The sequence below is a fragment of the Xenopus tropicalis genome, chromosome 6, assembly GCF_000004195.4.
Source record: "Xenopus tropicalis strain Nigerian chromosome 6, UCB_Xtro_10.0, whole genome shotgun sequence".
Taxonomy (NCBI): domain Eukaryota; kingdom Metazoa; phylum Chordata; class Amphibia; order Anura; family Pipidae; genus Xenopus; species Xenopus tropicalis.
In genome coordinates this window covers 145,733,497-145,805,585 of record NC_030682.2, presented here as the reverse complement: position 1 = coordinate 145,805,585, position 72,089 = coordinate 145,733,497, and the positions used below count along the sequence as shown (strand labels likewise).

General features: G+C 42.6%; 1 protein-coding gene across 1 annotated transcript; it reads left to right on the top strand.

Moving 5' to 3' along the window:
* Positions 1-22,913: 22,913 nt before the first annotated feature.
* On the top strand, positions 22,914-66,330 carry fam135b (family with sequence similarity 135 member B). The gene is made up of 19 exons (XM_018095173.2): positions 22,914-23,005; positions 23,712-23,791; positions 24,153-24,292; positions 25,263-25,333; positions 30,002-30,175; positions 30,849-30,975; positions 31,647-31,800; positions 35,464-35,513; positions 38,402-38,557; positions 41,545-41,618; positions 42,007-42,161; positions 43,880-45,779; positions 49,700-49,860; positions 50,276-50,367; positions 51,115-51,212; positions 57,349-57,500; positions 59,501-59,611; positions 63,185-63,298; positions 65,518-66,330. Exons 1-19 carry the CDS (start codon positions 22,929-22,931, stop codon positions 65,721-65,723), a joined length of 4,092 nt encoding a protein of 1,363 aa, XP_017950662.2. The 5' UTR covers positions 22,914-22,928; the 3' UTR covers positions 65,724-66,330.
* Positions 66,331-72,089: the final 5,759 nt, after the last annotated feature.

Sequence of the window (72,089 nt, the reverse complement as noted above, 5' to 3'; positions counted from 1 at the left end):
ATTTGGTAGCCCCATGTTGACTTCTGGCCTACAGGAGGCTCTGTCTGTCTCTAAATATTGGATTAGACCAGGGATCCCCAAACTTTTTTACTTGTAAACTACACTGAGATGTAAAAAGTGTTGGGGAGCCCCACAATCATGAAAAAATGTTATTTGGGAATGCCAAATAAGGACTCCGATTGGCTATTTGGTAGCCCCATGTTGACTTCTGGCCTGCAGAAGGCTCCTGAAGGCTCTATTGATTACTAGACCTGGAGCAAGCTATGTTCTTGTTATTACATTGCCTCCTTTACATCAAATACTTGTTATTACAAGATCAAACCAGTCTACTAAAGAACCAGAGTGGACCCAGGACCTAATGGACCCCAAGCTAGGGTAATTCCCATCAGCCCTACCTTATTTCCATGCCTTCATTAATTATAATCTACAATTAATTGTTGTGGGGGGTGAACCCTGGATATCAGGTTCCCTGCTTTGCCCCAGGAGCCCCAGTCTATCTCTAAATCTTTAGATATCAGTGAGCCAGGGGTCTCAAAAGACCACATTACCAGGAAAACAGCTTACCAAGCAAGAGCTGATGTGCAGATAATGACACCAAAGATTTGTGCTCTTGACCCTGAAGTCAACCAAGGAAAACAAATGCTGCTGATCCAGCAAAGGAAAGATTCAGGTCACATACTAAGGTCTTTATAAGCCCGAGTTTTAAAGCTTCCCTAGGCCAGAATTATGTAATGCCCACAGTGATAAATAGAAATCCTTGGGATGGTTGAGGATGATGGGAGCTGTAGTTCTAAAATAACCCCTCTATAAAGCCCACAATGGGCATTACTGTTATTACAGTTCATTGTCTTCCAGGCCTAAAGACTTCATAAACACGTTATAAATAAGGGCATCATATTCCCATATTCTTTATAATGGGGTTTAATTTTAATTCTTCCTCCAACGCATTTCGCAACAGACTCCCGGAATAGTTTTCCATGTATTTTTTCTATTACAAACCAGACGGTGTAAATACAGAAGGAAACCTACATGAATTATTCAGCCCTACCCAGTTTAAATCAATAACCGGTTGGGTTTCAGTGCATTGATTATTTATTCTACTAAATATTGCTGAATTGTAGCTGCTCTGGATGGAACACGGTCATGGTGAGAAGTGGCAGGGACCAAGGTGGCACCTTGGCTCCTACCAACCTTGCCCTACTAACACCATCTTGTCCTACTACCGCCATGTTTGGCAACACCCACCTTGGGGGAGAATTTATTAACATTGGACAAACGTCATCGGTGATGTTGCCCATAGCAACCAATCAGCAATTAGAAAAAAAAAGAAATTATCTGGTATGGGCAACATCATTGGTGATATTTGTCTCCAATAATAAATGCCCCTTAGTGTAGGGACCCTAACAGGGCAGGCTTCCACTGGGGGAGGGGGCATAGTGAAATGGGGCAACTCCAGCTTGGTTGGGTATGTGAGATCCACAGAATATTTTCAGGGGGCGGGGCAAAGGCACCTGGTTTTCTAGACTAATTCTATACACAGGGGTTAAGGTAATGCCCAGTTCATAGGGAGCTAATTTATTGGCACAGCCCAGACAGTTGCATGGGCGTCCGCAGAAAATTTTCCAAGGGGGGGCAAGTAAGCTAGTATCATCCTGCAACAGACAAATATATATATATATATATATATATATATATATAAATATATATATTTTTTTTGCAGGATACTAGGGGAGGCTAAAGATGGCCCATACACTTACGCTGCTGGCGTAAAAAGTTAACCTCCCAACTACCTCTTGCCGTTCCCACTGACTCCCAGGGATACTGTACAAAAGTGCGGGGGGGCTTTTTTGTTTTTACCCTAAAATGTTTAGTATGTTAAAGTATTTATACGCGCATTTCTGTGAGGGGATCTGCAAACATTTGTGTTTGTGATCAGGGCTAGTTCGCATTCAAATTCACTTTTATTTTTAATGGTTTTTCAGTTATTTAGCTTTTTGTTCAGCAGCTCTCCATTTGGTATTTCAGCAGCTATCTGGTTGCTAGGGTCTTATTTACCCTAGCAACCAGGTAGTGGTTTAAACAAGAGATGGGAATATGAATAGTTAAGGGGCCTACTTGGAAAAATAAGTAATACAAAATTATTATAATAATAAAATTGTAGCCTCACAGAGCAATATTTTTGGCCCCCATTTGAAATCTGTATAGAGGCAGAACAGAGGCCTGTGTATAGTACCTGGGTATAGTACCTGTGTATAGTGCCTGTGTATAGTACCTGGGTATAGTACCTGGGTATAGTACCTGTGTATAGTGCCTGTGTATAGTACCTGGGTATAGTACCTGTTTATAGTGCCTGTGTATAGTACCTGGGTATAGTAACTGTGTATAGTGCCTGTGTATAGTACCTGGGTATAGTACCTGTTTATAGTGCCTGGGTATAGTACCTGGGTATAGTGCCTGGGTATAGTACCTGGGTATAGTACCTGGGTATAGTGCCTGTGTATAGTGCCTGCGTATAGTGCCTGTGTATAGTACCTGGGTATAGTGCCTGTGTATAGTACCTGTGTATAGTACCTGGGTATAGTACCTGGGTATAGTGCCTGTGTATAGTGCCTGCGTATAGTGCCTGGGTATAGTGCCTGGGTATAGTGCCTGGGTATAGTGCCTGGGTATAGTGCCTGTGTATAGTGCCTGCGTATAGTGCCTGGGTATAGTGCCTGGGTATAGTACCTGGGTATAGTGCCTGGGTATAGTGCCTGGGTATAGTACCTGGGTATAGTGCCTGGGTATAGTGCCTGGGTATAGTACCTGTGTATAGTGCCTGTGTATAGTGCCTGGGTATAGTACCTGTGTATAGTGCCTGTGTATAGTACCTGGGTATAGTGCCTGGGTATAGTACCTGCGTATAGTGCCTGCGTATAGTGCCTGCGTATAGTGCCTGCGTATAGTGCCTGGGTATAGTGCCTGGGTATAGTGCCTGGGTATAGTGCCTGAGTATAGTGCCTGCGTATAGTGCCTGCGTATAGTGCCTGCGTATAGTGCCTGCGTATAGTGCCTGGGTATAGTGCCTGCGTATAGTGCCTGCGTATAGTGCCTGGGTATAGTGCCTGCGTATAGTGCCTGCGTATAGTGCCTGCGTATAGTGCCTGCGTATAGTGCCTGCGTATAGTGCCTGGGTATAGTGCCTGGGTATAGTGCCTGTGTATAGTGCCTGGGTATAGTGCCTGGGTATAGTGCCTGGGTATAGTGCCTGGGTATAGTGCCTGGGTATAGTGCCTGGGTATAGTGCCTGGGTATAGTGCCTGGGTATAGTGCCTGGGTATAGTGCCTGTGTATAGTGCCTGGGTATAGTGCCTGGGTATAGTGCCTGGGTATAGTGCCTGGGTATAGTGCCTGTGTATAGTACCTGGGTATAGTGCCTGGGTATAGTGCCTGTGTATAGTGCCTGTGTATAGTGCCTGTGTATAGTGCCTGTGTATAGTACCTGTGTATAGTGCCTGTGGGATGAAATCTGCAGCAAAAGTTGAGAGTTGGTTCTCAGGTAAAGTTACAGCTGCAGATTCTTCTTTTCAGTCTTCATTTGTTTCCAGTTTGCAAAATCTCCCGATCCCTGTGTGCATCTGTGCTCTGATTGGTCAATTTTACTGTCTGTCAAGGAAGCTGTGCTCTGATTGGAGAATCCACAAGAAGAAAGATCCAATCGGAGCACAGCAAAAACGGGCTTGAGGAGACAGTGCAGAAAGTAAGGTTTTTTTTGCTACTTTTCCAGGGGGGGGCAAGTGCCCCCTCTTGCCCCCTTCTGTGGACGCCCATGGACAGTTGCCAACAGCTTATATAATTGTGTAACTGGGGAGGGGGCTGTAAAAGTAGAGAGAATAAATCATGAAAATACGTTGCAATGTACATAACAAGGTGATGTTATTTGGGAAAAGAAGGTTCATGGGGGCCTTGGTACTTTTCCCTCTGTGTAGATGCTCAAACACACATATAGGTAAGGTTGGATGCCGGGCCAACTGGGGCTACAGCCACAGGGGCCCAGAACCCCCCCAGGTGCCCTCACTGCGTTCCCTCACCCCCCCCCCCCGGGGGCACCGACCACCCACCCCCCCCTGCCCAACGTCCTCCCCTGAGTGTGTGTAAGTGAAACGCGTCAGGGGAGAGACACTGGGGAAGCGGCGAAAGGGATCGGGTCTGGGCCACCGGGGCCCACCAGGGCTGGGGCCCACTGTTCTTTTCAGCCCAGTCCTACCTTGCATCTAGGTATTGTTATGCAATACAGTGGCCACAACCAACCTTGAGTGGTCAAAATCCAGGGGCTGCTGGAACAGAAACAGCAAAACTCATGTGTTTGCGTGATTGGTTTAAAAGATGGACACAAAGTTTAGCCTTTAATTAGCTATATATATATATATTCAGGGTTTCACTTACGTGCGCTCGGGCTAGAGGGTCGGATGAGTGGTGGGGGGGGCCCTGCAGGGAGCTGTGTGAAGGCCTCGGTGGGGGCCATTGGGGGTGCAGGGGCCCTGAGGCAGAAGCCCCGGAGGGCCCCGCACCCCCCAGTCCGACCCTGTATATATGCACATATATAAAGCCTTTATTATAAATATAAATTATATATACAACTCACAGAGATCAGAATTAATCATTTTAATCTGCCTACACCTCAGCTGTACTCACAAATTACCCAGCATACACTTAGGGCACCCAATTCAGTATATCCAATCACACTTTGGGTGCCCAAATCAGTCATTTTTGGCTTTTTTTTACAGCCAGCTGCAGGTAGAACAATAAATGCCACAATTTGACTGGTTGCCATGGGTTACTCCCTATGGACAAATTTGCCCCATGTTGATAAATGACCCCCACATGTACAGTGTTTAGAAGTTTACACCCATACCAATTTTATGCTTGGCACATACCGTAATAGCCGAGATCTGAAAAATTACATTTTCCAAGAAAACAGCCTTTTTTCTTGTTGTTGTTATGGGTCATGATCATAAATGATCTTCATTTTGCACAAAAAGGCAATATATTAGTGAATAAGAGAAATGAAGCCATTTTCCCAGGAAACAAAGGAGAGGAATGGGTTTAGTCGCCGGCACAGGGTGATTAATGCCCACGAGCCAGAAAATGCAAATAACGTGAAATCTTCTGTTTGAACAGAAATTCCTCTCCGGCTCTCGCCTGATACAAAGCGCTGTTATCTCCATGTTCCGTCCGTAGCAGCCCTTCCTACAAAAGAACTTTCCAGAACAACAGTGTCAACAGTGAAGAATAAACAGAGATTGTTCAGAGCGGAGCTTGTTGTGTCCCTAATGTGATTTGTGTGCGCAAGCAGGGATGGCTTTTATTGTTTGCTATGGAGGAAAATGCATTTATTGAATTTTATTTCCCCTTTAAAGTGGCAGAATACCACTTTTTGGCACTAATGCAACGAATAGGAGCTGCTGAACATGATTTTTTAATAAAGGACCCCACGTTGGCCCTGGAGCATTAACCCATAGCAGTATCTATGCATCAGCAGTAGAATTTTCTGGTTTCAAAGCCAACATCTTATTGGTTGCTATGGGATACTGCCCCTGGGCAAACGTAGTGCCTTTTATTACATATGGGGGTATATTTTGGCTTACCAGCTCTTACGAGGTAGTTGGTCAGATGACCAGTAAGTACCTAAACCACCTGCATAATAGACTTTTGCTTGTCTGTAAGCCAACACATAAGGAAAAAGGATGGGGTTTTTTATACAGAGCTCATTATCCCTAGCAGTAAGGTAAAAGCAATATTTTTCATATGTAAAAAAGGCCTGTTTTTGTTCTGTGCTATAAAATATTTGCTGTAAGCCAACACATAAGGAAAAAGGATGGGGTCGTTTATACAGAGCGCATTTTCCCTAGCAGTAAGGTAAAAGCGATATTTTTCACATATAAAAAAGGCCTATTTTTGTTCTGTGCTATAAAATTTTTGCTGTGAGCCAACACAGAAGGAAAAAGGATGGGGTTGTTTATACAGAGCTCATTATCCCTAGCAGTAAGGTAAAAGCAATATTTTTTATATATAAAAAAGGCCTTTTTTGTTCTGTGCTATAAAATATTTGCTGTAAGCCAACATATCAGGAAAAAGGATGGGTTGTTTATACAGAGCTCATTATCCTTTGCAGTAAGGTAAAAGCAATATTTTTCATATATAAAAAGGCCTGTTTTTGTTCTGTGCTATAACATTTTTGCTGTAAGCCAACATATAAGGAAAAAGGATGGGGTTGTTTATACAGAGTGCATTATCCCTAGCAGTAAGGTAAAAGCAATATTTTTTATATATAAAAAAGGCCTTTTTTTGTTCTGTGCTATAAAATGTTTACTGTAAGCCAACATATAAGTAAAAAGGATGGGGTTGTTTATACAGAGCTCATTATCCTTTGCAGTAAGGTAAAAGCAATATTTTTCATATATAAAAAAGGCCTGTTTTTGTTCTGTGCTATAACATTTTTGCTGTAAGCCAACATATAAGGAAAAAGGATGGGGTTGTTTATACAGAGTGCATTATCCCTAGCAGTAAGATAAAAGCAATATTTTTCATATATTTGTTATATTGTATATATTGTTTTTGTTCTGTGCTATAACATTTTTGCCGGATTTTCCGGTGAAGCGAAACGGAACAGATTTGATCACCACTATATATAACCAGTGCTTTGTTTGAACTGTCCCTGGGGGAGCAGATGGGGGGTTTGCGCAGTTGGCACACACACAGAGCAGAAGGCAAAACATTCATTTTAACGGACGTCGCTGCGTTTGCCAGATGCATGGAATGTTCCGTCTTGTGTTGGAAACATGAATGAAGCACTTCCCTAGCCTGTATTATTGGGGTTCAGCTCTATACAGTAAATACGCCCAGGATTTGTATCTTAGGGGGCACATTTACTAAGCAATTTTGAAAAAAAGTCGATTTTTATTTTTATTTCTAGAGTGATTTACAAATGGGTTGTTGCCAGTACTTGATTTTTCTGATATTGTTTCTCAAAAAAATCTAATTCTTCTGAAATTTCCCCAATTTTTTTTTTCGAAAATAATTCATAATTCGTAATTGGTTAACGAGTTTAGTATAGTAGAGGGATAGAATAGTCAGTGACAGCCTGTCCTTGGCACATTTTCAAGGAGAAGTTAATCTCCTCATTGTTTTCTGTTTCACCCAGTTTCAAGGAGAAGTTAATCCCTCATTGTTTTCTGTTTCACCCAGTTTCAAGGAGAAGTTAATCCCTCATTGTTTTCTGTTTCACTCAGTTTCAAGGAGAAGTTAATCCCTCATTGTTTTCTGTTTCACTCAGTTTCAAGGAGAAGTTAATCCCTCATTGTTTTCTGTTTCACCCAGTTTCAAGGAGAAGTTAATCCCTCATTGTTTTCTATTTCACCCAGTTTCAAGGAGAAGTTAATCCCTCATTGTTTTCTGTTTCACCCAGTTTCAAGGAGAAGTTAATCCCTCATTGTTTTCTGTTTCACTCAGTTTCAAGGAGAAGTTAATCCCTCATTGTTTTCTGTTTCACCCAGTTTCAAGGAGAAGTTAATCCCTCATTGTTTTCTATTTCACCCAGTTTCAAGGAGAAGTTAATCCCTCATTGTTTTCTGTTTCACCCAGTTTCAAGGAGAAGTTAATCCCTCATTGTTTTCTGTTTCACCCAGTTTCAAGGAGAAGTTAATCCCTCATTGTTTTCTGTTTCACCCAGTTTCAAGGAGAAGTTAATCCCTCATTGTTTTCTGTTTCACCCAGTTTCAAGGAGAAGTTAATCCCTCATTGTTTTCTGTTTCACCCAGTTTCAAGGAGAAGTTAATCCCCTCATTGTTTTCTGTTTCACTCAGTTTCAAGGAGAAGTTAATCCCTCATTGTTTTCTGTTTCACCCAGTTTCAAGGAGAAGTTAATCCCTCATTGTTTTCTATTTCACCCAGTTTCAAGGAGAAGTTAATCCCTCATTGTTTTCTGTTTCACCCAGTTTCAAGGAGAAGTTAATCCCTCATTGTTTTCTGTTTCACTCAATTTCAAGGAGAGGTTAACCCCTCATTGTTTTCTGTTTCACTCAGTTTAAGGAGAAGTTAATCCCTCATTGTTTTCTGTTTCACTCAGTTTCAAGGAGAAGTTAATCCCTCATTGTTTTCTGTTTCACCCAGTTTCAAGGAGAAGTTAATCTCCTCATTGGTTTCTGTTTCACCCAGTTTCAAGGAGAAGTTAATCTACTCATTGTTTTCTGTTTCACCCAGTTTCAAGGAGAAATTAATCCCCTCATTGTTTTCTGTTTCACCCAGTTTCAAGGAGACGTTAATCCCCTCATTGTTTTCTGTTTCACCCAGTTTCAAGGAGAAGTTAATCTCCTCATTGGTTTCTGTTTCACCCAGTTTCAAGGAGAAGTTAATCCCCTCATTGTTTTCTGTTTCACCCAGTTTCAAGGAGAAGTTAATCTCCTCATTGGTTTCTGTTTCACCCAGTTTCAAGGAGAAGTTAATCCCTCATTATTTTCTGTTTCACTCAATTTCAAGGAGAGGCTAACCCCCTCATTGTTTTCTATTTCACCCAGTTTCAAGGAGACGTTAATCCCCTCATTGTTTTCCGTTTCACCCAGTTTCAAGGAGACGTTAATCCCCTCATTGTTTTCCGTTTCACCCAGTTTCAAGGAGAAGTTAATCCCCTCATTGTTTTCTGTTTCACTCAATTTCAAGGAGAAGTTAATCCCCTCATTGTTTTCTGTTTCACTCAATTTCAAGGAGAAGTTAATCCCCTCATTATTTTCTGTTTCACCCAGTTTCAAGGAGAAGTTAATCCCCTCATTGTTTTCTATTTCACCCAGTTTCAAGTGAAATTTAAACACATTATTTTCAAGAATGAGTGCCAATGCTCCTAAAATGGCTGCTGGAGCACTTCCTGTTTGGGAAAAATAAAGAGGATTCATGGAAACTCGAATGTAGATTTTTATATGAATGATTCGAGCACCATCGCAACATTTTATAAATACAACAATGATCGAGTTTAATTAAAATTTATACCATGTCGAGTTTAAATGACTTTCAAGGTCAGAAAAAAAAACGAATTTTAGTAAAATAGCCCCTTGGCCTTCGCCGATACTTCTGAAACCCCTCCCCCTTCCTAAGGAAACTATGTCTCACACAATGACGTCTTATTCTCTTTTGATAAACAATGGTGCGACTGCTTCTATTTTGTGTTTTTGTTGCACAGACTGATGCTCTATTATGTGTCACAAAATCAATGAGTGTCGACCTTGTTGAAATAAAAAATAGAATCCTTACTGGAATCACAATGATGTAGATGCGCCAAAGCCATAAGGAAGAACGTTTTGTTCCTATAGAAAAGATTCAGATGAGGTAATTCCTGAGCAGAGCTTTGTTTGTATTGTTTCACACACAGAATATTATGTGGAGTCGATGTAAGAAAGAACGATTGCAGTCCTTGGGTAACGACCTGTAGGAGGGGTTTGGTTAGAGGTCTCATGGTTTGGCCCATTGTTTGTGCCACGGGGGGGGGGTGGGGGGTTGCCCACGATTTCCACAACCAGTAATGGTAGAAACAGTTCCACAAAGCGAACTATTGTGGTTATAATTAGTATCACACCTGATAAAGGGCTGTTGTGGGACATCGCGATAAAACAATAGTCACCAGCGTCAAAAGAATAGCCTTGCGACAAAAGAATAGCCTCGCTATTGTTTTATTCACGAAACAGCAAAAATCTTTTGTCGCAAGGCTATTCTTTTGTCACCCGCAACTATTCTTTTGTCGCGAGGCTATTCTTTTGTTGCCCGCGGCTGTTCTTTTGTCGCAAGGCTATTCTTTTGTCACCCGCAACTATTCTTTTGTCGCAAGGCTATTCTTTTGTCACCCGCAACTATTCTTTTGTCGCAAGGCTATTCTTTTGTTGCCCGCGGCTGTTCTTTTGTCGCAAGGCTATTCTTTTGTCACCCGCAACTATTCTTTTGTCGCGAGGCTATTCTGTTGTTGCCCGCGGCTGTTCTTTTGTCGCAAGGCTATTCTTTTGTCACCCGCAACTATTCTTTTGTCGCGAGGCTATTCTGTTGTTGCCCGCGGCTGTTCTTTTGTCGCAAGGCTATTCTTTTGTCACCCGCAACTATTCTTTTGTCGCAAGGCTATTCTTTTGTCACCTGCAACTATTCTTTTGTCGCAAGGCTATTCTGTTGTTGCCCGCGGCTGTTCTTTTGTCGCAAGGCTATTCTTTTGTCACCCGCAATTATTCTTTTGTCGCGAGGCTATTCTGTTGTTGCCCGTGGCTGTTCTTTTGTCGCGAGGCTATTCTTTTGTTGCCCGTGGCTGTTCTTTTGTCGCAAGGCTATTCTTTTGTCACCCGCAACTATTCTTTTGTCGCGAGGCTATTCTGTTGTTGCCCGCGGCTGTTCTTTTGTTGCAAGGCTATTGTTTTGTCGCCCGCGGCTATTCTTTTTTGATGCGCGACTATTCTTTTGACGTGGGCGACAATTTTTGGACGTGCAGCAAATTTTTTTTTTGCCGCGAATCCATGCCTGGAAAAACATTTCGCTCATCCCTAGCATTTTGCCCAAAGAGGAATATCCTGTCTCTTTAAGCCCTAAAGCTCAGGATAAACGTATAAACCAGCACCTAAGTCTCCTCGCCAGTTGAGTTATCTTCAAATGTAATTACAACTGTAATCAGTATTTATTTAGCCGGTTCTGTTCTCTGGTTCAGAAGGCAGTTCCGTTAATCCCTTGGCTTCCGCTACATTGCTCTCAGAACCAGCAGTGCAGGGAATATAAACAGCCGGACAGAAACCGCCGGCAAGTTGCTCTGATAGATGGGGATAATATCCCAAATACACACGCGCTGTTATTGTTATTTCAAGTCTGGCGTGTACTGTACATTGATTTTCTGTTATAAAAGTCACGTGTCTCCAGAGGATGATGGTTCTGCTTTGTGACGCTCTTTTGCCTTCATTCATTCTGTGTTTAGTAATGTGACCAGAATCTCCCACCGGTGGGTTCTTATAGCTGAACTGTTGGCCAGAGTAAGGGGCATGCAAAGTGTATGGACCCAAATAGCTTTGATGAATGACATAAAAAAACACAATATTTCCTGTTCATTTTAACACAACCCAATTTGTGGCTCTAGCATATAACCTTCACCGTCTTTTCCTATTATGGCCCTGCAGCATTAAGAGAGATACCATAAAACTATGGCACATAGGGATTCCCCTGTACTAAGCACAATTCAGCAGGAACAGCCCCCTAAGTTTGCTCATAGCCTGTACAGAGAGATACCATACAACTATGGCACATAGGGATTCCCCTGTACTAAGCACAATTCAGCAGGAACAGCCCCCTAAGTTTGCTCATAGCCTGTACAGAGAGATACCATAAAACTATGGCACATAGGGATTCCCCTGTACTAAGCACAATTCAGCAGGAACAGCCCCCTAAGTTTGCTCATAGCCTGTACAGAGAGATACCATACAACTATGGCACATAGGGATTCCCCTGTACTAAGCACAATTCAGCAGGAACAGCCCCCTAAGTTTGCCCATAGCCTGTACAGAGAGATACCATAAAACTATGGCACATAGGGATTCCCCTGTACTAAGCACAATTTAGCAGGAACAGCCCCCTAAGTTTGCTCATAGCCTGTACAGAGAGATACCATAAAACTATGGCACATAGGGATTCCCCTGTACTAAGCACAATTCAGCAGGAACAGCCCCCTAAGTTTGCTCATAGCCTGTACAGAGAGATACCATAAAACTATGGCACATAGGGATTCCCCTGTACTAAGCACAATTCAGCAGGAACAGCCCCCTAAGTTTGCCCATAGCCTGTACAGAGAGATACCATAAGACTATGGCACATAGGGATTCCCCTGTACTAAGCACAATTCAGCAGGAACAGCCCCCTAAGTTTGCTCATAGCCTGTACAGAGAGATACCATAAAACTATGGCACATAGGGATTCCCCTGTACTAAGCACAATTCAGCAGGAACAGCCCCCTAAGTTTGCTCATAGCCTGTACAGAGAGATACCATAAAACTATGGCAGTATAGGGATTCCCCTGTATTACAGATAACTCAGGAAACAAATGTAAGCTTTAAGTTCCCCTTTACAGCTGAAAATAACAAATAATTCTATGCAGAACACATAGACAATAGACAGAGAATAGAGAAATCCCGCAGGCAGGGGAAGTGTATGGGATGATTAGCAGTATCAGTCAGAGTTATGAGAGATGATCAGCCTTGTTATAACATTGCCGTGACATTATGGGAATTACGAGGTGCCCAGACCCCTATTATATCCAGAGATTTACTGTCACCGCCTCGTGTCCCCGGCGTCCGCGCTCTTGTCTGAATTAGGCGCTTAACATGCACCACCCGAAATTTCATTTACCGCCCTAATTGCTTTTGTAATTGTTTTCCAAACGATCGGCGAGGTCTGACTCCAGCCTAGAATTCTCTCTGCAGTCATTTCATTTAGAGAGAACGCGGGGGGGTCATTGTCACGCTGCGCAGGTCCCCCAGCCGGACAAACAAGGGCAAGAGGGGGCGCTTAGAGCGTTCATTCCAGACTCCATTCTTCTTTATTCTATATTATATATTAACAATAAGTGAAAGTTTATTATTCAAATTGCATTACCCCCAGTAACTGCCAAGTGATTGGCTGCTGTCAGGCCGGACTGGCAATCTGTGGGCTTGGGCAAATGCCAGAGGGGCTGCCATAGACAGTCACTGTATACAGGTATGGGGCCTGTTATCCAATATGCTTGGGACCTGGGGTTATCCAGATAAGGGGTCTTTCCTTAATTTGGATCTACCGATTGGTTACTGCACTTGGGCATGTAGGGGACATTTCTATAGATTCGGGGTGGAAGTGCGAGAAAACTAAAGGGCCCAAAACTGTGGCGCTTAATGCTCATTCAAACAGCATTTCTATCTGGGTTTGGATTGCACCTTTGTGCTGGATAATAAGGTGCACAACACAAGAAACTTGTATAGAAGGTGGGGGGGGGGGGGGGGGGGGGGGGGGCGGCAAAGGGGCTCATCTACATCCCTTGTAAAAGTAGTCCAGAATGCAGGCAGCTCTGTATTCATCTGGGGAATCGGCGGCAATTCATCTAAGTGCTGGGCAGGGGTCAAAGTGCAAAATGCTTTTTTAGACACCCCACCCCCTGTCAGGGTGGGACTGGGGGGGTGCAGGGCCCACCAGGGTGCCCTTGCCTAAGCCGTGTCCCCTAAACCTCCCCCCCTGCGGGGGCCCCCACCCTACGTCCTCCCCTGAGCGCACATACTGTAAGTTTAACGCACCAGGGAAGGAACGGTCGGGCAGGGGGAGCGCCAGCAAGGGTTGGGTCTGGGCAGGGTTGGACTGGGGGGTGAAGGGCCCACCGGGGCTCACACCCCAGGGGCCCAGCAAGTGCCCCCCACTGGCCACGTCCCCACATCCCCTAATTCTCCCCCCCCCCCGCGTCCCCTAATTTTCCCCACCTGACTTTCTCCCCCGAGCGCGCGCAATTTAATGCATCGGGAGGAGCTGTCAGGCAGGGGGAGCGCCGGCAAGGGTTGGGTCTGGGCCGCCGGGACCCAGTAGAGCCGGGGCCCATTGGGATTTCTCCTGGTGTCCCAGCGGCCCAGTCCGACCCTGGGTCTGGGCCCCTGTCCACATACAGTTCCAGACGGCCAGACGAGGGGAGCACAGGCACGGGGGGGGGGGAGAGCGAAAAGAGTGGGCCAGTGGGGAGAAGCTGGGCCGGTGGGGGGGGGGTCGCACTAGGGCTGTTGCCCTCCAGGCTTTTCCCAGTGTCCCAGTCGGGTCGCTAATCGTACATTAGTCTCACAGATACCAGTTTCCCCGATAGTCTGCAAATAAATGGATCCATAGCAGCGCCGAGTACCGACACCCTGAGCAAAAACCGTTTCCATCTCCTTCAATGGCCAATAAATAAATGTTCCCATTGTGATTCGCAACAACGTTATCTCCAGTTCATAAAACATTGGGGGAAAATATAAAAAAAAAAAAAACTCTTGGTAGTTTCCGAGCAGTCGTGCTCATCAAAGCCTTCCCATTGGCCGGAGGGCGCCCTCTCGCCTTTTGTTGTTGGCGACATTGATGAAACATTGATGGGGGCTCCATTAAACAAGCCTCCCGCTGGGGAAATGTTGGCAACAAGGTGTCGAGCGAATGTAGAGCGGCTGCTGCAAGTCGGGAGCCTTCGTGCATTATTAACTAACTGTCAAGGTGAACTTGGTAGAACTGTAAGAATCCAGCCGAGTGTTCTACAAGGGGGGGGGGGGGGGCTGCTACAGAGAATAATAAAGGGGTCTCTCCTGTCTTAAAGGGGTTGTTCACCTTCAAGTTCACGTTAATATGTTATAGAATATCCTCTACTTGATAACTTTTCAATTGGTCTGCATTTTATATTTTTTATAATTTCTTCTTCTTTTTCTACCTCTTGCCAACTGTCAGATGGGGGGGGGGGGGGGGGGGTGCCTGAACTATTAGGAGGTAGGAACCTATTTGCCATTGGATGTGCATCAGGGGCAAAAATATATTTATTTCATAGCCTGGGTGTAATCTACTGCCCCATCAGTCCTGCCCCAACTCCCATATTATTATATCATCACAACTATCAGCTCCAGGGGCAAAGTCTGGAGTCTATAACCACTGTATACTAGTCTAGTGAGTCTATAACTACTGTATACTAGTCTAGTGAGTCTATAACTACTGTATACTAGTCTAGTGAGTCTATAACTACTGTATACTAGTCTAGTGAGTCTATAACTACTGTATACTAGTCTAGTGAGTCTATAACTACTGTATACTAGTCTAGTGAGTCTATAACTACTGTATACTAGTCTAGTGAGTCTATAACTACTGTATACTAGTCTAGTGAGTCTATAACTACTGTATAGTGAGTCTATAACTACTGTATACTAGTTTAGTGAGTCTATAACTACTGTATAGTGAGTCTATAACTACTGTATACTAGTTTAGTGAGTCTATAACTACTGTGTATTAGTCTAGTGAGTCTATAACTACTGTATACTAGTCTAGTGAGTCTATAACTACTGTATACTAGTCTAGTGAGTCTATAACTACTGTATAGTGAGTCTATAACTACTGTATACTAGTTTAGTGAGTCTATAACTACTGTATAGTGAGTCTATAACTACTGTATACTAGTTTAGTGAGTCTATAACTACTGTATACTAGTTTAGTGAGTCTATAACTACTGTAAACTAGTCTAGTGAATCTATAACTACTGTATACTAGTCTAGTGAGTCTATAACTACTGTATAGTGATTCTATAACTACTGTATACTAGTCTAGTGAGTCTATAACTACTGTATACTAGTCTAGTGAGTCTATAACTACTGTATAGTGATTCTATAACTACTGTATACTAGTCTAGTGAGTCTATAACTACTGTATACTAGTCTAGTGAGTCTATAACTACTGTATACTAGTCTAGTGAGTCTATAACTACTGTATACTAGTCTAGTGAGTCTATAACTACTGTATACTAGTCTAGTGAGTCTATAACTACTGTATATTAGTCTAGAGAGTCTATAACTACTGTATACTAGTCTAGTGAGTCTATAACTACTGTATACTAGTCTAGTGAGTCTATAACTACTGTATAGTGAGTCTATAACTACTGTATACTAGTCTAGTGAGTCTATAACTACTGTATACTAGTCTAGTGAGTCTATAACTACTGTATACTAGTCTAGTGAGTCTATAACTACTGTATATTAGTCTAGTGAGTCTATAACTACTGTATACTAGTCTAGTGAGTCTATAACTACTGTATAGTGAGTCTATAACTACTGTATACTAGTTTAGTGAGTCTATAACTACTGTAAACTAGTCTAGTGAATCTATAACTACTGTATACTAGTCTAGTGAGTCTATAACTACTGTATAGTGATTCTATAACTACTGTATACTAGTCTAGTGAGTCTATAACTACTGTATACTAGTCTAGTGAGTCTATAACTACTGTATACTAGTCTAGTGAGTCTATAACTACTGTATATTAGTCTAGTGAGTCTATAACTACTGTATACTAGTCTAGTGAGTCTATAACTACTGTATAGTGAGTCTATAACTACTGTATACTAGTTTAGTGAGTCTATAACTACTGTATAGTGAGTCTATAACTACTGTATACTAGTTTAGTGAATCTATAACTACTGTATACTAGTCTAGTGAGTCTATAACTACTGTATACTAGTTTAGTGAGTCTATAACTACTGTATACTAGTTTAGTGAGTCTATAACTACTGTAAACTAGTCTAGTGAATCTATAACTACTGTATACTAGTCTAGTGAGCCTATAACTACTGTATAGTGATTCTATAACTACTGTATACTAGTCTAGTGAGTCTATAACTACTGTATACTAGTCTAGTGAGTCTATAACTACTGTATAGTGAGTCTATAACTACTGTATACTAGTCTAGTGAGTCTATAACTACTGTATACTAGTCTAGTGAGTCTATAACTTCTGTATACTAGTCTAGTGAGTCTATAACTACTGTCTACTAGTCTAGTGAGTCTATAACTACTGTATAGTGAGTCTATAACTACTGTATACTAGTCTAGTGGGGTTGTTCACCTTTGAGTAACCTTTTAGTATAATGCAGAGAGTAATATTCTGAGACAATTTGCAATTGGTCTTCATTTTTTATCATTTGTGATTTTTTAGTTATTTTAGTTTTTGTTCCTCAGCTCTCCAGTTTGGAGATTCAGCAGCTGTTTGGTTGCTAGGATCCAAATTACTTTAGCAACCAGGGCTTGGTTTCAATGAAAGACTGATATATGAATAGGGGAGGGCCTGAATAAAGTACTAGTTTTTCTATAGAAGTTGCTAAAAATGTTATTACCGATGCAAGAAAAGTCACCAATGAGAATTGTACTGACCAAAAACGTCATTATAAATGCAAACGAATTGACCAATGAAAATGTTGATCAGTGTCAGGCCCCTTGCTGGTACCTTACATATAGAGATAATTATGTCATTTTCCCGTCATTATATGGCACAGGAATCAGACATGGGGATAAAGGGACAGACTTGTTCAGTGCTGGGAAACTGTGCTTATTGCTCCCAACTCCAATTGCAGGAACAGAGAACAGGGAGCCGGATTTACTCACATCAGCTGGGATTCTCATTGGGGGATTCTTTTGCATTTAAAGCAGTCGCTGGCTGTGGAGATTTGGGAAAAGGCTTTGGAAAAGTGCAATATTGCCCTCCCAGCATGCCTCACCCTTCATTATTCTGGGATTTTGCAGAATTACATCCCCTTTACATCCCCCTGCATTAACCCCTTGAGTATCATTATTCCCAATTGTTGTGTATGTTATAAGCCGAGTGACCCGGGGCCACATTGGGGAAACATTTCACGGCGCGCTGACACGGGCAACTAAAAGCAATGAGCTGTCACTGGTTCCCGATGGCTATGGAGAGGCAGAACGGTTCCGTAGGTGGTTGTGACTCACTCCTTGTTGTCAGGCAGAACATTGACTGTTTGTTCACTTGCTGCCTCCGATGCACAATTGCCAGCTCAACCCACAGGCTGCACTTTGTCTTTGTCTTAGGGCCGGTTAGCTCTGCTCTAACTACTACCCAAATGTTTTGGTTGGGTAGTCCCAATAGGGGTAACTGTCCTAAGACCCGCCGATAGGACCCCCGCAGAGCAGCAGCTGGCTGCTGCTCTGCGGAGGTCCTATGGGTGGGTCTTAGGACAGTTGCCCCTGTTTAGACTACCTGACTCTAAAAGACAAGTCCTACGGGTGGGTTTTAGGACAGTTGCCCCTATTTGCACTACCCGACTCAAAAAGACAGGTCCTACGGGTGGGTCTTAGGGCAGTTCCCCCTATTTGGACTACCCGACGCAAAAAGACAGGTCCAATGGGTGGGTCTTAGGACAGTTGCCCCTATTTGGACTACCCAACTCAAAAAAACAGGTCCTACGGGTGGGTTTTAGGACAGTTGCCCCTATTTGGACTACCCAACTCAAAAAGACAGGTCCTACGGGTGGGTCTTAGGACAGTTGGCCCTATTTGGACTACCCAACTCAAAAAGACAGGTCCTACGGGTGGGTCTTAGGACAGTTGCCCCTATTTGGACTACCCAACTCAAAAAAACAGGTCCTACGGGTGGGTCTTAGGACAGTTGCCCCTATTTGGAGTACCCGACTCAAAAAGACAGGTCCTACGGGTGGGTCTTAGGACAGTTGTCCCAATTTGGACTACCCGACTCAAAAAAACAGGTCCTAGGGGTGGGTCTTAGGACAGTTGCCCCTATTTGGACTACCCGACTCAAAAAGACAGGTCCTACAGGTGGGTCTTAGGACAGTTGGTCCTATTTGGACTACCCGACTCAAAAAGACAGGTCCTACGGGTGGGTCTTAGGACAGTTGGCCCTATTTGGACTACCCGACTCAAAAAGACAGGTCCTGCAGGTGGGTCTTAGGACAGTTGCCCCTGTTTGGACTACCCAACTCAAAAAGATAGTTCCTATGTGTGGGTCTTAGGACAATTGCCCCTATTTTGACTACCCAACTCAAAAAGACAGGTCCTGCAGGTGGGTCTTAGGACAGTTGCTCCTATTTGGACTACCCGACTCAAAAAGACAGGTCCCATGGGTGGGTCTTAGGACAGTTGACCCTACTTGGACTACCCAACTCAAAAAGACAGGTCCTATGGGTGGGTCTTAGGACAGTTGCCCCTATTTGGACTACCCGACTCAAAAAGACAGGTCCTGTGGGTGGGTCTTAGGACAGTTGCCCCTATTTGGTCTACCCGACTCAAAAAGACAGGTCCTACAGGTGGGTCTTAGGACAGTTGGTCCTATTTGGACTACCCGACTCAAAAAGACAGGTCCTACGGGTGGGTCTTAGGACAGTTGCCCCTATTTGGACTACCCGACTCAAAAAGACAGGTCCTGCAGGTGGGTCTTAGGACAGTTGCCCCTGTTTGGACTACCCAACTCAAAAAGATAGTTCCTATGTGTGGGTCTTAGGACAGTTGCCCCTATTTTGACTACCCAACTCAAAAAGACAGGTCCTACAGGTAGGTCTTAGGACAGTTGCTCCTATTTGGACTACCCAACTCAAAAAAACAGGTCCTACGGGTGGGTTTTAGGACAGTTGCCCCTGTTTGGACTACCAAACTCAAAAAGACAGGTCCTGTGGGTGGGTCTTAGGACAGTTGCTCCTATTTTGACTACCCAACTCAAAAAGACAGGTCCTACGGGTGGGTCTTAGGACAGTTGCTCCTATTTGGACTACCCAACTCAAAAAAACAGGTCCTACGGGTGGGTTTTAGGACAGTTGCCCCTGTTTGGACTACCCAACTCAAAAAGACAGGTCCTGTGGGTGGGTCTTAGGACAGTTGCTCCTATTTGGACTACCCAACTCAAAAAGACAGGTCCTGTGGGTGGGTCTTAGGACAGTTGCTCCTATTTGGACTACCCAACTCAAAAAGACAGGTCCTACGGGTGGGGTTTAGAACAGTTGCCCCTATTTGGACTACCCAAGTCACAAATACAAGCAGCTCAACTATTGAAGAGAGGAACATACAAGGTGCCCCCGCTGGGCGTGGCCCCCGCTGCGCTCCGCCCTCCAACGTGCCCGCCTAACCCCCCGCAGGGCCCCCCTCCCAACGTCCTCCCCTGAGTGCACATAAGTGAAACGCATCAGGGGAGGACACCGATGGCTGGAGGAGCGGCAACATGCATCGGGGCAGAGCCACCGGGGCCCACCGGGTTTTTTTCCCTGTGTCCCAGTGGCCCAATCCGACCCTGGGCTTATGGCTTTATTGAATCCCTAGATATGAGTGGCCCAGCCCCACCTTCCCTAAGTACCCAGCTGTCTCTTTTTATATCGTTTTGCCTCTGTTTCAAATGGATAACCTTTTTGCATCACCCGTACTGTCTCTTTATACCTTATTCACTCTCCATTTGCTGCCTGTGACTGACCTGTATTGTGTTTAAAGGAGAACTAAAGCTCAAAGGAAACCCATTAAGTTTCAACATGTCTAGTTTACTTGTTCCTTGTGGTGCTTGTAATTGAACTTTAATATCTCTACAATACCTGCAGTCTCTTGCATCTGCTTTTGTCAATGAAGACCTCTCGCTCTCTCTCTTTCTTGGTCACCATCTTAGCTCATTAACCCCTTGCTGCCAGCCTTTATCCTCTCTGTAATACCCACATTTACCCATCACATTACCCATCAAACCCAACTGTACCCCTAGTCTAAGAAGGCTTAGGGAGGCTTGGCCTAATATTATTGCTGGACATACTGCACCTTTAAGACAATTTTTCATCTTAAACCTTTTTTTTCTAGAAGTCAACTGCCCAAAAATAATGAAACTCGTCCAACGCAGTTAGGAGCCGCCCCAAATGAGACAATATTTTGCTTTCGAATAATAAATCTGATTGAAATGTGTAATCAGTTAATTCCTCCGGTTTGTACCAACGAATACGGGGAACACAAACATGGCTTGTTCTGGTTTCCAGAAGAACAATGGGAGATAGATTGTTCATTATGAATCTGACAAACATTTCAATGCAGAAGAACGTTCTATTGCAGCAGCAGCCTATTAACATCTGAATGGGGAGTGGAGGCGCGGAGTTATAAATAAAGTGAGGATATATTCCGGCTCCTTCCAAAAATACCCAGCGCTCCCTCTTCTCTCCAGTTTCAGACCTAGATTTGAATGCCGAAGGTGCTGGAAAAGCTGGAAATTCTTTGCTCTAGTTATTGCCTGGCCAAGGGCAATGATTGGCTTCAGAATTGTCACATCCAAGACAAGTTCAGCCTACTGTTCTCTTGTGTTTTTGCCCAGCTGGGCACAAGTTAATCTGGGTGAAGATTTATGATATCAGGACCACTCAACCCACGTTATATGAGGTCAGTCAGACCACAAGTGCACATAGTTGAGCAAACATACCATGGCCAAGGAGATTGTCTGATGGCCCCAAACCTGTGCTAGAACGGGTCAGCTGGGTTGCCAGGGATCAAACTCTGGACTTTACATGGAGCTCTATCTGCATTTATCTACTGAGCCACAAGGGGCTCTTTGAGCCATGTGGGGTCAGTTGCCCTGATGTGCTTCCAGCAACCGCTTCCCTCTTGTCTCCACCCATCTTGTTAATCACATGTGTTGCTGGTCTTATAATTAGCGGCCTTTATAAACCTGCTCCTGGCAAATCCCAATAGTTTTTGGCTGCTATTTGAAAGCTGGAAAGAGGCAGAAGAAGAAGGCAAATAATTCAAAAACTATAAAAGATAAACAATGAAGACCAGTTGAAGAGTTGCTTAGAATTGGCCATGCTATAACCTACTAAAGTTAATTTAATGGTAAACCATCCCTTTAATCAAGGTTGTACTTGGGGGGTGCACCCCCCAGTCCGACCCTGCATAAGCCCCAAACAGTATAGAGTACATTTATCAAAATGTGAGTTTAGCGCTTAATACATAAAGGGGCAGATTGATCAAAATGTGAGATTAGAGCTCACCACAGAAAAACTCACTCACTTTCTGTTCATTTCTGTGGGAATTTTAGGAAACGTATTTATCATTTAGTGAAAGTTAGAATTCACCCATTGATAAATACTCTTCAGAAATCCCATAGGAATGAATAGAACGTGGGTGAGTTTTTATGTATTAAGCTCTAAACTCACATTGTGATAAATTTGCCCCAAAAACTCACCCACGTTCTATGGGATTTTAACAAGCGTATTTATTAATGGATGAAAGTTAGAAATCACCGTTTAATAAATACGTTTCTAAAAATCCCATCGAACGTGGGTGAGTTTGTATGTATTAAGCTCTAAATTGATACATCTGCCCCCATGTGTGGGAGACGGCTACAGGATATAAATACTTATAACCCAAGGTTACATAAAACTTGCTGACAGTCAGCTAAAATCCCATTGACTTTCTTTAGTAAATAACCTTTCCTCGCCCTTACGCCTCGGCTGTGAGTCCCCCCTGTGCCCTTGGCGCAGCCATGCCCATGAATAAAAAATAAGGGTTTTATTATTTACAGTCATGGGGATGAGCGGCATTGATAGCTGCGATCAGCTCATACGCCGGCCGCCCGTCACGTTTAGTGTTTTCCTCAGACATAGATTTAAAGCAAATTTCCCGCATTTCACCATTGGCGAAAGAATCTCCCCAAACTGGAATATATATATCAGTAAATATTGCCCTTTTACATCCTTTCCCTTGAGCCGCCATTTAGTGATGGGCTGTGTGCTCCCTCAGAGATCAGCTGACAGGAAGTGATGCAGCTCTAACTGTAACAGGAAGTAGTGTGGGAGCAAAAGGCAGAACTCTGCCCATTCATTGGCTGATGGGGCCTAGCATGTATGTGTGCCTTGGCTTGTTTGTGTGCACTGTGACTCCTATGATCCCAGGGGGCGGCCCTTAGTACTTAAAATGGCAGTTTCCTATTTAGGATTACCCAATGGCACATACTGCTAAAAAGTATATTTATATGAAAATGGTTTATTTAGATGACGCAGGGTTTTACATATGAGCTGTTTATACAATATATTTGTATAGAGACCTACATTGTTTGGGGGAATAGTTTTCCTTTGATTGCTCTTCATCTTATGCTCACCTAAAGGTGGTTGCTATCAGGCTAATTCAATTGTTTAGCCCTAGGGCCAACAAGCCGTTGCGGCCCCCGATCCGACTGAAAATCAAACCTACCTGATTGAGATCTGCCCAATTTTAGGCTAGATCTCTGTAGGGGAGGCCCATCGGGGGAGCCCATACAGGGGCAGATAAGCTGCTAAAATCTGCCTGTGTAAGGCCACTGGCCAAGATCAACTGTGAGGATTTGATCAAATAATTACAATAATAAGTCAAATTGTGTTTTTTTTTTCTTCCTTAGGTGATGAGCTGAAAATACCATGTCTGAAGTACAGGGCACCATAGAGTTTTCAGTAGAGCTGCATAAGTTTCACAATGTGGACCTATTCCAGCGAGGGTAAGTGTGTGTGTATAAAGGGGATTAGGTACAACTCCATCAGTAATGCTAATTTAAAGTCACAGTTCACCTTTACAGTACCTGTACTTGATCCCAACTAAGATATAATTACCCCTTATTGGGGCAGAACAGCCCTATTGGGTTTATTTAATGGTTAAATGATTCCCTTTTCTCTGTAATAATAAAACAGTACCTGTACTTGATCCCAACTAAGATATAATTACCCCTTATTGGGGCAGAACAGCCCTATTGGGTTTATTTCATGGTTAAATGATTCCCTTTTCTCTGTAATAATAAAACAGTACCTGTACTTGATCCCAACTAAGATATAATTACCCCTTATTGGGGCAGAACAGCCCTATTGGGTTTATTTAATGGTTAAATGATTCCCTTTTCTCTGTAATAATAAAACTGTACCTGTACTTGATCCCAACTAAGATATAATTACCCCTTATTGGGGCAGAACAGCCCTATTGGGTTTATTTAATGGTTAAATGATTCCCTTTTCTCTGTAATAATAAAACAGTACCTGTACTTGATCCCAACTAAGATATAATTACCCCTTATTGGGGCAGAACAGCCCTATTGGGTTTATTTAATGGTTAAATGATTCCTTTTTCTCTGTAATAATAAAACTGTACCTGTACTTGGGGTGCTGGCATAATTGTCTGATCCTTTTGTATTTGGTCTTCTTTTATCCCCTTAGATATTACCATGTAAGAGCATCTTTGAAGACATCGGCACGGACACCACACAGGCTGGTAGCCACACTTGTAGGGCAAACAGGTGCCAAAGCAACTGGATTTATATTTTCTTTATATATATATATATGGCTGATATTAATGACTGGGCAGGTAGGAGGGTGTATTTATAGGAAGATATAATAATGTACTGAGCTGCACTGACTTCCCAAACCAGATCCTTTATGCTCTATTGCAATCACACGAGTAAATTCCAGTAGTAACAACCTGCGGGGGGTACAATGGGGCATTTGGTTTCCTGAAATGTGCCGGCGTTTCAGCCGAAACGTTAATGCTCATTCCATCTATATTGGTATAGAGGCCATAGGGCCTTACATCCCATTCACACTATAGGGAATGGCACTTAAATAGGACAAGGGTAAGTAATACTTTCTTTTCATTTACAGATGATCCCGGGCCCTACCCGCCCTGTGTGTACGACAATGTTGTGTTCAGCCGCGTCTTTCAGATCCTGTACAGAAACGAAGACATTGAGATTAATGACGTGATGGCATTTAAAGTGCACTTGCTGCTCGACGGAGAGAGGGTTGGTACCCTGAGCCATTCCTACCGTCCCAAATCCCAGTCCTTATATACAGTATATGCTCCAAATACAAGATTCTAAAATATGTCCAACAACTCACCACAGGGGAAGGGAGGCACCACCCTGAGCCTTCAGCTAGGATGTTAAAAAGTAACTTTATTGGAGTGCCGCCCAACGCATTTCGCAGACACTTAATCAAAGGCAAAGATGTAACGGCAATCCCATAGTCTTTAAAGAAGGTCCCACCAATCAAAGCATACAAGAACGTTGTTCCACCAATTGTAAAAAAGCATAAAAAACATAGAAAACTTTACCCACCCAATCCACCATATTGGTGCTCTATATTCTCTATGGATTGGGTGTGCTTGTTTTTATGTTTTATAAAGTTTTATACGTTTTGAATGGGTTTCAATTATGAGAGTACTAATATGGTGCCTTCGTATACATTTCAAATTGAAGCCTTTTTTATGATTGGTGGGACAATTTACTTGTATGCTTTTGATTTACTTGGGTGACAATGGTTAAGTGTCTGTGAGCGCAAAACGCGTAAGGTAGTACTCCAATAAAGTTACTTTTTAACAAGAATTCTGCCTGAAGGTTTGCTCAGTGAGTGCCTGCTCTTCAGAAAATGTTGATCATTTATTTGTATCATGGAGAGTCTAATTGTAGTTTTATAACCGGTGGGGTAATATTGGGTGTATATTTTTATACATATAGCGGGGATCAAAGGTCTGATGTTTTTAGAGACACAACTGTCGCCTTTACAACTGCAATACTGATCATCCTTAAGGGGCCGGGGATGGCTATTCAGCCAATAAGAGGTGCATATATGGGAACAATGACTGAAGATTGAGTCCTATAGGAGTCCTGCCTTGTTCCTAGACTTAAATGAGTCCGATTAGGGCTGCTCTCCTCCCCACCACCCTCACCAATCTAAAACGACCCCATAAGACCTGTGTTTATTTGATTTCAGGTAGAAGATGCCCTTAGTGAAGTAGACTTCCAGCTGAAGTTAGATCTCCACTTCACGGACAGTGAACAACAGTAAGTTGTGGCTACCTCTGTTCCTTTCAAGGCAACGTTGTCTCAACATCCAGAACTGGGCATGAAAGCCCCAATCACAAAATGGAAAACAACACTTGCTTGCCCCCCCCCCCCCCCGTGCCCCTCGTTATGAGCAGGGTCCCTCATCTCAAAGGAACAAGGCCAGAATACTCTTTGATGGTTAATGGCACATTGCCCTCATCCTAGTTTCTCAGCCATCTCTACTTTTATCCCCGGGGGTAGATAAGAACAAGGAAGTGGCTTCTTTAAGTTGATGAAAAATCCTATATCTTATGGGTAAGGACTATAAGTTTAATAGTCTGGGGAAAGTATTCTGCCAATGTACTGTATCACAATGGACACAAGGTGACTAGCCCAGCATGGTCCTGCCTGATGTGACTAGTTTAGGAGTTGACTATATCCTTGCTTGGCAACCTGGACAATCACTTGGCTACAGTTCTTGAACAATCAGAATACCCAAGGCTATTGTGATACTAATATCTACAGTTAGTACTAGTGTTTGTATATATAGTTTATGTATGTGAGTGTATAGATTGGTAAGTATAGGTTGTGGGTGCTGGGTTTACTTGGAAGGGTTGAACTTGATGGACTCTGGTCTTTTTTCAACCCTATGTAACTATGTAACATAAGTGCCAGAGTTGGAATTCCTAAATAACCAGCCCTTCAAGAAATGCCATTTGCCATGTCTCAATGCCTCAATTAACACTTGTCCTTCCAGGCAAAATGGGCACTAAATCTGGCCATACACTGTAAGATTCACTTGTATTTGGGCTAAGTTGATTGTTTGGCCCTAGTAGTCCAACAATGGGACTATGAGCTGTCGGAACAAGGACCCCATCAATGAGCAGATGTGGTCCTCAATTAAATCTGCCCTATCATCATCTGGACGATTTTTGGCCAGTTGCCTGCTGGGTAAGCCTGTCAGAGGGCCTCATACACTTGCAGATAAGCTGTTGAATTGGTCTGAAGGACCTAAATCTGCCCATGTATGGCCACCTTAACATTACTTTCTGTGCCCAACCTTAAAGATGGGCAAATTGTACATCTCTACACTATTGATCTTCCCACCCCAGTCTAAGGAAAAGGGTAAGCAAAAGGGAGCCAAGGTGGGGTCAAGCTTTGTGTTGCCTTGGGCAGCAGAAAGGTCCAAGACTTGTGGTCAAGGCAGGGAAGGAGCACAAGTATAATCTTTCTTCTAGAAATCCCATCAGTATTAATGGTGGATGTGTATCCAGAGTCTGCCCAAGGTGGGTTATAGGACCTAAGCAGGGGTATCAGTGAGATTTAGCCAAGGATGTACAGTAAATACATATTAACGGGATGGTTCACCTTAATTTTTCAATATTTGTGGGTTTTTAGCAGCTATATGGTTTCTAGGGACCACATTACCCTAGCAACTAATCAGTGGTTCAATAACAAACTGGAATATGAAAAGGAGAGGGTCTGAATAGAAAGATAAGCTATAAAAAAGTAACAATAACAATGAAATTGTAGCCTAAAAGAGGCTGCCGGGGTCAGTGACCCCTTTTTGAAAGCTGGAAAGGGAAGGGAAAGCAAATAAATAAAAAATGAAGACCAATTGAAAAGTTGCTAAGAAATGGCCATTCTACAACATACTAAATGTTTCAGAACAGTGTTATTTATTGGTAGGAGAGCGCCCCCAGGTGGGCCGGAACAGGGGGGGATTACATTACATTTTCCTGCTGTGGGACTGGGCAATGGCTCTGTCTCTACCATGTTCTTTCCCTGTCAGTCTATTGCCCCAAGGTGGAATTAAAGTGACGGATTCAATAATCTGATGATAAGTAGCGACCCCCCCCGGCGCCAGAGACTCCGCTCATTGTGTGGTTTAAAGTCGCGGCCGAGATACCGGTGAGATATCCGAGTCAGTTCATGGAATTAGGTTTGGGGACAATGGGATAAAGAGACAGAGATCGTTCTTTTGATAAAGGATTAGTGACTGTTCTGTTAGAGAGAGGCCGGCGAGATCCCACGCTGACAGCACTAATTCCTCCGGATGAGCGGCCGATGTGACTGCGATGAAACAGAATGTCTCCTGATGGGAGAGCGACTATTCACTGACTGTCAGGGTCTCGGCAGCCTGTCAGTCTCTTCTCTGCCCCATAACAAAGCAGCTTTGTGCTGTCAGCGAACTGTAACTCAGTGTGTTATCCCACCCTACTACTCCCACCATTACTAGCATCTACCAACCCCACTGCTACTATAGGCACCATCTCTCCCTACTATACCTGCTATCCCACAGCCTCAGTCCCTTCCCAGAGGCTATTATCCCACTGCTACTATAGGCACCATCTCTCCCTACTATACCTGCTATCCCACAGCCCCAGTCCCTTCCCAGAGGCTATTATCCCACTGCTACTATAGGCACCATCTCTCCCTACTATACCTGCTATGCCACAGCCCCAGTCCCTTCCCAGAGGCTATTATCCCCCCCACTGCTACTATAGGCACCATCTCTCCCTACTATACCTGCTATCCCACAGCCCCAGTCCCTTCCCAGAGCCTATTATCCCCCCACTGCTACTATAGGCACCATCTCTCCCTACTATACCTGCTATCCCACAGCCCCAGTCCCTTCCCAGAGGCTATTATCCCACTGCTACTATAGGCACCATCTCTCCCTACTATACCTGCTATCCCACAGCCCCAGTCCCTTCCCAGAGGCTATTATCCCACTGCTACTATAGGCACCATCTCTCCCTACTATACCTGCTATGCCACAGCCCCAGTCCCTTCCCAGAGGCTATTATCCCACTGCTACTATAGGCACCATCTCTCCCTACTATACCTGCTATCCCACAGCCCCAGTCCCTTCCCAGAGCCTATTATCCCCCCACTGCTACTATAGGCACCATCTCTCCCTACTATACCTGCTATCCCACAGCCCCGGTCCCTTCCCAGAGGCTATTATCCCCCCACTGCTACTATAGGCACCATCTCTCCCTACTATACCTGCTATCCCACAGCCCCAGTCCCTTCCCATTGGCTATTATACCCCCACTGCTACTATAGGCACCATCTCTCCCTACTATACCTGCTATCCCACAGCCCCAGTCCCTTCCCAGAGTCTATTATCCCCCCACTGCTACTATAGGCACCATCTCTCCCTACTATACCTGCTATCCCACAGCCCCAGTCCCTTCCCAGAGGCTATTATCCCCCCACTGCTACTATAGGCACCATCTCTCCCTACTATACCTGCTATCCCACAGCCCCAGTCCCTTCCCAGAGGCTATTATCCCCCCACTGCTACTATAGGCACCATCTCTCCCTACTATACCTGCTATCCCACAGCCCCAGTCCCTTCCCAGAGGCTATTATCCCCCCACTGCTACTATAGGCACCATCTCTCCCTACTATACCTGCTATCCCACAGCCCCAGTCCCTTCCCATTGGCTATTATCCCCCCACTGCTACTATAGGCACCATCTCTCCCTACTATACCTGCTATCCCACAGCCCCAGTCCCTTCCCAGAGGCTATTATCCCACTGCTACTATAGGCACCATCTCTCCCTACTATACCTGCTATGCCACAGCCCCAGTCCCTTCCCAGAGGCTATTATCCCCCCACTGCTACTATAGGCACCATCTCTCCCTACTATACCTGCTATCCCACAGCCCCAGTCCCTTCCCAGAGGCTATTATCCCCCACTGCTACTATAGGCACCATCTCTCCCTACTATACCTGCCTATCCCACAGCCCCAGTCCCTTCCCAGAGGCTATTATCCCCCCACTGCTACTATAGGCACCATCTCTCCCTACTATACCTGCTATCCCACAGCCCCAGTCCCTTCCCAGAGGCTATTATCCCCCCACTGCTACTATAGGCACCATCTCTCCCTACTATACCTGCTATCCCACAGCCCCAGTCCCTTCCCATTGGCTATTATCCCCCCACTGCTACTATAGGCACCATCTCTCCCTACTATACCTGCTATCCCACAGCCCCAGTCCCTTCCCAGAGGCTATTATCCCCCCACTGCTACTATAGGCACCATCTCTCCCTACTATACCTGCTATCCCACAGCCCCAGTCCCTTCCCAGAGGCTATTATCCCCCCACTGCTACTATAGGCACCATCTCTCCCTACTATACCTGCTATCCCACAGCCCCAGTCCCTTCCCAGAGGCTATTATCCCACTGCTACTATAGGCACCATCTCTCCCTACTATACCTGCTATCCCACAGCCCCAGTCCCTTCCCAGAGGCTATTATCCCCCCACTGCTACTATAGGCACCATCTCTCCCTACTATACCTGCTATCCCACAGCCCCAGTCCCTTCCCAGAGGCTATTATCCCCCCACTGCTACTATAGGCACCATCTCTCCCTACTATACCTACTATCCCACAGCCCCAGTCCCTTCCCAGAGGCTATTATCCCCCCACTGCTACTATAGGCACCATCTCTCCCTACTATACCTGCTATCCCACAGCCCCAGTCCCTTCCCAGAGGCTATTATCCCCCCACTGCTACTATAGGCACCATCTCTCCCTACTATACCTGCTATCCCACAGCCCCAGTCCCTTCCCAGAGGCTATTATCCATATAATACAATTGTATTTGTACCTATGATGTTGATGTTATTACAAAGCCAATAGTTACACATGTAACATCTCTCCCAGGCTGAGAGACATCCCGGCGGTGGCGCTGATCAGCAGTCGGACGCTGGGGCTGCATTTCCACCCCACGAGCGGGTTGCACCACCATGTTCCCGTCATGTTCGATTATTTCCACTTGTCGGTGATTTCTGTAACAGTTCACGGCTCACTGGTAGCCCTGCATCAGCCGCTCCTCAGGTAAACCAGCAACATATCTGCTATTTGTGCTCCCAGAATGCTCTCAAAATGAAGAAATTCTGTTAAAAACAAACAAAAAAAAACATTGTTGCTTTTAAATATGGTCTGGGGTTTGGGATTATACCATATTTGTCACGCCAAGAATTCCATTTTATCTTAAACGGGTAGTTTACCTTTAAATTAAAGTTTATTATGATGTAGACATTAATATTCTGAGACAATTTGCAATTGGTCTCCATGTTTATGTTTTTTCCGCTATTTAGCTTTTTGTTTAGCAGCTTTCCAGTTTTTTGTCAGCTATTTGGTTGCTAGGGTCCTATTTACCCTAGCAACCAAGCAGTGGTTTGAAGGAGAGAGAGGTATATGAGTAGGAGAGGGGCTGAATACAAACATAAGGAATAAAAAGCAACAATAACAAAAAACTGGAGCCTCACAGAGCAATAGGTTTTGGCTGCCGGGGTCAGTGACCCCCATTTGAAAGCTGAAAAGAGACAGAAAAGGAAGGGAAATAATTAGAAAAGTGATATAAAAGTGATAGATTTTGGTACATATATACATAAATAAAGTTTTCATGGGCAATTGCGGAGCTCCCAACCAATCAGAACTAAGGGCCCCGCCCCAAGTGCACCCCATAAAACAAACAACTAAACTTCTGCCCAACTTCCTACCGTAGCTTTGCCCGCCCGGTGAAAGGATCGTGGTTGGGGAAAAGCGGTCTGGAACCGGTCACAGACAATTCTAACGTTTCCATGGAGGACTTGGTGTTCGGGGCTGCGTACTGCAAGCCGCCATCTTCAGAGGTAGGTTTGGCCTCTGGCGCTTAGAGATTGGCCCCCCTGTTACAGTATGGCGGCCTGAGAAGAGATTGGGCTGCATTTTAAAGGGGAACTCCACCCAAACACAACGCAACTTTGCAATATACATCAATTATAAAATATGCAGCCTTTCCATGATGTTTAATGTAATAATCTGGTTTGTAACAGTTCCCTAAGCCTCGCCCCCTGTTCCCTAAGCCCCACCCCCTGTTCCCCTGCTGATCTGGCTGACTACTTTGTGACCCAAATAAAATGTAACAGTAGTCGCCTCCCCTCAGCCTTCAGCCTGCCTCCTCCCAATCCCACAATCCCCTGCTGCACACGTGATGCCAATAAGTGAAGGAACATCCCAGTGCAATGCATTGTGGGTTATGTAGTTCCTGCAGGCTGTCTGTAAGCTGTGGGGAAGTTGTTACAATGTGTAACATCAGTGTTTTAGTCCCTCCTCCCCTGCCAGGATTACAAATGATGCAGAAAGAGTAGAACTGTTTTGCAGCTGGATTTCAGCATATAAACATGGGATTTATTCCTACTGTTTGAGGGAACAGATTACAGTTAATAGGGATATTAGGGGTTTCTGTGCTGTGGGGGGCTCTTTAACAAATGTTGGTTTAGAAGCCGGAGTTCCCCTAATAAGAATTGCTTTTGTTTCCCAGGGAAGCTGTTACGCCCTATCAGAAGACTGCATACAACATGCCTATAAATGGCACAAAGACCTCTGCCAGCTGCTGCTGACGGCCTACAATGCCCTGGGCTCCTATTATGCCAACATCTTAAAAGAAATTCCAGACTTGCCCCACACAGAGACAGGTGTGTATATGCCACGTATTCCCTACCTCTCACATCCCATGATGCAGGGCAATGGCACGTGGCCTGATTCGGGGCACTTTGATCCCCAAGCTCCTTCGGTGGAGGGCAAAACAGCCAGAATAGCTCCCTATTAGTGATGGGCAAAAAGTTTTGCCAGGCATGGATTCGTGGCAAATTTCCGTGTTTTGCCATTGGCGGATTGTTTCGCAAAACGTACGAAAAATTACGCTGCAGAAAAATTCACGGAGCGTCCAAAGATTGTCGCGGGCAACAAAAAAATTGCCGCGGGCGACAAAAGAATAGCCGCGGGCGACAAAAAAATTGTTGCGGGCGACAAAAAAATTGTTGCGGGCGACAAAAAAATAGACGCGGGCGACAAAAGAATAGCCTTGCGACAAAAAAATAGCGGGCGACAATTTTTTTTGATGTGTGACATTTACGCCGTTTTGGGAATTTTTCGCTGTTTTGTGAATCTTCTGAAAGATTCACAAATTTTTCGGCGAAACGAAACGGGACAGATTGGCTTATCACTACTCCCTATTGATTTTAACAGCAGTCACTTGGGCTCACCAGTGCCCCCCGCTGGCCAGATTGTGCAAACTGTAAGCGTTTAGGGCAGGGAACCTATGGCTCGGGAGCCAGATGTGGCTCTTTTGATGGCTGCATCTGGCTCGCTGTAAAGTCTTTAAAAAAATAACAGGGGGCGTGGCCTGCACTCGGCGGATAGAAGACATGTTCTAATCCTTGGAACACGTCTATCCGCCGAACAAAGGCCACTAGCGAATCTGTTCCATTTCGCCGAAAAATTCGCAAATCTTTCAAAAGATCCGCGAAACGGCGAAAAATTCGCGAAACAGTGAAAATGTCATGCGGCAAAAAAATTGACGCCCGCGGCTATTCTTTTGTTGCGCGCGGCTATTCTTTTGTTGCGCGCCCATTTTTTTGTCACCCGCGGCTATTTCCACGGCAAATTTTTTTATCCGTTTCGCGAAACGTGGAAATTCACCGCGAATCCATGCCTGGCGAAACATTTCGCCCATCACTACAGGCCACGCCCTGCTCTGCATCGCATCCGGCATCCTTGGCACCCCCCCTACCTTGCCCCACAGCATCCACGGCCAAACATATTGTATGGCTCTCACGGAATTACATTTTAAAATATGTGGTGTTTATGGCTCTCTCAGCCAAAAAGGTTCCTGACCCCTGGTTTAGGGGAAAATATGCGCGAACAACCATTTGGGAAAAAAAATATGTGCTGCACGAATGTTATAAATGACCCTCAGAGTCTGTAGACTTGTGATGTGCGGGCCGGCCTGATATCCGGTTGTTTGACCCAATCTCAGCCCATCATCATCATCATCATCATCATTTATATAGCGCCAGCAAATTACGCAGCGCTTCAAAATATATTTAAACAAACAGGGAAATTAAAGTTTCAACGTTTAACCGAAGAGGACGCAACTCAAGGCCTTCCCAAGCTGGAGAACCAACTCCCCCCCCTCCCCATGGATTGAGGAATTAAGGTCAAGCTTCCCTTGCGAGCTGATGGTATAGGGGAAGAACTAGGCCATACGTTTCATCTCTCATCTTTTATTAATGCTCAGTGGTGTCATGGCTCCGGCCACTCCCAGGCCGTGTTATTGAGCCGCGGCCACAGACATGTCCCACGTAAGCCAACATGGAGGCAGCGGCGGCAGCACAGAGACCCATTACACGGTCTGTTTCATGCAGTAACACAAGCCCAGCCTCACTACTATAGTATGGGATCCCTTATCCGGAAACACTAAGATATAATTACCCCTTATTGGGGGCAGAACAGCCCTATTGGGTTTATTTAATGGTTAAATGATTCCCTTTTCTCTGTAATAATAAAACAGTACCTGTACTTGATCCCAACTAAGATATAATTACCCCTTATTGGGGCAGAACAGCCCTATTGGGTTTATTTCATGGTTAAATGATTCCCTTTTCTCTGTAATAATAAAACAGTACCTGTACTTAATCCCAACTAAGATATAATTACCCCTTATTGGGGCAGAACAGCCCTATTGGGTTTATTTCATGGTTAAATGATTCCCTTTTCTCTGTAATAATAAAACAGTACCTGTACTTAATCCCAACTAAGATATAATTACCCCTTATTGGGGCAGAACAGCCCTATTGGGTTTATTTAATGGTTAAATGATCCCCTTTTCTCTGTAATAATAAAACAGTACCTGTACTTGATCCCAACTAAGATATAATTACCCCTTATTGGGGCAGAACAGCCCTATTGGGTTTATTTAATGGTTAAATGATCCCCTTTTCTCTGTAATAATAAAACAGTACCTGTACTTGATCCCAACTAAGATATAATTACCCCTTATTGGGGGCAGAACAGCCCTATTGGGTTTATTTCATGGTTAAATGATTCCCTTTTCTCTGTAATAATAAAACAGTACCTGTACCTGATCCCAACTAAGATATAATTACCCCTTATTGGGGGCAGAACAGTCCTATTGGGTTTATTTAATGGTTAAATGATTCCCTTTTCTCTGTAATAATAAAACTGTACCTGTACTTGATCCCAACTAAGATATAATTACCCCTTATTGGGGCAGAACAGCCCTATTGGGTTTATTTAATGGTTAAATGATTCCCTTTTCTCTGTAATAATAAAACAGTACCTGTACTTGATCCCAACTAAGATATAATTACCCCTTATTGGGGCAGAACAGCCCTATTGGGTTTATTTCATGGTTAAATGATTCCCTTTTCTCTGTAATAATAAAACAGTACCTGTACTTGATCCCAACTAAGATATAATTACCCCTTATTGGGGGCAGAACAGCCCTATTGGGTTTATTTCATGGTTAAATGATTCCCTTTTCTCTGTAATAATAAAACAGTACCTGTACTTGATCCCAACTAAGATATAATTACCCCTTATTGGGGCAGAACAGCCCTATTGGGTTTATTTAATGGTTAAATGATTCCCTTTTCTCTGTAATAATAAAACTGTACCTGTACTTGATCCCAACTAAGATATAATTACCCCTTATTGGGGCAGAACAGCCCTATTGGGTTTATTTAATGGTTAAATGATTCCCTTTTCTCTGTAATAATAAAACATATCTGTACTTGATCCCAACTAAGATATAATTACCCCTTATTGGGGGCAGAACAGCCCTATTGGGTTTATTTAATGGTTAAATGATTCCCTTTTCTCTGTAATAATAAAACAGTACTTGTACTTGATCCCAACTAAGATATAATTACCCCTTATTGGGGCAGAACAGCCCTATTGGGTTTATTTAATGGTTAAATGATTCCCTTTTCTCTGTAATAATAAAACAGTACCTGTACCTGATCCCAACTAAGATATAATTACCCCTTATTGGGGGCAGAACAGCCCTATTGGGTTTATTTAATGGTTAAATGATTCCCTTTTCTCTGTAATAATAAAACATATCTGTACTTGATCCCAACTAAGATATAATTACCCCTTATTGGGGGCAGAACAGCCCTATTGGGTTTATTTAATGGTTAAATGATTCCCTTTTCTCTGTAATAATAAAACAGTACCTGTACTTGATCCCAACTAAGATATAATTACCCCTTATTGGGGCAGAACAGCCCTATTGGGTTTATTTAATGGTTAAATGATTCCCTTTTTGTTTCCAGAGGAGTTGTCAACGGAAAGGACATTGTGTCAGCTCTGCAACCAACTGCAGGTAATGGCGCTACTTTTTTTCTTTATAATGGGGCAAATATGGATTCTTAATAGTGATGAGCGAATTCTTTCGTATGACGTGGATTCACACAGAGTCGGACTGGGTTGGCGCTGGTGGGCCCCCCGGCCCAGACCCAATCCCTGGAGCTCCCCAAGCTGCTGCTCTTCCTCCCCCGGCGCATCCAAAAGTAACTATTTTGTATGTGCGTTAGGGGGGGGCAGTGGGGGGGGCCCTTTGGGGGGTGTGAGTGCCCTTGGGGTGGGGTGACTGCACCCCCCCCAGTCCAACCTTGGATTTGCAGCTAAATTCCAAATTTTGCCACCTGTGAATTTTTTTTCGCAAAACGGAGGCAAAAATTTGCAGTGAGAAAAAATTCACCAAGACAAAAATGTTGCAGAGACAAAAGCGAAAAAAACACCCATTGATTTTTATGCATTCGAGTAAGAAAAAAGTTTAAAAAATATATCGCCTGTCAAAAAAAGTTGCCTTTTGTGAATTTTTCATCACTTTCCCAAATTTTTTGGGCAAAGCCAAATGGGACAGATTGAAATTTTTCGCCAGACATCGATTTGCTGCAAAATTCAGCATTTTTGCAATTGGCAAATTTTTTTCGTGAAACTGCCGCCAATATTCACAGCCAAAAAAAAGTTGCAGTTGAATCAAAAAGTGTGAAATAAATCGCCGTTGTATCAGAAAAGTTGCAGTCGCGTCAAAAAAAGTTGTGCATGTAAAAAAAAAAAAAAAGTTGCACACACATTTTTTACCGTTTTGCAAATTTTTCAGCAGTTTTGCAAATTTTTCAGCGAAGCGAAATGGGACAGATTCCCTCGTGACTAATTGTGAAAGTAGTAGAGACATTGCCCGGTGGATCCCACTTGTTATTATGTACGGGGGAAGGAATAGATGCCCAGGGCCGTACAGAATGCCAACATCGCTGGTTTATTAGCCACACAGGGGGATGGGCAGGTGTTACAGAGCTAGGGGCTTCTAGCAGCACCATAGTCCCGCCCTCTGATGTCACTTGCCCATCCCCCAAATGCAACTTACCTGCCCCTGACATCAGCCCCCCTGCCCCCCTGGCCCGGACTTGGAAGAATAAAAAGTCGGCAACCCTAGGGCCAGAACAGCTTAATTGCAACCTACATCAATAATAAGGACAGCAGTGGTAAAAATTAAATTCAAAAAGTCATTTATTTGGACAGGAAAAGGCCTTACGCGTTTCAAGCCCTCTTTCATTACCGTATGGGCACAAAATGCGTTAGGCCTTATTCTGTCCAACTAAATGACTTTTTGAATTTAATTTTACCACTACTGTCCTTATTATTGATGGCCTTTGCAATTAAGCTGTCCAGTTTCCAATTATGGGTAACCCCTAGACTTGGGGTGCTTCCAGTCGGGGGCGCTGGAGTTTATAAATAAATACTCAGGGATGAGCGCCATACTCAGCAATCCTCCATTAGATTTCTGTCCGAGGAGCCCTCATATCACCCGTGTAAACACGCCTTCCATTTTAATTATGTTCTAATGAACAAGCTGTAATTAGACTTACACAGTGAAGACAAATTTAATCGCCACCTTTAATTAAAGAATGGGTAAATATGGTCTTGTCATCACAGATTCTTAGTATCAGCTGCTGAGGTCTCATAGAAACCACTGATAATACAGCTCCATCTAGTGTATGGTAAGGATTTTGCAGGAATATTTAGTACAGATAATAAATCATGGAGTATAATGTACCCCCTACTGTAAATGATAAGGATATTAGCAGTCACTGAGGGGTTCTGTGCCCCCCATATAAAGGCACAAGGCTGCAGGCTGAGTTATACAGGGAACTCTGAGTATCACTCATGTATTATAAGGGATAATGTACCCCCTACTGTAAATGATAAGGATATTAGCAGTCACTGAGGGGTTCTGTGCCCATATAAAGGCACAAGGCTGCAGGCTGAGTTATACAGGGAACTCTGAGTATCACTCATGTATTATAAGGGATAATGTACCCCCTACTGTAAATGATAAGGATATTAGCAGTCACTGAGGGGTTCTGTGCCCATATAAAGGCACAAGGCTGCAGGCTGAGTTATACAGGGAACTCTGAGTATCACTCGTGTATTATAAGGGATAATGTACCCCCTACTTTAAATGATAAGGATATTAGCAGTCACTGAGGGGTTCTGTGCCCCCCTATATAAAGGCACAAGGCTGCAGGCTGAGTTATACAGGGAACTCTGAGTATCACTCATGTATTATAAGGGATAATGTACCCCCTACTGTAAATGATAAGGATATTAGCAGTCACTGAGGGGTTCTGTGCCCATATAAAGGCACAAGGCTGCAGGCTGAGTTATACAGGGAACTCTGAGTATCACTCATGTATTATAAGGGATAATGTACCCCCTACTGTAAATGATAAGGATATTAGCAGTCACTGAGGGGTTCTGTGCCCATATAAAGGCACAGGGCTGCAGGCTGAGTTATACAGGGAACTCTGAGTATCACTCATGTATTATAAGGGATAATGTACCCCCTACTGTAAATGATAAGGATATTAGCAGTCACTGAGGGGTTCTGTGCCCCCCATATAAAGGCACAAGGCTGCAGGCTGAGTTATACAGGGAACTCTGAGTATCACTCATGTATTATAAGGGATAATGTACCCCCTACTGTAAATGATAAGGATATTAGCAGTCACTGAGTGGTTCTGTGCCCCCCATATAAAGACACAAGGCTGCAGGCTGAGTTATACAGGGAACTCTGAGTATCACTCATGTATTATAAGGGATACTGTACCCCCTACTGTAAATGATAAGGATATTAGAAGGAAATTAGAAGATAGACATCCCCTTACAGGCCAAGGCTGAGGGTTAATGGTATATTTTATGTTTCAGCTGCTGAGTGGCCCTGAGGAGATAACAGAACAGATAAGTAAGGACTTGGCGTGGCTCCGCTCTCAGCTGCTCCTAACATGGAGCCACTTCCTGGAAACGGTCACCCTCCAACCTGATGTCACTTCCTACCTCATGCAGGAACACCACACTCTGAGGGTAAGGCTGACTCCATCTTGTTCACTGTCAGGCGAGGGTGCCCTGGGGCCCATGGGAGACCTTCCTGTCCTCTTCTCTTAATTCCACCCTTTCTGTCATAAACAGGCAGAGCTACTCACTAACCCCAAGTGGTTCTAAACAGGAGGAAATGCCAGATTTGTAATTATGGCGCCCGGATGCCCCGCCCCCCTCACTGAGGATTGCTCACATGAGCATCAGTTTATTTGACATGTGGAGCAATGGGGACAGGGTGCGCTGAAACTACAGGCCAACTCCCATAGAAGTCATTTTACTTTAATTCTAATTTTTAAAAATGATGCCTTTTTCTCTGTAATAATAAAACAGTACCTGTACTTGATCCCAACTAAGATATAATTACCCCTTATTGGGGCAGAACAGCCCTATTGGGTTTATTTCATGGTTAAATGATTCCCTTTTCTCTGTAATAATAAAACATACCTGTACTTGATCCCAACTAAGATATAATTACCCCTTATTGGGGGCAGAACAGCCCTATTGGGTTTATTTAATGGTTAAATGATTCCCTTTTCTCTGTAATAATAAAACAGTACCTGTACTTGATCCCAACTAAGATATAATTACCCCTTATTGGGGCAGAACAGCCCTATTGGGTTTATTTAATGGTTAAATGATTCCCTTTTCTCTGTAATAATAAAACAGTACCTGTACTTGATCCCAACTAAGATATAATTACCCCTTATTGGGGCAGAACAGCCCTATTGGGTTTATTTAATGGTTAAATGATTCCCTTTTCTCTGTAATAATAAAACAGTACCTGTACTTGATCCCAACTAAGATATAATTACCCCTTATTGGGGCAGAACAGCCCTATTGGGTTTATTTAATGGTTAAATGATTCCCTTTTCTCTGTAATAATAAAACAGTACCTGTACTTGATCCCAACTAAGATATAATTACCCCTTATTGGGGCAGAAAAGCCCTTTTGGGTTTATTTCATGGTTAAATGATTCCCTTTTCTCTGTAATAATAAAACAGTACCTGTACTTGATCCCAACTAAGATATAATTACCCCTTATTGGGGCAGAACAGCCCTATTGGGTTTATTTCATGGTTAAATGATTCCCTTTTCTCTGTAATAATAAAACAGTACCTGTACTTGATCCCAACTAAGATATAATTACCCCTTATTGGAGGGAAAACAAGGCACCAAGGGTTTATGCTTCAGACACAATTTGGTGGATTTATATCTGGTTTTCAGAATATTAAAAATCAGCTTGCAAAGTGTATTGTAAATGACTGTTCCGACCTGTAGTTTCCATAGACATTTTTACATCGCCATCTGCTGGTGAAATTTTATGCTGCAGAAAAATTATTTTTCTTTTTTTCCCATCTTTTTCTTTCCATCACTATCATGATTTATATAGCATCAGGAGCAGAGAATACAAATATATCAAAGGACTCTGCCCAAGAGCTGACAATCTAACAATGGGGATCTAAACACTCAGCCACATATTACCTATTTTTTGTTATACTACAAATTACAGCATACTTTATATATACTATAATTAAGATTGTGCTGGGAGCTACAGCAGGGATGTATTCTTAAAGTAATATTGCTCTGCACTTGGTGGTACATTCCATGAACAGTATCTGATCCGACCAACTTCACGAAGAGCAAAATGAAATTTTGTTTTTTCTAAATACTTTGTAGATTTTTTTTTTGTTCGGGGAGCTATGTACTGGGTATTGTAGTTTAGACTGATATAGACCAGTACATGAGTTGTGTAATACATGGCTGGTTTTATTGGGCTTGGCCTAAATGTCTTCATTTTCCAATTCTGATTATAGGAAGGCAGAGCCGTCTTTACATTTTAAGGGGCCTAAAGCAAAATAGACTGTGGGTCTCTGTTATATAAATAATTTTGAACTCACATAAGGTTTATCTGCTGTCATTGAACTACAACATGCCTGACGGTCTTGCCCTACTGTCCCAATCATGGCCTACTGTCTCCATTTTGCCCTACTGTCTCCATTTTGCCCTACTGTCTCCATCTTGCCCTACTTCTCCATCCTGTCCTACTGTCTCCATCTTGCCATACTGTCTCCATCTTGCCCTACTGTCTCCATCTTGCCCTACTGTCTCCATCTTGTCCTACTGTCTCCATCTTGTCCTACTGTCACACTTTTTCCTTACTGTCTCCATCTTGCCCTACTGTCTCCATCTTGCCCTACTGTCCCAATCATGGCCTACTGTCTCCATTTTGCCCTACTATCTCCATCTTGTCCTACTGTCTCCATCTTGCCCTACTGTCTCCATCTTGCCCTACTGTCTCCATCTTGTCCTACTGTCTCCATCTTGCCCTACTGTCACTATCTTGCCCTACTGTCACTATCTTGTCCTACTGTCTCCATCTTGCCCTACTGTCACTATCTTGCCCTACTGTCACTATCTTGTCCTACTGTCTCCATCTTGTCCTACTGTCTCCATCTTGCCCTACTGTCTCCATCTTGCCCTACTGTCTCCATCTTGTCCTACTGTCTCCATCTTGCCCTACTGTCACTATCTTGCCCTACTGTCACTATCTTGTCCTACTGTCTCCATCTTGCCCTACTGTCACTATCTTGCCCTACTGTCACTATCTTGTCCTACTGTCACTATCTTGTCCTACTGTCATGCCTAGACATAGCGATAAGTGAAATTTTTCGCCAAGCATGGATTTGTAGGATCAAATTTCTTTGTGAAACAGGCGCCAAAAATTACAGAGGAAAAATTTGGGGTGCAAATTTTGACAATCCTGTCTCTATCTTGGCCCTCCTCTAGCCTCTCTACATATGTACTACTCTACATATGTACTGACACCCCATTTGAACCCCCCCCATGACAGTTCTGAAGAGGATGATGTCAGTGGGTAGGAGATGGCCCCGCTAATGCCTAACATGTGACTGCTTTTGAGGAGGTTTTAATGAACTAACCGTCCTACTTTGCTGTTACTTTTATTGCCCAGGTGAGAAGGTTCTCGGAAGCCTTTTTCTGCACGGAACATGAGAAACCTGCCGTTCTGACATTCCAGGAAAACCTGTGAGTTTGTTTCTGTGCATCACAATGACAATAACACATCATTTTGTTGCAGTGAATGATCTGCCCCGCCAGGCTTGTATAAGGCCCTTGTACCCCAGCCCTGTTGGCAACCCAACGGCTGTTGGAAGCCCCCCTGAATTCATCTTTCAAGGTCAGACTGTATCATTTGCAACCCAAGCAGGTACCTCTGTTATAGCTTGTGTTGACCTAGGGCAGGGGGGGCAGTTACAAGGACCCAATGACCCCCATGATCTTGAAGGATTGCAGGCCACTCTCAGGGTGGGGGGGTTTGCTCCCCCTATATTAACCACTGACTTTATGCCTTACTTATTATTATTATTATTATTATATGCTATTAAATGCAGCTTATACTTTGCCATTACTGTAGGATTCAAAGCCACAGCAACCTCTCGACAGAAATCCGGAATTCGGAATACTTGGCCGCCATGCCCCCCCTTCCCATGGAGTGTTTGGACATAGACGGAGACTGGACCTCTCTTCCTATCATCTTTGAAGATCGATATGTTGAATGTCCAAAAAAAGGTACGATTCGATACCAGTTTTTTTATGTTAATGAAAATAAACACTCAAAAGTGCAAATTATCAATATCTACAGCAGTGATCCCCAACCAGTGGCTCAGGGGCAACATGTTGCCCCCCAACCCCTTGGATGTTACTCCCAGTGGCCTCAAAGTAGGTGCTTATTTTTGAATTTCTGGTTTGGAGTCTGGTTTTGGTTGCATAAAACCCAGTATAATGCCAAACAGAGCCTTCTATAGGCTGCCAGTCCACATAGGGGCTATTAAGTAGCCAATTATAGCTCTTATTGCCCCACCCAGAACCTTTTTCATGCTTGTGTTGCTCCCCAACACTTTTTCCATTTAAATGTTGCTCACGGGTATAAAAGGTTGGGGACCCCTGATCTACTTGTTAGATTATTAGTTCAATGTAAGATCGTGGTCATTAAGATTACAAGATGGCTGCCATATGTGGTGTTTAATAGTTTAAAATGTTGTCAGGGCCATTATGGAAAGATGTCTCGGTGTCCCCTCTAGATGTGGAGTACACAGGGCAATAATAATTACGCACTCAACCTACATTGACCTAAGACGAAGGATATTAAATTTACTACTCAGGAAGGTGGTGTTGCTGAGGCTCATGTAAAGCTGGATATACAATTTTATGATTGATGAGGAAGCCAAATGAGCAGATATTTGCCCAGTAGGTGGGCCTATAGGGCTGATCTGATCATCTGGCCCCTGGGGTGGCTTCATCCACAGAGCTGTAGCGTCCTTGTCTGACTAGATTTTCCAGCCAGAACTTTCTAAGCCCTGACCAGATATTCATCACACAGGTTTTGTCCGCCAACTAGCTTTTAACTCATTCATGAGAGGTTTTTAGACTTTGGGCTAAATCAGGGACACTGGTTACACTTGCAAACAGGTTTCCTATGCACAAAGGTGAATTGATTGAAGCTTCTGCTCCATCTGTGTGGGCACAAAATGGCTAAATCCAATATAAAAGTATATCAGCAATCTACAGTTGGGACTGAGGCTGCTGGAGAAGCTAACCCTATTGGATATACGTCCTTCACACCCAAAGTCATTACTCAGTGCCAACCCAAGTAGATCATGCAAAGGTTATTGTATATATCTAATTACAGGGCCTGTATATCATGGGTTAGCAATAAAATTGGACTAAAATCCAATATAAAAGTATATCAACAATCTACAGTTGGGACTGAGGCTGCTGGAGAAGCTAACCCTATAGGATATATGTCCTTCACACCCAAAGTCATTACTCAGTGCCAACCCAAGTAGATCATGCAAAAGTTATTGTATATATCTAATTACAGGGCCTGTATATCATGGGTTAGCATTACAATTGGACTAAATTGGACTCCATTTTGAAGGCCACTGTCTGTACATGACAACTAGACAAGTGAAAGTTTGCTTGTAAGTAGTGGAATGTGGGTTTGTGTCTCTTAGTTGCACATCATTCCATAGGACATGGTGCAGCTATGGACTCAACCTTCTGTCCCTTGTACCAGGTACCTTAAAAATGATGCAAACGTAATTGACTGCTAAATTCATGGTGCTCTAAGGGAGCTTCCACTTGGTATTTTCTGTGTTTACAGAGGGAAATGTTTATTGGCTGTGGCAACATGCCACCAAGCTTGGGGACAGTGAGGATTGAGAGCCTTTCAGCTTTTGCTAGAACTTGCTGCTTTCTACACTGAATAAATCCACTTTGTATTTCAGATTACATTATGGATAATGCGCTTTTGGAGCCAACAAATGAAAATGTATGTGAATCGAATAAGGAATTCCCACCAGAAAACACTCACATTAACTCAAAACCGCATTTCATTCAGTCAACAACCGTTCATGATAACGCATCGTTCGAAAAGCTGGGCGTCTGCACCGAAGCTCAAGAAGATTGTTATACTGAAAGCCCTGAACAATGCTTTGATTATAATCAGGAAGCTGCAAGTGTTGAATCGGAATCTCTAGCAGATTTGAATCAATTATATATTCCGCCCTCAGAAATATCTGACTGTGGAGCAGAATTATCTCTGTCAACTGCAAATGAAGACTGTGATCAAGCTACTAGGTGCCACCAGGAACCTAAAAAAACTCCAGGTGTGACTTATATTGAAGTAAAACCCCAAAGCCAAGATAAATACAAAGGAGAACCAGTGTTAATTGTCAATTCCCAGTATGGAAACACCACGTCCTTGGCCAACGATGAAGCTACTCAATCTGAAGGGCATCCAATGACACAAGAACATACTAATGACACAAGAACATACGAACATATCGCTCTGCATGAAGTCAGGAGCACCAAAAATGAACTCATTTCAATTTCAAAAAGTCAGAAATCCCGTCAGTGCAGTCATACATTATTAAAAAGCAGCAGTACCGAATTGATTAGGAACTCTACAGAAGATACGTTAATGGTGAAATCTTGCCCGACAGATAGATATGGAAAGACGTCATTATTCTCATCAGGGGGTATCAAGAGGTCTTCTTCTGTGATATCAGACTCGGGGATAGAGAGTGAGCCCAGCTCCGTTGCTTGGTGTGATCTCCATAACAGGACGATGGATTTGACCAGCGATAAAGATCTTTTGCTGCAACTATCAAAACAGAACTGGGAAGGAGAACGCACGGAAAGTAACACAAGTTTGCCAAGTGGGATTCAGGCCTCGCTAGCTTCCATAAATTCTTTGCCGTTTGAGGAGGAGGACAGGGAAATGGAGCTTTCGAAGTTGACTAAATCAGTTTCGGCCCCGCAGATCAGTAGTCCAGAGGAAACCCTCAATGACTTAATTCTCAATAACAAAGTGGTGGGTGAAATAATCCACAGCTTGACGCAATGCTCAAGCGACGACAAGGAAGAGGAAAGGCAAACAGCGATGAACTACTACAACAACATCACAAACGGCATCATCAGTGAGTTGGTGAATGAGACCTGCAACCAGTTGGTGCAACCTGGAACCAAATCTCATGAGTCTTCTTTGGCAAATGCTTTAATCCAAGGTTTGATTCCAGATTCAGAGGCGGGAGTGATCGATGCTTATATTGTTCCTAAAGCAGATGATTTCCCTTCGGTTCATCCAAAAGCAATTATGTGTGATTTAAGCTCTCCACATGACCAATACCTTATGGCAAAGGCAACTTCGTATTCTGTTTCCCCACTGGTAGATGCTAACTCCATTACCCATACTAGTTTTTCTGTTATAGCTCCAGCCAATGAGATATTCCAGGACTGTCCAGTTTTACATCAGACAGAGCTCGTTGAAGACTCTGTTGAGTCTACCGATCAGTCGATAGATAATTATTACCATGAACTGTACAGCATAGAGCAAGAAGTAACGAACACTAGAACTGATTGTGCTTCTGAACTTGAGGAGTCCAATGCGAGTATGTCTACTGTCCGAGTGCTAGAAAGAAGGAATGGGGTTGAACTGGTCAATTTGTCTGTGTCCTGTACTGCTACGTGTTTACCATTTTCTTCAATGCAAAAGGACACTCCAGCAATTCCAGGGTTCTCAACAAAACAAGCGTTGTTTCCAATAACAAGACAACCATTGGGTTCCTTTGAGGTGGTTTCCAGCAACTCTAACACCGACGAAGACAGCAATGAAAGAATGCTAAGGTGAGATACACTATTATTATCAATAAACACTACACAAAGTGTACGAGTATGGTTGCAAGCTTTCAGGCCTACAACCCAGTATAGCTCTAAAATAAACTAGCGTCCATCCCTTGAATCCATTATCCGGAAACCCATTATCCAGAAAGTTCCAAATTACGGAAAGGCCATCTCTCATAGACCATTATAAGCAAATAAAAATGATATACTCTTTCTCTGTAATAATAAAACAGTACCTGTACTTGATCCCAACTAAGATATAATTACCCCTTATTGGGGGCAGAACAGCCCTATTGGGTTTATTTAATGGTTAAATGATTCCCTTTTCTCTGTAATAATAAAACAGTACCTGTACTTGATCCCAACTAAGATATAATTACCCCTTATTGGGGCAGAACAGCCCTATTGGGTTTATTTAATGGTTAAATGATTCCCTTTTCTCTGTAATAATAAAACAGTACCTGTACTTGATCCCAACTAAGATATAATTACCCCTTATTGGGGCAGAACAGCCCTATTGGGTTTATTTAATGGTTAAATGATTCCCTTTTCTCTGTAATAATAAAACAGTACCTGTACTTGATCCCAACTAAGATATAATTACCCCTTATTGGGGGCAGAACAGCCCTATTGGGTTTATTTCATGGTTAAATGATTCCCTTTTCTCTGTAATAATAAAACAGTACCTGTACTTGATCCCAACTAAGATATAATTACCCCTTATTGGAAGCAAAACAATCCTATTGGGTTTATTTTTTATTATTATTATTATTATTAAGGTGGCTATACATGGGCAGATTTTAGCTGCTGATTTGGTTCCTTCAGTCCAAGTTGGCAACTTATCTGACCGTGTATGGGGCGCTCTGATGGGCCTACTCGACTGATATCTGCCTGAAAATTGTGCAGTTGGACAGATATTTCATCAAGTCCATGACCGCATAGGCTCATTGAGGCAGTCTTTGCTCCAATAGCCTGTATCACAGTCATTGTGATCCAATTGTGTGGCCAATGTTCAATATCAAGTCCTATCCTGGGAATATTGGAGAAAGTTCCACTCGTTTGGTGACCTTGCCAAATGAGCAGATGTTTCAATGTATGTCCAGCTTAACTCTCCTTGGGTGGACCCGCCTTGCTCACCAAAGGCATTTGGAAGGTGAGGACCAGATCTATAGATAAGCTAGTAGGACATCATTTATGGCATTGTAGGAAAGGTTGCCATTAATAGGCTGTTTGATGTCCGGAATGGACTACAGACCAGTACAGAAGTTGGCATCTCAGTGATTCCTTCCCAATAGAGAGTGCAATGTGCCTCAGAGAGTGTCTCATCTGACTGCAGACAAAAGGGCCCAACCTTAAAAAGAACTTTGTATTTCTTACGTAACTGTCAGTACAGCTTCTTTATGAACCTCTGTTCTTCTTTCTTCTTCTTGTTATACATTCAATCACACCAGGCAGTTGTTTAAGTCGGTCTCCTAGGGGATTAGTACCATTTAATCCGAGTAAAAGTATTTCTAGAGGATTGTAACCCCGAAGCCTTATTTAGTACATCAATATCAAAGTGGATAAACCTTCTATTTCCTTGAGATTATCTTTTTCATCTCGTAAGCATTTCCAAACTACAAGCGTTTATACAACATAATTCCTCCTCTCTCCGAGGCAATCAGACTCATTAAGTCGGCATAGACCTCGCCTAATTATTTCAGTGCTTGAACTCCATCTGTTTTAGGAATCGCATTCCCAAAAAAACACAAATGTGCCCTCAGCGAATTCAGAATCTCGCAACGCAGCGGATTTGCTGAATTGAGACGGCGCTTTCATGTCACTTATTAACCTGAAGGAAAGAAGCTACAGTAAATGGTTTTACTAAAAACGATTAAATGTGGCACGGTGGAGTCTCATTGCGGTGTTGGCTGCTAATTCATTAACTTTAGGGTTGTTAGTGTATGAAAATGTGGGCCCGATAGTCTACTGCATCAAAAATTGGGACTTGCTGTTACTTGAAAGTTGGACTTGGACATTCACTTAAGGTCCCCATACACGGGCCGATTCTAGCTGCCGATATCAGCTCCTTAAGGTCCCCATACACGGGCCGATTCTAGCTGCCGATATCAGCTCCTTAAGGTCCCCATACACGGGCCGATTCTAGCTGCCGATATGGGTCCCTTAAACCGATTCGGCAGCTAATCGGCCTGTGTATGGGCACTACCGACGAGCCTGCCTGACCAATATCTGGCCTGAAATCGGCTAGATCTCGATCGGGCAGGTTAAAAAATCTACTCGGATCAGGGACCGCATTGGCTCATTGATGCGGTCCCCGAACCAACTTTGCCTATACCCATCATTATAATTCGATCGTTTGGCTCCAGGGCCCAATGATCAAATTAGCCTGGATTCTCCCGAAATCGCCCACCCGTAGGTGATCGGAAGGTGTATGGCCACCTTTAGACTTCCTTAAGCGATGGAGAACTTTACTGGTGCAACTGGTACCCAAGCAAACGTAGGCACAAGAGCTTTCTGTATGAAATTTAGAGCACACACTTGTGTAAGTACTCACCAGTATGGGTGGAAATTAGCACCAGTTGTTCATGACCCAAATTATGACACATCGTTTCAGAGTGGGGATTTCTGGCCAAAGCTGGAACCAGGTGAAGGCAGAAGTGCATTACTAGGACCCAACGGGGGTACTAGAAATGTACACCTTCTGGCTACCCCTAGTGCATTTTTTTAGTAAATGAAGTTGCCTCTCTACCTGCCAATATGATGACGATGGATAAGATGCATTGGTCACCATCGACCATCACTTCCATCAAGCATCACAAACCATTCCCCCTTCCCAGACATCCCTGCATGGTCCCCCACTCCTTATCAACCAATCCACCCCTTCTTGTCACTTGACTGTGGTGGTGGGTGATCATGGGCAAGGTGGCCTGCCTTGGATACCACTTGAGCTGGGCCCAACACTGCTTCTGGCTTACCAATGTACATTTTATCATTATTGTTAGCTTACAATTCACTTACAATGGACACAACCTGCTAGGTGTACCCTGGAATTACTGCCAGGAGGCTTTGCTCTATTGAGCAAGACACTAGGAACATATATAAGTAATGTTGTTAGTGATGAGCGAATCTGTCCCATTTCACTTTGCCAAATAAGGAAATATCAGGCTTTAGTAAACCAAGTAAAATGGTGGTTAGGTGGTCATGTGATGGATCCAACATAAAAGCTATTATTCAACCTTGGTTTAAAGAATACGTAAAGCTTTTTTTTTTTCTGTCACAGCCTCCAGAATTACCTACCTTTGTCCCAGCATTCTCTCTGACCTGGTTCCTCAGTAGAAGATCGTTTTTCTTTGCTTCCTTGTGCAGAGTGAAGCCCCGCCCCCACTTCCTGTTCAGTTCTCTCTTCAATTCGACTAATCTAGTCGACCTAGAGAGCTTTCTGGGCATGCCTGGAGGCAGCAGGAGCCAGTCTGTGCATTAGCAGGGTTTTTTTTTTATGAGAGACCTGAACAGGAAGTGGGGGCGGGGCTTCACTCTGCACAAGGAAGCAAAGAAAATCAATCAACTTCTAACTGAGGAACCAGGTCAGAGAGAATGCTGGGACAAAGGTAGGTAATTCTGGAGGCTGTTTAGAGTAATTTTACTGATAGAAAAAAAAAGGTTTACTTATTCTTCAAAGTGAAATGAAAGATTCAGATAATTGTCGCCCCTGGTCCAGCTTTTAATGGGGTGAACCAGTGTGCCATTTGTAAAACTTATTACACATGGACAAGATCTACACGTAGGGGTGGAGGAGGGGAACATACAGATTTCAACCCCCTCAGTGGTTCTTCAATTAACCAATTATGTTAACTACCATGTAATCGTCGTTCTATTAATTAATACCAAGCGTTGTTAGCGCTGCTAATGAGCCTATTTTCTAGCTTCCATCAGGCTAAACACAAATTCAGGAAAGAGTTGAAGTTTGAAGGTTTCATCTACAGTGACCAGCCTGTACTTGCTTCTGATGTGCCTTATTTCCCTGCCGAGGAGGAACAGACAGAAGATGGAATCCATTTGGTTGTCTGTGTGCATGGACTAGATGGTAATTATAGAAATAAGCCATTGATTTCTCTTTAAGATTCTTTTTAAGAGTGTGCAGTTATACGTGCGAGTGTCCTGACTCTTACCTGACTCTCAATGACCACTTGGAGGTGGGAAGAGGATAATAGGTATAGTGGGGCGAGATGGTCGTAGTAGGCCAAGATAGACAAAGTAGACCAAGATGGTGACACAAAGTGCAATGTTAGAAGAGAATAGGGAGGAGAACGCTCCAGAACTGACCATGCTGGAAGGGCATGTAGATGTACCAATGGTATGCTGGGAAAAAAAATTGTTACGGTATGAACACTCTGTAGATTGAGCTGATTTGATAGGGGGAATACATTAACACATATATAAGAAGCAACATATTGGGGTGTGTTTTACCAATATGTTTTGTTAAATTCCTTGTCTTCCAGGTAACAGTGCAGATCTGCGACTAGTAAAGACTTTCTTGGAATTGGGATTGCCCGGAGCAAATCTTGACTTCCTCATGTCTGAAAAAAATCAGGTAGCGAATGTGAAGAACAAACCGTGGGTAGATGATTAGTAGCAGATGGGCAAATGTATACCACAGACACTTCTAGACTACTAGAGATGGAGTAAGCTTGCATTACTTAATACAAGTGCAGCAACAAGAGTGCGCCACGTTTAATAGAACTCAATAGATTACTATATAGTCTTACATTGACCCACATGGTCCTATGGTGAACATTGTCCTGATGGACTTGAACCATATCCCCAGCCAGGGAACTGCTGTAGATTATACTTTCTTCAGTTCTAGGTCATCTACAGCTGGACAATCACTAGCCATCCTTGATGCCTTTGCAGTTTCCTGAGACCATTTCTAAATATCTGATTGTTTGACTCATTGTTCTTGTCTTTCTAAAGGCAGCACTTAGTCTGAAGTCCTAACCAGTAGAACATCAACTCAGAGTTTCCTCTTGACATTTATCTAGTACAGTATAAATAAATCTAAAGCAACTGGACTTGTTAAGTAATCATTGCAGCTTCTTCAGTTCAACTGACTGGTAGAGTTACAAAGTGCCATTGTGATTGGATTAGTGGAAGAGGTCATATGCCGAGGGCTTCCCATACCAGTCAGTTGAACTGAAGAAGCTGCTCGGATGAGTAGTGAAACGTCTTCAATGATTGCAGTTGCTTTAGATTTATTTATACTAGATATACCATGACCTGGATGAAGGAAAATCTTCACAGTCATCCTCTTGACATTCTTCCCTTCTCTTTTTTTTTTTAGACGGACACATTTGCTGATTTTGATGCGATGACCGACAGACTGATCGATGAAATAGTCCAGCACATCCAGTTATATAACCTGTCAATATCAAGAATAAGGTAGGCCGGCTCTACATCTGGTAGAACTATTTTATGTAGTGACTTTTTAAAATTAAAATAAGCGGTGGTCCACCCTGCAACCACAGGGTCTGCTTTCTTTATAGTTTTAGAAACTGTAGTAGCCAGCCGCCCCCTTCCCACTCATGGGCCCCACTCTCCTAGTCTCCTAACTAACTAAGTAACTAACAGTGTGGAGTCCTTTAGTCCAGTCCCAAAACACACAGTCTCTATAAATCTTTGAGTGTTCCTTTAGTAAAATGTCACTTTAAATATAAATACTCACTCCCAAAGCTCTTCAGGCGAGTCCAGCACCTACAGACGTGCAGTGCGACTACTGGGGATCCCCCTGCAGGTGGTTGTTCCTCCAGTCAGGACTCCTCTGGGTCTCTCTCTCTCCAGGAACAAAATCTGCCTTCCCTGTACCAACTTTCTGATAGGCCCACTGACAGCTTCCTGAACACTGGAACCTTCTCTCTCCTCCCCCTAGCTTCCTCTGCCAGGCTCTCCAGCTTCCTTTTCCTTTCAGTGGCTCCCAGGCTGCTTTGCAACTTCCTGCAGCTCTGAGATAGCAGCTCAGACATGCCTGCTCCCCTACAGGGGACAGCTGCGGGACTACTGTTGCCATCTGTTTGGTTTTGACCCAGACAGTCTGCTTTTCGGTAGGGCTGTCCGGGTCAAAACTACCTGCCTATTTGGACAACTGGACAGGATTTTCGAAGACTGACGCAGCAAAACATTTTTCAAAACGGTGAAAAATTCAATAACCAATTTTTTTTACGTGCAACATTTTTTATGTGCAACTTTTTATCTTTCTCGAATTGCATTAAAGTCAAGGGGCGTTGACGTTTTATTATTTGTTTAGCTATAAAAGTAGAACAGGAAGGGTAGTTACTGTGTAAAGGTAGTTCTGATGGGCTAAGGCTGCCCCAATGAAAATGTCAGTATTATATTGTATCTATATATTGTGACAAAAAGGCTTGTCTCAGTGAGACTTGTCTGTTGGATGGCAGGTATATAGCACCCAGGCTGAGGTACTGGCTCCTTTAAATCTCCAGGGCAGGAGAGGCTAGTGCCCTGCAGTATGGTTAGAGAATGCTGGAGCCAATTAGGGAATGCTGGAGCCAATTAGGCAACAGCTGAAGCATTTAAGGTGAGCCTGGGTGTGCAGCAAGGGTCAGTTTGCTGAGAGACTTGGAGGTTGAGCCTGGTCTAATTGAAGGTCACTCTCAGAGCAGGGCACAGTGCAGGGGCGCTGCCTGTGTTGGGAACCCCTAGAGGAGCTGGGGGTGCCACCTGCCACTGTGAGGGAGCAGTGGGAGTCGCGACCAGTTTCTGAGAGGGGCAGGCTGGACTGACGACAAAGTCCCCTGATTCTGGGACTCCAGAAAAGGACTGCCGGGCATTGGCAGTGAGGATTTGGGTATCCCGTGTGTTGAAACGACAGTCTGGTGAGACTTATGTTTTCTTGAACTGTTTACTTGCAAAATACCAAGTTGTGATATGTACTGCTTTACTGTGGAAAATAAAGCACAGGCAGGAGCCTGATCATTTTGGTTGCAAACCAGAGTTGTCTGTCTCATCTGTGAAGCCCAGATTTCCATCCGCTACCGGCTGCTACCAGCTAAATCCCCACAATTGGTGCTCGGATGCGGGCAGACAGATCCTTAAAGAGACATACACATTTGTACTAAAGCGGCAAGATGTGCCATAGAGGGGCAGAACTGCACCATGATGACTGGTGGTCGCAGTTTCTAGCAGACTGGATGAGAGTCTGTGAGCCCAGAGGGAAAGAGGCAACAAGTGTTGCATTGCAAGGAGCAGGAAAAGCTCCCTGTGTGTTTTCTAACCAAGAGACTGAGTTTTGTGTTCTACAGCGAGACTTGTTCCAGGATTCCTTAAAGGGACAGCGGCGTGTGGACTTGCAACAGATGGCAAAGGAAGTGAGGAAGACTTCGCGAGTGGTAAAGGAGACCGCTTCATCTGGATGCAAGCTTGGAAAAGGCCAAGGAGATGGGGCCCCAAGGTTGGAGCCTGTGCAGTTGGCACAAGTGCAGCATGCCAAGGAGAGAGGCTATGCTGGATTCTGGTCTGGAAAGGTTTGCCAGAGTTCATCCCCAGCAGTTCCAGAAAGTATACCCTACAGGAATGGTAAGACTGTTCTTAAAGGGGTGGTGGAAAGGGAACGGTATGCTGGTGGGGTTAAGGACTGGGACTGTGTGCTTAAAGGCAAGGTCCTGGGAGCTGATGTAAAGGAGGAAAGCAAAGAGTTAAGTGCCTGGACAGAGAGCACTGTGTCTCTTAAAGGGAAGGTTGAAAAATCAATTGAAGTAAAAGTGGATGGGATCAAACTATGGGTCACACTGGATGCTAAGTTACCCATGTCTAAGGTTTTGCATGAAACCCTGATGTTTGTTTTATCCCCGCAAGATATCCCAGAGATACAAGAGCTGCCTAATAAACCAACTGTCTGTGTGACTTTTGAAACAACAAGAGGGACAGTTGGCCACTCACTTGTGGTTGTTGATGACCTTGATGTGGAAATTATTCTGGGAACAGACTTTCCCCTATTCTGGGAGTTATGGGGGAATGACAAATCTTTGGTTGAGGGGCAAACAAACCAGTTGGCTAATGTTTGTTCTATGCAAAATGTTAACTGTAATTCTGCTGAGAAATGTCCAGATGTGAGTAATGAGAGTGTGACTGTGGGATGTGAGGTAACACCCATGGTACAAAGTTTAGGGGTGACCCCTTGTGTAAAGGTTTCCCTAGAGAGTGTGAATGAGGAAATTCACAGTGGGAAACACTTGAATGCAGAGAAGGCGTATCTGCAAGAAGATTTCTCAAGTAAGAAATGTACCAATGTTGTGCCTGAGGTAAAGGGAGTAGGGGTGCCCCCCAATGTATATGTGTCCCTAGCAGGTGTGACTGATGCAGTGAGTGTAAACTGCTCTGAGTCTGATAAAACAGAACAGAATGTTACCTGTGTGACTGGTAATGACTGTGCCGCTATGTTGCAAAAAGATGTTGCAACTGATGCAAATGAGAGTCTGCATGTAGAACTGCTGAGCAGAGTGTGCTCAAGTTCTTCAGTGAACGAAGGGTTAAAGCCATGTGTTGAGAGTAACTCTTTGTTGCCCGGCTGCAGCTCATCTCCTGAAGGTCTTAAAGGGGATGAGTGTACTAATGAGCAATCTCTGTCAACTGCTATAGCAAGATTGATTGAGCTAATTGAAAGGGAAAGGTGTACCCACTGTTATGTTACGGCTAACTGTCCGCTATATGCGGCAATGCAAAGGTCACTAGAAGCCTATAAGGAGTGCTGGGGAGGTACGGCACTTGGAAGTGAGTTCAGTGAGAAGTCAGGTGAACTTCCTGCACTTATTAAAGGTCAAGCTGTGTGTGTGAACAGAGCTGATGGAGATATTAAAGTGAAAAATGGTAACATGGCAGTGAATGGTGGTAAGTCAGACGGTGTGTCTGAGGAAGTAAATGAGGAAAAGGTAAAACTACCTCCTAATTCTGTGTGTGAGGATGTGTCGGCCACAGAACTGGTCTCTGGTGAGCTGAATTGTGTGAGAGTGGAAACACAATGTGCTGGAGAGAAAAATGTCATGACGGAAAAGTGTGCTTTGCTACCTGAAGGGTTAATTCAAAGTGAGGATGTTTCCCTGTTGGGTGGTTGTGAGTCCACCTGGGAGTGCCTTAAAGGTGAGGTGAAAGACAAGCCCTGCACCATGTATGAATTGTCTGAGAGTGTGTGCAAAGTGGAACCAGTAAATTGCACCTATTGCTATGCCTCAGGTCATACTGTGGACTCTTGTCCTTTTGAGCGGTCTGCCACTGTAGCTGCCCAGCTGGTGGATACAATGGAACGGTACTTTAAAACTAAAGAGTCATTGTGTGCGCAAGATGATGCAGGTGGAGGTTCCCAATCCATTGATAGCAAACTCTTAGAGGTACCTGAGGAGACAGGTGAAGGGGTTGAGCTGACTGAGTGTCAGGTTTTGAGTGAAAATGGAACGGAGGGTTCTGAGGTAATTGGCAGCCACATTGCCAATGAGAGTAAGTCAGATGGAATGACTGTGGAGGAAAGTGGAGTTACTTTGAAGCTTCCTCCTAATCAGCGCTGTGAGGTTCTGGGCCCCCAAATTCTGTTTGCAGTGAGAACCTTGTGATGAATCAAATGACTGAGGAATGTCTTAAAGGCAAAGTAGTGAGGTCTTTGCCAAATTCTGTGGAAGGAGATGTTCAGACCGACAATGTGAGTTTGGCAGAGAGTGTTGATAGAAATGATGCCAAATGTGTGCTAGATGTGAACACTGAGTGTGTACCAGGCTGTGTGTCACAAGACAGTGTGCGAGAAGTGACAAATGCTACCAGATGGCAGGGTGCATCTGGTGAGCAAAAGCTTAAAGGCAAAGACAAATGTTTGCTAGAAAACCCAGTGTTGCAGGCCGAGGAAGAGCGCACTGTAGGTTTTGAAGCGGTGAGTGATAAAATGCTGTGCGTGCATGATTTTGACAAAAATGGCGAGGCATGTGTGTCTGACAGAGTTGGCAAAAGTCTGGCCACTGTTTCCTCCCCATTGGATGAGAAACAGGAAAAGAAAGTGTGTGTGGTTACACGCATAGATACACATGTGTTAGATCCCGGTGATATAGGCAATAAGGCTGCCTTAAAGGGTTCTTTCAAAGGTGACCTACCCCTTTCCATTGATGGTAATCAAGTGGAAGATAAGCCTAAAACTACAGAGGCAAGTTTACTGGCAGAATGCGTGTCTGTGCATGATAAAGATGACTCAACTAACTCAGATGTGATAACCCTGTTGAGTGAAGTGACGCAGGAGTATGAAAGAGGGTCACTAGTGCCTGAGAGAAAGGACTTGCAGAAAAGCATGTGTGTGTACTCTCAGACTGAGATGAGGGTGTTGGATTTTTTCCATGCTGGGGAAAAGTCATGCTTAAAAGGGGGAGTGAATGGCACCTGCTGGTGTAGTAAAAAGCTTCTCCCTATCCCTTGAACGAAACACAAAGTGGAGAGACTTGAAATAGAAATCCCTTTAAGAGAGAGAGAGTTTCTGCTGGGATTGCAAGGTGTTTCGCCCCTGGGTCAAAACAAAGGGGGGGGATATGTGAGAGAGGCAATGGGAAATATCGTTATTTGGTGTGTTTCCACCAGGGAATCAGTGTCCGAACCCACGGGCTCGAACAGAGGGGGAAGGTATGTGACAAAAAGGCTTGTCTCAGTGAGACTTGTCTGTTGGATGGCAGGTATATAGCACCCAGGCTGAGGTACTGGCTCCTTTAAATCTCCAGGGCAGGAGAGGCTAGTGCCCTGCAGTATGGTTAGAGAATGCTGGAGCCAATTAGGGAATGCTGGAGCCAATTAGGCAACAGCTGAAGCATTTAAGGTGAGCCTGGGTGTGCAGCAAGGGTCAGTTTGCTGAGAGACTTGGAGGTTGAGCCTGGTCTAATTGAAGGTCACTCTCAGAGCAGGGCACAGTGCAGGGGCGCTGCCTGTGTTGGGAACCCCTAGAGGAGCTGGGGGTGCCACCTGCCACTGTGAGGGAGCAGTGGGAGTCGCGACCAGTTTCTGAGAGAGACTGAGAGGGGCAGGCTGGACTGACGACAAAGTCCCCTGATTCTGGGACTCCAGAAAAGGACTGCCGGGCATTGGCAGTGAGGATTTGGGTATCCCATGTGTTGAAACGACAGTCTGGTGAGACTTATGTTTTCTTGAACTGTTTACTTGCAAAATACCAAGTTGTGATATGTACTGCTTTACTGTGGAAAATAAAGCACAGGCAGGAGCCTGATCATTTTGGTTGCAAACCAGAGTTGTCTGTCTCATCTGTGAAGCCCAGATTTCCATCCGCTACCGGCTGCTACCAGCTAAATCCCCACAATATGTATATATGTATGTATGTATGTATGTATAACTTTATTTATAAAGTGCCACAAGGGTACGCAGCGCTGTACAGTCTTACAAAATACAAAATTACACACAGGGAGGACAAGTGATATAATAAATAAATACAATAAATATATATAAATGCACAGGGAATAAGTGCCATGTGGTATGAGAGACAGTAGAGCTTACAGTCTATTGTTCTACATATGTTTTTTCTGTTTTTTAGCTTCATAGGACATTCATTGGGGAACATCATCATTCGGTCTGTACTGACCCGGCCCCGGTTCCGGTACTACCTAAACAAACTGCATACATTCCTGTCTCTCTCTGGGCCACACCTTGGCACTCTCTATAGTAACAGTACTTTAGTTAATACAGGTAAGAAATAAAGTTAGTAATGAATAGTCTGTACTGGGATTTGTGTTAGATTTCATTACCCTTCTACCAGCCCTGAACTCTGATTCCCAGTCAGTTTGGGGCACTAATCAAGCAACAAGGGTTCTTTCCATGGTCCTCTGGTTTGAATATATAAGTTACACTAAGTTATACTCCTTACCACTATCAAATGGATATCCGTGTGTCCAGTTACTCAAACCCAATTTTCAGCAATACTGACTGGCTGTATAACAGGACATGCCTCTGGCTATGGGTGGCATTGGGTGGGGGCTGTTTCCCAGTTGCACAAAATGCTTATGTTACAGCTCATATTTTTAAATAAGAACCCAGTACAGGTATAGGACCTGTTATCCGGAAACCCGTTATCCAGAAAGCTCCGAATTACGGATAGGCCATCTCCCAAAGACTCCATTATAAGCAAATAATTCACATTTTTAAAAATGATTCCCTTTTCTCTGTAATAATAAAACAGTACCTGTACTTGATCCCAACTAAGATATAATTACCCCTTATTGGGGCAGAACAGCCCTATTGGGTTTATTCAATGGTTAAATGATTCCCTTTTCTCTGTAATAATAAAACAGTACTTGTACTTGATCCCAACTAAGATATAATTACCCCTTATTGGGGGCAGAACAGCCCTATTGGGTTTATTTAATGGTTAAATGATTCCCTTTTCTCTGTAATAATAAAACAGTACCTGTACTTGATCCCAACTAAGATATAATTACCCCTTATTGGGGCAGAACAGCCCTATTGGGTTTATTTCATGGTTAAATGATTCCCTTTTCTCTGTAATAATAAAACAGTACCTGTACTTGATCCCAACTAAGATATAATTACCCCTTATTGGGGCAGAACAGCCCTATTGGGTTTATTTCATGGTTAAATGATTCCCTTTTCTCTGTAATAATAAAACAGTACCTGTACTTGATCCCAACTAAGATATAATTACCCCTTATTGGGGGCAGAACAGCCCTATTGGGTTTATTTAATGGTTAAATGATTCCCTTTTCTCTGTAATAATAAAACAGTACCTGTACTTGATCCCAACTAAGATATAATTACCCCTTATTGGGGGCAGAACAGCCCTATTGGGTTTATAAATGTTTTACTGATTTTTTAGTAGACAACGTAGGAGATCCAAATTACGGAAAGACCCCTTATCCGGAAAACCCCAGGTCCCATACCTGTACTGGGTAATTGGTACCAGATTAAAAGAATCTATAGAAAAAAGCAAAGCGTACTTGTTCTGATAAGGAAGGGTTTATGTACTTCATTCTAGTGCTGACAAAATCTGTCGCACTTGACTTTTTTTTGACTTGCCAATAACCCCCATTTGAAAGCTGGAAAGAGGCAGAAGAAGAAGGCAAATAATTAAAAAAAAACTATAAAAAGTGACCAGTTGAAAAGTTGCTAAGAATTGGCCATTCTATAATAAACTAAAAGTTATCTAAAAGGTGAACCGCCCCTTTAAAGAATAGGTTGGGGGGAATGACATAAATCAGGGTCAATGTTGGGGTCTCTACATCAGATTGACAATCAATTATGAATTATTATTTCATAATACAATGTCTTTTTGTACATCTGTACCCTGTAATGCTGGAGTCTAAGGGCAATTACTCTTTCTGCCCCTAGCTGAAAATCACACTTGCCCCCTGTGTTCTAATGATACATTTAACCCTTGCAACTCTTCATTCCTTCTGTTTTCCTCTTCTTTCTTCCTTTATCCCCACTGGATTTCCCCATCACCATTACACTGAGCTCGGAGCATTGTTTCCAGTCATGTGACAGTTGGGGGCAGTTTGGTGTCTCTAACCTACACTCTATGGTATTACATAGGAGATAAAGCCTATTGGTGTGTTTAGCATCTTTGATTTCTTGGGGCTGATTTATTTAAGAGAAACAATAGGAAAGCAATGGACGGGTTCTGGACAGACTTCTATCTGTATATAAAGGCCACTCTTTCCTTTCATTCCCAGGTTTGTGGCTTATGCAAAAGTTAAAGAAATCCGGATCACTGCTGCAGTTGACGTTCAGGGATAATACGGATCTCCGGAAATGCTTCTTGTACCAGCTCAGCCAAAAGCCAGGTGAGTGCAACCTCAGCCGTGGAAATGCAATAGAATATGAATATAATATGATTGAAAGTCACTAATATGTTCCTTTAGAATTGTGCTTAGTCCATAGTTAAAGGTTGAGCAAACGTAGGGGGCTGTTCCTGCTGAATTGTGCTTAGTACAGGGGAATCCCTATGTGCCATAGTTTTATGGTATCTCTCTGTACAGGCTATGAGCAAACTTAGGGGGCTGTTCCTGCTGAATTGTGCTTAGTACAGGGGAATCCCTATGTGCCATAGTTTTATGGTATCTCTCTGTACAGGCTATGAGCAAACTTAGGGGGCTGTTCCTGCTAAATTGTGCTTAGTACAGGGGAATCCCTATGTGCCATAGTTTTATGGTATCTCTCTGTACAGGCTATGAGCAAACTTAGGGGGCTGTTCCTGCTAAATTGTGCTTAGTACAGGGGAATCCCTATGTGCCATAGTTTTATGGTATCTCTCTGTACAGGCTATGAGCAAACTTAGGGGGCTGTTCCTGCTGAATTGTGCTTAGTACAGGGGAATCCCTATGCATAGGCGGAGGGTGACTTTTTTGTTTGGGGAGGCTAAAGATGGCCCATACACAGACTGACCTACAGCTAATGTGACACTTAGTGGATTCGCTGCTGGTGTAAAAAATTAACCTCCCAACTACCTATTCATACGCGCACTTCTGTTAGGGGATCTGCAAACATTTGTGTTTGGGATCAGTTAGCTTAAAGGGGTAGTTCGCATTCGAATTCACTTTTATTTTTAATGGTTTTTCAGTTATTTAGCTTTTTGTTCAGCAGCTCTCCATTTGGTATTTCAGCAGCTATCTGGTTGCTAGGGTCTTATTTACCCTAGCAACCAGGTAGTGGTTTAAACAAGAGATGGGAATATGAATAGTTAAGGGGCCTACTTAGAAAAATAAGTAATACAAAATTATAATAATAATAAAATTGTAGCCTCACAGCAATATTTTTGGCCCCCATTTGAAATCTGGAAAGAGGCAGAACAGAGGCAAATTATTCAAAAAAATTAATTAGGAAGACCAATTGCAAAGTTGCTAGGAATAGGCCATTTTATAACATACTAAAGGTTAACTTAAAAGTGAACCACCCCTTTAGATGTGTTAATGTTAGTTTTATAGCAAGAAAGGCAGTGGGTACTGACTCCCCATTATATACAGTGAGATGCAGTCCATATTTACAAACCCAGCACATTATATACAGTGAGAAGCAGTGGGTACTGATGGCACATATTCAGGCACTGGCACTATAACACTGGCACTGATACACAGCATTGGCCCCACTGTAACTTACTATAAATGAACAAAACAATGACAAAAATAAAAAAAAAATAGTAAGTGCAAAAAAAATCAACAAATATATAAACACACAATGAGCTTTTTCAGAGGGAAAGAGTTAACTTACCCTCCATGTGTTAGGGTAGGGGATAGATTATATATTATAGATGTCAGGTCAGGCAAAAAACAATTTAATGTCAGCTAGTGATTCTTTAGAACTGTATAGTACCTGTGTATAGTGCCTGGGTATAGTGCCTGTGTATAGTACCTGGGTATAGTGCCTGTGTATAGTACCTGTGTATAGTGCCTGGGTATAGTGCCTGGGTATAGTGCCTGGGTATAGTGCCTGGGTATAGTGCCTGGGTATAGTGCCTGGGTATAGTACCTGTGTATAGTACCTGGGTATAGTGCCTGGGTATAGTGCCTGGGTATAGTGCCTGGGTATAGTGCCTGGGTATAGTGCCCGGGTATAGTGCCTGGGTATAGTGCCCGTGTATAGTGCCCGTGTATAGTGCCCGTGTATAGTGCCCGTGTATAGTGCCCGTGTATAGTGCCCGTGTATAGTGCCCGTGTATAGTGCCCGTGTATAGTGCCCGTGTATAGTGCCCGTGTATAGTGCCCGTGTATAGTGCCCGTGTATAGTGCCCGTGTATAGTGCCCGTGTATAGTACCTGTGGGATGAAATCTGCAGCAAAAGTTGAGAGTTGGTTCTTAGGTAAAGTTACAGCTGCAGATTCTTCTTTTCAGTCTTCATTTCTGCACTGTTTCCCGATCCCTGTGTGCATCTGTGCTCTGATTGTCAATTTTACTGTCTGTCAAGGAAGCTGTGCTCTGATTGTAGAATCCAGAAAAAGAAAGATCCAATCGGAGCACAGCAAAACGGGCTTGAGGAACTCATTTCCAGGACAGTGCAGAAACGGAGTAAGGTGGTTTTTTTTTGTTTTGTTTTGTTTTTTTAATGTGCCAAGCAGGTTTGGGGAGGCTTAGCCTACCCTAGCCTTATGGAAAATCCGCCTATGTCCCTATGTGCCATAGTTTTATGGTATCTCTCTGTACAGGCTATGAGCAAACTTAGGGGGCTGTTCCTGCTGAATTGTGCTTAGTTCAGGGGAATCCCTATGTGCCATAGTTTTATGGTATCTCTCTGTACAGGCTATGAGCAAACTTAGGGGGCTGTTCCTGCTAAATTGTGCTTAGTACAGGGGAATCCCTATGTGCCATAGTTTTATGGTATCTCTCTGTACAGGCTATGAGCAAACTTAGGGGGCTGTTCCTGCTAAATTGTGCTTAGTACAGGGGAATCCCTATGTGCCATAGTTTTATGGTATCTCTCTGTACAGGCTATGAGCAAACTTAGGGGGCTGTTCCTGCTGAATTGTGCTTAGTACAGGGGAATCCCTATGTGCCATAGTTTTATGGTATCTCTCTGTACAGGCTATGAGCAAACTTAGGGGGCTGTTCCTGCTGAATTGTGCTTAGTACAGGGGAATCCCTATGTGCCATAGTTTTATGGTATCTCTCTGTACAGGCTATGAGCAAACTTAGGGGGCTGTTCCTGCTAAATTGTGCTTAGTACAGGGGAATCCCTATGTGCCATAGTTTTATGGTACAAAATCACAGAAAATACGCACAGATCTATAAATTGGAAAAAATATGAATTTTTTGTATTCGGAATCAATCGTACTTTGATCAATGTGCCCCTATGTGATTAAGGGGATGCTGTAGCCTTACTACTAACCTCTAACTAAATTCATACAAATTCATAAAAATCTACAAAAACAGCTGCGAATATTTTTTGAGGCTCAGAAACAGCTTCCTAAATGGACCCTTAGGGGCTGATTTACTAATCCACGAATCCGAATCCTGAATGGGAAAAAAATCGGATTGGAAACGAACATTTTGTGACTTTTTCATATTTTTTGCGATTTTTTTCGCCGCCATCGCAACTTTTTCGTAGCCGTTACGACTTGTGCGAATTGTCGCGACTTTTTCCTAGCCGTTACGACTTTTTCGTATTGAGTGCTAGTAAACGGCGGTCAAACCTTTACGATTTTTTTTGCGACAGCTACGAAAAAGTTGCGACAATTCGTGCAAGTCGTAACGGCTACGAAAAAATCACGGCAATTTACCAACAAAAATTGCAAAATGCCTCGGCCGAAAAAAACGCTGAAAAAAACGCATTCGGACGCTTTCGATCCGTTCGTGGATTAGTAAATCGGCCCTTCTTGTAGTAACTATGTAGCTCTGAACTTTTCTTCATTTTCTTTATTGTCTCAGGTCTTCAGTATTTTAAGAACGTGGTTCTGGTGGCGTCGCCCCAAGATCGCTACGTGCCGTTCCATTCGGCGAGAATAGAAATGTGTAAAAATGCCACAAAGGACAAACACACAGGTGCGGCTCTACCCTCCAACGTTGTTATTTCGGGAATTGGCGCAATGAGGCTTTCGGCCGACACACACACTTATAGACGCCTGCTGATTGGGAAATGACTGTGTTTATCTTGTTCCGCGTAATAACTGTAAATTTCATCTCATTTCTCCGCATCGGGGAATAAGCAGGAAAAGCAGCCGACCTGTTTTCTAACCACTGTTTTCGGATTGTGCCGTCGCTGCAATTTTTTTGTATGTTTACAATGAACAGATGGAGTAGCCTATAATGATCCCCATTACACCCCAGGAGTTCCCCGATAGCTGGAGTTCATTAACTCAGCGAACACGAGGGTCATAAACATTCTCTGTTACTTAAACAGGGTCAATAAGCTCCTGCAATCTGTTCCAAACCCACCGTTACACCCACGCTCAGATTTACAATACAAAATGACTCAAGATCATTTTCCTCCATGGCCTTATTTACTATAATGCTCCACCAATTGGCTTCTACAGACTACAGAACTTTTTTTTATTTGACTTTTTGAGCATGAAGCATGGTCTTTGAGTAGTGATAAGCAAATTTTTTCGCCAGGCATGGATTCGCAGCGAATTTCCGCATTTTGACACAAATTGTTTCGCGAAACTTCAGTGAAAATTAGACGCAGGAAAATTTGGCGCACGGAAATGTTTTTTTTTTCGTGCATCAAATTGGGGGCGGTCGCGTCAAAATTGGGCCCAAAAAATTATACGCGAGCGACAAAAAATAGACGCAATCAAAAAAAAATTACATCAATATTTTTGAGATGTAATTTTTATCCCCACAAATTGCATAAAAATGTGGTCTTGAATTTTCATAGATTTTGGGGCCAGATTTATCAAAGTGTGAAAATAGGCCTCATCTCTTTCTATTCATTACTATGAGATTTTTTACAATTATATTTATCAAATGGTGAACGCTAGTGATGAGCAAATCTGTCCCGTTTCACTGAAAGATTTGCAAATCTTCCAAAAGATTTGTGAAACAGTAAAAAATCCACAAAATGGTAAAAATGTCAAAAAAAAATTGTAAAGTATTTTGTTGACACGTTTTTTTTTGATGTGGGTGACAATTTTTTGTCGTACTATGAATTTTTTACGCTCTAAATTTTGTGGCCTGTTTCATGAAAAAAATCCGCCAATGGAGAAACATGGAAATTTGTGGCGAACCATGCCTGCCCAATTATTTAGCCCATCACTAGTGATGAGCAAATCTGTCCCGTTTTGCTTTGCCATAAAATTCACGTAACGGCAAGAAAATTTGAGAAATGGCAAAAAATTTGTGAAACGCATTTGTCGCGCTAATTTTTTTTGTCACCCATGTCTTTTTATTGTCACTTGCACTTTTTAGACGCAACTGTGCCCAATTTTCCACGTTCACGCCCAATTTGACGTGCAAAATTTGTCGCCTGCATCTTTTTTTTGTCACCCACACTTTTTTGACGCAACCACACCCAAATTTTGATGCAGCCGTTGCCAATTTGACGCGCGGCAAAAAACAATTTATGCGGTTTCGCAAAACAATTCGCCAATGGCGGAAATGCGGACATTCGCTGCGAATCCATACCGAGAAAACTTGCTCATCACTACCCATCACTAGTGAATGCTAACTTTCAACCTCCAAAAAATACGCCTCTAAAAATGAGTAGAAAGTGAGTTTTTCATTTTCAATGGGTCTTCAAACACTTGAAATTTTTTTCAAAAACTCGAATTGAAAAACCGCTGACTTCTACATGAATTCACAGGCTTTGAGATGCTGCAATTCAAACTCAATTAAAATTATGGTTTCAAAAACGTAAGTGATATTTAATGAAAGATGTGAAAAAATTGAATGCAAAAAAAATGCAAAAATGCCAAAAAAGATGCGGGCGACAAAAAAAAATTGTGCGACAAATGCATTTCGCGAATTTTTCGCCGTTCCGCGAATTTTTCACCGTTCCGCGAATTTTCCGCCGTTCCGCGAATTTTCTTGCCGTTTCGTAAGTGGAGTGTTAGATTTCCATTCATACAAATAGTCATGTGTCCATTGAATGGACTGAATGGTTTGAATGGATCTTAGATAAGAATTTTTTTCTGCCAAATAGCTCAATATCTAAAAATCTTGCCTTTTTGTCGAGATTAAACAAAATGTTGACTATTGATGAATGGTCCCTTTGGTATATTTATCAGTCATATAACTGAGCCAATATATGTTTCCTTTTTCAGGCCCTGTATATACAGAGATGTTGAACAACCTTCTCCAACCAGTAATAGACTCAAAGGACTGCACTTTGATACGGCACAATGTGTTCCATGCTCTCCCCAACACTGCCAATACTCTGATTGGACGCGCAGCCCACATTGCCGTGTTGGATTCAGAACTCTTCCTGGAGAAGTTTTTCCTCGTTGCCGGACTTGGATATTTCAAGTAACTTCTAATTCAAATGCAAAATGAAACCGGTCACCAAAAAAAAAAAAAATGGTTGTTTTTGGGGAACTCTTTTTTCTTGTGTATTACGCTAACAATATTCTGGTATTTTCTCTTTTGGTGTATATTTTGCAAAATACCTCATTATATTTTTATGCCTTTTTTGCTTAATATCATTTAAATGATATTTAGCCTATACCGGCTGTATCAAGATAAACTGCTCTACAGTTCAAAACCACCTGAAACAAAAAATGGAGGAGGGGGAATTTTTGGTACGTCCACTTATTATAAAATTGGTCATTCGATGCTGCAAATAGGCTGCAGTGCATTTATAGCCAATAAACAGACAGCTTACTATACACATTATACACATTCCACATACACCCTTATTCCCTTAACAGTTCCATATGTTAAAAAACACCCCTGAAACCCCATTCAGTATTCCGTTTTACACATTTAATGCTACATGTTCTTTCCCTTTGTTTTTTTCCCATTACTGCCTTGTCAGAAAGGTGCCTACAAGGCCATAATTACTATTATTACCATTAACTGTTTTTTTTTTTCAATAGGAAAATTTTTTGTCTAAGTGGGGCATTTACTAAATTTTTTTTTTTCACGATTTGGATATTTTTTTGATGTAGGAGTCAGTGGCAGATGTCCATTCCCCAGAAGATCTTTCTTTGCTTCAAATTTTTAGAGGTTTTCAGATTTTGGATGCTGGCTTTTGTGAGACAATATGAAAAAAAGTTGCGGTTATCACGCAACAAGTCAAAAAAGTTTTTCCTCTGCACCTACTTTTTCAGTTCAAATTTTTTGATAAATGTCTGACATTCGTGGAAATGAGTTTATTCAAAGTTTAAAAAAAAAAAAATTAGAAAAATTAAAATTTGAGTAAAATCTGCCTCCACTACTCCACAAAACTATAGCTCCTCTCTCTTCTACATTGCAGTTACTTAATATGTTTTTTTTCCCATCACATTTTTTGCAATATTCACCTTCCTCTCCCACCCACACTGCTTCTTGATTGGAGAAGATAATTGTCCTGTTCATTAGCTGTCCGTAATGTGCCAGTAATATGGATGAGCAATATATTTCGCCAAATATTGATTTGCAGTGAACTTCTGCATTTCACCATTGGCAAATAGTTTTGTGAAACTTCTACAAAAATTTGAAAATTGGAAAAATTTGGTGGGCGTCAAAAAAGTTGTGACGCCCATTTGTATGCAACCACACCCCTTTTATGCAGGTGTGAAAAAAAGACGTGGGCAACAAAAAAAGTCACGCATCAAACATATTTCGCAAAGTTTACTGTTTTGCGAATTTTCGGCGAAGCGAAACGGGACAGATTCACTCAACACTAGCAAGTATCAAAACCTACAAAAAGATTGCCGGCACTTTGTAGGAGAGATACATCTAAGCAAGCCAGTATAAGTAAAAGTAGTACTTGCAAGAACTCTTTTAAGGTGTTAGACTTAGTAGAACCCGGATTTTACATTTCCCGGGGAACTGTGTAAAAATGGCAGAAAATTCCTGGAAAAAGTTAAATCTGGGAAAAGAAAAAAGGCATGGATTCGTAGAGAAATTTAACATTTTGCCAAGGGCAGATTTTTTTCGCAAAATGGGCAAAAAAAAAATTTGCCGAGTGAGGACAAAGTTGTGGTCATGTAAAAAAAGCCCCCATTGCATAAAAAAAAAGTCACACAGTAGCCGCAATTTGCGACATTTTTTTTTCTTCACAAAACAGGACAGATTCGCTCATCACTACTAAGGTCGTAAAATCGGGGTTCTTCTGTATATTTATTTTTACCCCATATATGCATTTATATATTTTCATGGAGATTGTTGCCAACTGCCTGCAGGTCTTACTTTCAGCCTCTGAGAAATTGAAAACTTTGCTCTGGGTTTGTATATGTTTGTCTGAACTATAACCCTTTGATGTGCAATCGTACCAAATTATTTGATCGTCGTTAAGAAGAAATTTTTACTTTGTCTTTGCTGCAAAATTGTTGTATAGAAATGATTTATAAATTCAATTTACAGAGAAAAAAAGATTTCTGTACAGTATATACGTCTCTGTAAATGACGATGCTTGAGAAGACTATTTATTATACTGCAGAGTATTAAAGGCAAACGCCAATAACTGCTACTATTTTTATACATACATTTTCATAACATTGCCATATTTTTGTTAATCAGATATATTATTTTTTCAAAACATTTCATCATTGTAAAATTGATACTCCAAAATTTGTTTAGTTTTTGGCAGATATTTTTTTTGCAAGTGAATGGAAGTTCCCAGCATGCCCAGTTAAAGTTTAAAAATATCTGCAAAGACACGTGTTGTTATTAAAGGCGATATGCAAGATTCTAAACCACGGAACTGATTTATGAAGCCTTGGGGGTTTGTTTGTATTTTTGTTTTCAAAAATATGTATAACAGGTTCATATTTACAAGTCATATTTCATGTTACTACAGATTTAGGGGCACATTTACTAAGCGATTTGGAGATAAAGTCAGATGTTTTCTTGCTTCTAGACAATTTTGAGATTTATGAATGAGTTTTCACCATAACATAGATTTTTTCATTATTGTTCCCCCGAAAGTTTTTCAAAAAATAACTCCCATAATTTGTGATTTATTAATGTTAACTTTTTTGTAAGAAAATTAGATAAGTTTGATCTCTCGAGCACCATTGAGTCATATGGAGGCTTACAAATAATAATAAATGATTATAAATTTACAAATTAATCCCATCATTGTTTTCTATTTCACTCAGTTTTAAGGAGAAGTTAATCCCCTCATTGTTTTCTGTTTCACTTAGTTTTAAGGAGAAGTTAATCCCCTCATTGTTTCTGTTTCACCCAGTTTAATGGGAAGTTAATCCCCTCATTGTTTTCTGTTTCACCCAGTTTAATGGGAAGTTAATCCCCTCATTGTTTCTGTTTCACCCAGTTTCAATGGGAAGTTAATCCCATCATTGTTTTCTGTTTCACCCAGTTTCAATGGGAAGTTAATCCCCTCATTGTTTTCTGTTTCACCCAGTTTCAATGGGAAGTTAATCCCCTCATTGTTTTCTGTTTCACTCAGTTTCAAGGAGAAGTTAATTCCATCATTGTTTTCTGTTTCACTCAGTTTCAAGGAGAAGTTAATCCCCTCATTGTTTTCTGTTTCACTCAGTTTCAAGGAGAAATTAATCCCATCATTGTTTTTCATTTCAAACACATTTCATTTCAAACACATTATTGTTTTACAAGAATGAGTGCCAATACTCCTAAAATGGCTGCTGGAGCACTTCCTGTTTGGGAAAAATAAAGAGGATTTATGGAAACAAACGTCCATTTAAACTCAAAATTTTCACGTTTTAACAATACTTTCAATTCGAAAAATTTGGGATTTTCTAATGTAAACTCAAAATTTTTGTACGAACGATGCAAGCATTAGCGTGACATTTTATAAATACAGCAATGATCGAGTTTAATTAAATTTATACTGTCAAATTTCTACGACTTTTAAAGCCAGAAAAAACGAATCTTAGTAAATGTGCCCCTTATAGTAAAATGAAGAAGGGTTTCTAACTATTTGTAAAGAGCCGATCGAAGAGCGCTGTGTTAAATTTAAAGAAAACGTTTTGCAATGCAGTATTTTTGGCACCTTCCAAATCAGTAGGGGTGTATGAGATTAGCTCCTCCCACTGAACTATAATACCCATTGGAAAAATTTGAATTTGACTAATCATAAAAGTCATTTTACTTCCCAAATTGACAAACTTATCTGCTTTGATAAAATGTCTGGAAATTTGTGAAAACATTTGAAGTGCTGTATTCCCCCCCCCCCCCATCTAATCTTGCCTTCATCCATTTGTTTAATGGTAACTGGTAAATGACTAATTAGAATCCAAGATTATTTTCATTTTAGTTGGACTTTTATTTACAAAATTGTATAATATTATACATACCAATGGTAAAGAATTGTATATTTTTATCTCAATATCCGCCACCTATCTTTGTGAGGAACATGCTAGCAATAATCCGCAGGGCCGGTGCCAGGTATTGTAAATGCTGTATAAATGAGCTGTACATGTATATGTGTTTATTTTATTCCTATGATGCAGAAGTCTGAAAATATTTCAGAATTCAGAAATGTGATTTTACATACACATGTCGACATTATGGAAATCTGTGCTACCTTAAGCAATTTCATTCAAATTACCGGTACATACTGCAATGTGCTTAGCCTATGGCTAATAACTGTCTAGGATACCCCTAAGGTACCTCTGTAAAAGGTCTTTGTCGTATGGAGTCGTGCAAGCAAATATCATGTAAAGGAGAAGGAAAGGCATTTTGGCACTATAGACCTAGAACAATATATTTTTTCTGCAGAAAGCTTTACCATACCTGAGTAAAGAGCCCTAAAACTCCCTCTGTTTGTTTAATATAGCAGCTGCCATTTTAGCTTGGCCTTTGTAGCTTCCTGCTTGCAGCTCTACCGTTATGGCTCAGATTACACATTCCTAAGGGAGGGGGAGTGAGTTTTATGAATTCTTATTAGGGATGCACAGAACCCACTTTTTGGGTTCGGCCGAACCCACCCTGATGGATTCAGCCAGGAACGTGGATCCGGCCGAACCGAATCCATCAAAAAAGGCTGAATTCGGCCCGAATCCTGAACCAAATCCGGGATTTGGTGCATCCCTAATTCTTATGGGAGGGGGGGGGAGCAGGAGAGGGAGAGAGGAAGTCAGATGAAGAAGAACATGTTTACAAAAAAGGAGACAAGAAATCCTGTGTTTCTTTTAATAGAGGAATAGAGTGCAGTGTTACTGTGAGTGCTTATGACTGTAATTACATAGACCTTTCTGATAAAGCTTACTGAGTTTTTACCTTTCCTCCTCCTTGAGTAAACATTTTCATTTCTGTCAAGAATTTGGATGTTGTAGTCCTTTTTCCCATGTACCAACATCCCCTTCGAACTTAATCATACAGTCAGCAGGTTTTGAGTCTTCAAACAGATGGCTGGTGTTTCATCTCCAACCAAGACAAAGCAGACTAGAAGTTGTATGCAGTTAAAATACAGGTATGAAGCAAGACTAGGGGGGCTAAATTATCGATGTTCGAATTTTAATTTTTGCAGTGATTCAAATTTTTTAGCAGTAAAACATGAGTTCAATTTAGGGCTTCCACAACTCGAATGTTTAATATAATTCAAAAGACTCAAATAATTTGAAAGATTCAAATATATCATGAAGGCTAAATCTAGAAGCTTGTGTTTATGTAGAAGTCAATGGGATTATTCCTAGGCAAAATTGGGCAGTGTTCATAAACAGTGATGAGCAAATTATTTTGGCAGGCATGGATTTGCAGCGAATTTCCGCATTTCGCCATAGGTGAATTGTTTCGTGAAACTTCCGCAAAAAATTCTCGCGGAAAAAAACGCGGTTACGTCAAATTGGGCTTGGTCATGGCAAAAAAAAGACACGAGAGACAAAAAAAAAAAAAGATGCGGGCAACAAAAAACTTGTGCGCCAACTGCGTTTTGTGGATTTTCTGTCGTTTTGTGAATTTTCCTGTTTCGTGAATTTCTCTGCGAAACGGGACAGATTCGTTCATCACTATTCATAAATTTGTCCATTAAGATCCAAGCCCCTTTTTGTTTTATTTACTTTTATTTGGCCTTGATTTCTTGCCTGCACAGCTTTTGACTGTCTATGCTGTCTAGGATCCCCTAACGCACCTCTGTAAAAGGTCCTTGTCGTTGGAGTCGTAAAATTGGGCTTGGTCATGACAAAAAAAAGACGTGGGCAAACTTAAACTTGTGCGCCAACAGCGTTTCGTGGATTTTCTGCCGTTTTGTGAATTTTCCTTTTGTTTTGCAAATTTTTCTGCGAAGCGAAATGGGACAGATTCGCTCATCACTATTCTTAAATTAGCCCATTAAGATTTAAGCCCCTTTTTGTTTTATTTACTTTTATTTGGCCTTGATTTCTTGCCTGCACAGCTTTTGACTGTCTATGCTGTCGTAAAATTGGGCTTGGTCATGACAAAAAAAAGACGCGGGCAACAAAAAAACTTGTGCACCAACTGCGTTTCGTGAATTTTTCTGTTTCGCAAATTTTTCTGCGACGCGAAACGGGACAGATTCGCTCATAACTATTCATAAATAAGTCCATTAATATTCAAGCCCCTTTTTGTTTTATTTACGTTTATTTGCCATTGATTTCTTGCCTGCACAGCTTTTGACTGTCTATGCTGTCTAGGATCCCCTAAGGTACCTCTGTAAAAGGTCCTTGTCGTATGGAGTCATAAAATTGGGCTTGGTCATGACAAAAAAAAGACGTGGGCAAACTTAAACTTGTGCGCCAACAGCGTTTCG

What these genes read in the sequence shown, in the direction of transcription:
- fam135b (XM_018095173.2), top strand. Translation starts at nt 22,929, where the DNA reads ATGTCTGAAGTACAGGGCACCATAGAGTTTTCAGTAGAGCTGCATAAG. An exon ending in CACACTTGTAGGGCAAACAG is followed by an intron (nt 23,792 to 24,152) that starts GTGCCAAAGCAA and finishes TTTCATTTACAG; the next exon opens with ATGATCCCGGGCCCTACCCG. An exon ending in TGTTGAATGTCCAAAAAAAG is followed by an intron (nt 42,162 to 43,879) that starts GTACGATTCGAT and finishes TTTGTATTTCAG; the next exon opens with ATTACATTATGGATAATGCG.